We start from the raw sequence: 71,746 nt of genomic DNA, 5'->3' as shown, positions 1-71,746 counted from the left end.
GGGGGAAAAAGAGGGAGACGCAGGGAATTAGAGCATAGTCTAAATATAGAGCGAGGTGAGAGCTAGTGGAGTGGAGACAAAGAAATGAAGGGAATCAGTGAGGGAGAGATAAAACAAAGAAAGGAAAGGAGATGAGATTATAGCCGGGTGGGGGGGTGGGGGGACCAGTGGCGATGGCGACGATGATGGTATTGCGCCAATAGAGAGAATGTGTCACCCATGGCAACAAAAGGGAAAAAAACAGATGGGGCAGCCAATCATATCTGACATTCTCACTCTCTCTCTCTGAACCAGTCAACTGACATGGCCAAAAGCAGATATTGAGAAAAAAGCATTTTATAACAAAAGGGTGATTGACGTCATTGATTGCGTAAACTGCATGTCTCTCCTAAAGCCAGGATGGGTTAGAGACATGAATGAACTCTAGTGTCTAATTAACTCACCATGGTCTCTCTCTCTCTCTCTCTCTCTCTCTCTCTGTGTTTCTCTTTCTCTCCCTCTCCATATTAGGCTAAGCCATGTGAATGAGTGTGAATCATACCCAGTTACTAGGTGTGCTTGGCACTCCTTTGCGTTAACAAAGTGACAGCCTTTATAGCCCATCCTTTGTGTGCCTAGTTGTAATCCATTCCATTCAAGGTTTCTCTTTTTGTTGTAGAAATCACCACGTATAAAAAACTTTGGAGATGCAGAACAAATGAACAGTGGTAAACTAAATGATTTCTGTCAAAAGCAAATAAAAATACAGCTGTTTTATTTGCAAAGCAGAGGGCTTGAGTGACTTCCCAGTTTAATTTTCCAGCTCAAAAGCACAAATGCGTCCCACTGAAGTGAGCAAACCTACTCTGCAGCCCCATATTTCCACCTCCGGTCACATGTCACGTGCCTTGACCTAGATTACTCTTTCCAATCTATCATATATTCTTCACGTGTCATCGCTAGGTCTCTGTGGCACTTGTGGAATGATAGCACAGGAAAAGAATCCAAGTTGCACTCGCTCACACACAGCCACCGGGCCCACACCGCAGCCGTCTAAATGTGGCGACGAGCTTTGGAAACTGTGGACTGAGTTCAAACGCTGCACGTGTTTCTGTCTAGCGGTTCAGGAAATGGGAGCAGGTCTAAAATAAAAAAAGGATGAGGGGGAGGAGGGGGGGGGGGATTCTTTCAGAGAAAGGAGAATGATGAAACTGTTACCCCCCTGGGAAGAATGCAATGTATGGCACGTGCTGCGGGGTTGGGGGTCGATGTCATGGGTGGGGTCTACTTGAATTCCAAGTCTGGGGCTGAGTTTATCTTCCCAAGAAAGAAGGTAAAGGGGGGCAGGGGGGCGGGGGGACTAAACTAGGGAATCGGGCAGCAAGCCAGCAAGGCGGAGTCCTATCCCAGCCAGCTCCTTGTTCCACGAACACACAGCCATATCACCCCTCTCTTAAAAAGGAAAAAAAAAAAAAAAAGCACAGTGACCCAGTCCATGTGTTTCCCCAGTCACATGTGCTCCCTTGGCCTACTAAACGCTGTAATTCGCCTCTCCCCTGGCTCCAAACCGCAGCGCAATAACAAAGCACGGCCCTCGTCTTTTATCATCTTACATGTGCCAGGAAACCCCGAGAAAGTCAAGAGGCCAAGAAGGAGGACAGGATGGAAACCACTTGGTACTTCTGACCATGAACTCACTCCCTGAGTTGAAGTGGGTCTATTTTGTTAAGTTTTTAAACAAGCCTTAAGATGATACTGGGAAAGCATTTAGCCAAATTAATAAACCACAGAGAAATTATGGATAAGCCTAGTTCTTTTTTTTTGGTCTTCAAAATTACAGTTCAATGATGCAATATGGTTGAAATGATCTAAAAAAAAAAAAAAGGGTGGGTCTCAAAAAGGAGAGCAGTAGCATGTATTCCTGTAAATACCTTTTTTCCCGAATTGTATTAAAAAGAGGGAAAGGATAAATCTGTATTGGGTCGCATGCGGCTCTATCAGCACGCCAATCTTCTATTTCTGCATGACTGCTTCGTTCCTTTGTTATGGCGGGGCGAGGATTTATTTTGGTGCGGTTTTGATTCTGTCTTTCTAGTCAGCGGCGGTTGTGCGCCTCATCCCCCTCCCTTAGGACTAATGTGACCTACATTCGTGGCTGGCATAGAGACCCAGTGTGTACGCCAACCAATTGGCAGCAGCCCCTTCGCAGCAAAGCGCAGCGCTGCATAGCCACAGACTATGGGTTTCCGCCGATTGCGTAATCTCCCCCGCTCTCTAATCCATTTTAATTATTTAATTCATTTATTATGCAACCTGCATAACCTCTAGAATGTGTCTTCAATGGTATAGAGATGCTGCGTGTACATACTGCATGCAGGTCTACATGACTTTCAGTGCGTAAAATGCTTATACCGTCGTGCTTCACCCATTCAAGAGAGGGAGGGTGGCACTTTCATAACAGTGATGGAATTAAATTTGAAATTAATTAAGCCCTAAACAATACGTGTTCGCATTAGGCGTGTGTTAAACGACAACATATTATCTTTGAATTCCTAAATGTATGTAGGCCTATGTGACGCCCTAACGCATGCCATCGCTGGAGAACAAATGCTGCAAGGGGAAGGGGTGGGGGGCGGTGTAAGGGAGGGGGGGGGGGGGGGGGGGGGGGGTAAACCATGCCCACGTGCAGTGTAACCCACAAAGCCGGTGTGTAAAATAAGGCCAAGCGGAATATTCTCTTTCAAAATGAAAAGCGAAAATTCAAAAAATCAGACATGTTGCCCTTGATTGTTCTAACTATGTCAGGTAATTTATAGTCATATATTGATTGGGCAAATGCAGCCATATTACATTACACATTACATTTTACACCTCTGCATATTGAGCAACTGTTGGCCTTCATTCAAGCGGAGTTTTATAGCCGCTCAAGTTCAGTTATAAATGTTATATAATCTTGTTTCATTCAGAGTTTGAATAGCATATCCTTCTTTGCAAATCAGACACAATCACGCTTAATTTCTCATTACGCAAGTATCAGCACATTGCAAGGAAGATGCTACTACCTTCTTCGGCATGGCTCCTTTGTTGCACAGTCTGACAAATCGCCTTAATGCATATTTAATCGGATCCTCAAGGCAAGTCGTCCAAGGCAACTGCATGAATCCCACTATGCTGGCATTTCACCCACATGTCTCCAAAACAGCCGCATATCAACAACAAAGTCCCTACAGATGTTGCTCTGCGATCATATTAAACACAAATAAGTCTATTACTGTTCTGTAGTTGTCATCCACACTTCAGCTTGTCTGGAATCTAGTAGCACATCTGACCCACATTTGACCCAGATGTTTTGAACTATACCCGCTATCACACCTCACCTTGCAGCTAGTCAGCCGAGCCTGTGAAGTTCACCATTCTTCATCTTTGCCTCCTGCTTTTTATTTCTTAGTCCGTGGTTGTAAACAAAGAGAAGAAGTAAGCTATAGGCTAACTTATATGTCCAAAGTGTCCAAAGCGGTGCGCCTGCCGGTGCGCGCGGGTGTGTGTTTGCTGCTCAGTCTGCTACTGAAGGGTTAACCTGAAGGCTGCACAGCCGCGTTAACCTTTACATAGAACTACTACACGTGACGGCGAGAAGTGTGTCCTCAGAGCCTGCATGGGATTTTTCCAGTTGTCCGCATGGACTAGCCTACTAACCCAAAAGGAGCCGCGCAGAAATAAGTCGCGCTCTGAGACTCTTTTCTATTTCAGCATGAACATATAGGCTACATCTGGCATTGGATAAATTTAACATGGGACATTCTCTATTATTCTTGTTCCATAATAACATGATTAGGCTATTATCATTATTATTATTATTATTATTATTATTATTATTATTATTATTATCATAATTTTTATTATTGTTATTATTACTCTACAATCACACTACATTGCCTACAACTGCATACTCTAATTATTATTCGTTAATTAATTCTGTTATGAGCCGTACGTCTAAGCCATGTGTATTATGAACGGCAGGTGCATTACATCACTGAAATTGGGATGAATAAACCAAGATCGCCCCCAAAAGCATCATAACAAACCTCGACTAGATGACTGGGATATGTATCACAACAGCACGGAATGGTGTGACCCCATTACATTACAACTATGGCACCGCTCCAAAAATATGTTTATTCGCCTCCCCGTGGCTCCTGCAACCAGTAAGTGGCCCCGCACCTTTTTTTTTTTTTTCTGAAGGAATCCCATAACCTCTACACCCCCCCTCCCTACACACACACACACACACACACACGCACTTCACCACCCACAGTGGAGAAGGGGAAAACAGCCTCGCCTTGACATTGAGAAAATGCATCCAAGTACCAAAACAAACGCTGACCTGCAGCAGCGAGTCAGAGCGGCAACGAACTCCAAAATTCCGCACAATCAATTAACAAAATATTTGTAATAACGTCTCCTTGCGTCATTATATTAAACACCATATATAAGGGTAAGAACGCAGTGATGAATATCAGTAATAACAAAAATAAAAAACTTACCCTTTTGCGTCTGAAAATAAGAATCCACAGAAAGCAATGCCAAGATCGTTCCCGTTCAACACTCCGCTTTCCGCATGGGCCGGTCTGCCGCCTTCAGCGAGATGCTGCGTTTGTCCCTCACCTTCAAAACACGAGCTCTTCGATTAGTGCAGGTATGTATGAGAGTGTGAACACAGTGTCGCTTATTCTCAGTGTGCTCCTCATGTTATGTTGGTGACTTGCTCCAGTTCCCCCTCTCTCTCTATTTCTCTCTCTCTCTATTTCTCCCTCCCTCCCTCTCTCTCTTTCTCTCTCTCTCTCTCTCTCTCTCTCTCTCTCTCTCTCTCTCTCTCTCTCTCTCTCTCTCTCTCTCCCTCTCTCGGAGTCTCAAAATGTATGTTAGTAGGTCAGTTGTTGCATAACACGACGCTTTGGGTGCCTAGTCACGTTTTTTGTTTCTCTCGGCTCTGCCCCCTCCCTCTCCGCGCGCCTTCAAATCCTGTTGCAGGGAGGAGATGTAGGGGGGGCAGAGGAGGAGGAGAAAGGCCGGGAGGGGCGGGACTAGGCTCAAAGCCAGACTCAGTCAGATGTAGGCCGAAGATACCCATAATAAGGTTACTAGAGAGAGGGAGGGAGAGAGAGACATAGCGTGGAAACGCATATAGAAACAAGCTGTGAGCAAAAAGAACCTGTTTTACCCACCACAGCTGATGTTTTGGGAAAAGCAGGTTCTCATCTATTGTGCAGGCTGTAATTACACCAGACTTTGTCTATTAGGCCCGTTTGGCTTTTTATGCATGATTGCATGTTATTTCATGTGGGTTTCCTACCACTGGGTAGCTCAGCTTTGTTATCTCCTGCTTTGAATGCCCTCTAATGGTCCTGCGGGGTAAAGGCCAGGTGCTGAGTGCATGTAGCAAGACAGGCAACCTGTTTGCCTTTCTAGCAAGTTTCCCCTCATATTTATGAATGATGTGGATTCATGTGCTGCCTTGTTCTTATTAAACACAAAAAGGAGAAATATCTGGAACAGCTACAACCCAAGACTATTCAATAGTGAAATAATATTCCATGGACATGGGTGCAAGAACTTTGAGTGGGACCCCACCCTTTGATTATTGATCCGTGTTTTTTCTGTGGTCATGACAGGTGTGCGTGTGTGTGTGTGTGTGTGGGAGGGGGTATTTCCTCTTGAAGAAGCCCCTCTGTGCCCCACACCCCTATATTTCCACCCCTACCTCACTGTTCACACTTTAGTGACATGGGTACTAAGCACCCAGCTGCTGAGGTCAAGATGAGGACGAGTATTGTGTCACTGTGTGTTTGCAACTCAGACCAAATATTGTGACACTGCTTCTCTGGAAGAAACCAGTTTTTTTTTAGACATTGACAGACACTTTTGTCATCGGTTCGTTAAAACCTTAGTAAGTGCAAGAACGTAAGTGGAAAATTTTAGGCCTAATAAGTCATAGAAGTTTACCCGGTCATAGGTTTGGCACTCACTGTCAGCTGTGGTATGCTGTGTGTAATAAACAGAAGATCATCGTTGTGTCACAGACTTGAATAAGGAGGTTAAACCCACTTCTCTAGAAATAGAAATCTTTGTGTAATTCAAGAGCCTGCTTTGATTTAGCTTGGTGACTAGCATGGCTGTCTGTGGTGCTGACAGACACAGAGACTCACCCTCAGTGCAGGTGGGTTAAACTAAACGGTTAATCTCACTCCTCTGATCAAGCACTGTCCTTTGTCTAATTGAAGAGCATGCTTTGAGTTAGCTCAAGTGGTTGCATGGTTATCCATCATGCTGGCATGCACGGGGCAAAATTGGAGAGAGACTCTCCCCCAGAGGGAGCTATGGTCCTTGCTGGCATAAGTAGACACAGTAAGTAGGTAATTGGGTACTTTATTTATTGTAGAGCGAAATTCATCTGTCACAGCAGCAAAAAAGAAAGAAAAGAAAAAGAAAATTGCACAAATCCTTATCCACATATTGACATATAGTGCAAGCTCACATTTTGATGGCATGTTGCCCCAGTTGGCACCCTACACATACTGACATGATGCACATCGTGACATATTGGCATAATGGAATATGTGGTGTGAGAAACAACAACATATTTTAACATAATTTTGGTGATTTTCATGCTTTCATTTCAATGATTATCTCTGTGGGTTCAGAAGATTCTCCAGCCTCTTGGGCTGATTTCAAAACATAGATAATATCAAAAATGCATTGTCATCAAGCTGAAAAAAGGCTATCTGTCTTAGTTCCTGAAAAGTTTTAGTGATACAAGGTTTTCACCCAATGGCGGCACTATGAAAAGAAGGTCTGATATGTTCAAATGGTCTGTATTGGTGTAACTTTATTTGGATGTTACCAGCTCCTACACATATATTAGTATGTTGATCATAAGCTTTTTTTTGGATGATATCCATCTACTTAGCTGTCACAGTGAGTGTTGTGCTATACAAACCTTGTTTAACACAGTTTGCATGCTAATCATTTTGTCTTGTTTTAGTTCATATAGACAATACAACATGTTGTATTGTTTATATATGTGTCTATTGTTGAGAGACAAACTGTATTCTCTAGACACTGTGACCTGCTCTACTTGGTACAGGAACAGTTTGGATGCAGATTACAGTCTGGATGTTACAGTGACCTGTCGGAGAATGGTGGGTCAACAACACTATAAAGTAGCAGTTTGTCTGGAAGCATTTACACTGAACCCTATAGTTATACTATTATACTGAAACTGATAAAAAGTCACCATTGAAACCATTCAAATCCTTTTAGGTAGAGTGGCAGTTCCTATTTAATGGTAGGGGGAAACCAAGATTAGAAAACCCACCACTTAGACGCAGTGATTTAGGTAGACGACAGCAACTGTGCAGTTTGGATAATCTTGGAAGCAAGTCCATGTGCCAGGAAGCCCGCTCCCTCCAGCCTGCTCCAGACACACAGCCAGGGTAACGTGGCCTGCTCAGTATCTCAGATAGTAAACGTGTGGTGCATTATCCACAGAGTGGTGTAAACTGGAAAAAACAGTGCCAGGATGGATGCCTCGAAGGCTGCTTTCTACTGCGGATGTGTTCATTATTATCTCCCTTTATCTTCAAGGCTTTGGTTTTCTTTGCATGGGAGATGGAGCGAAAAAAGGGTGTGTTTAAGTAAGAGTGTGTGTGAGAGAGAGCGAGAGAGTGAGTGTGTGTGTGTGTGTGTGTGTGTGTCTTCAACAAACTATCACTCATGCTCTTGATTTTTCACTTTTATCCTCTCCCTTTTTGTACAAAGACATTCATTTTTGTACAAAGATATTAATAATTAAGTATGCTCCACATTCCACTATTAAAAAAATACAAATAAATGTTTTTGGCACATACAGTAATTGCTGCTATTGTTCCTCATAATTGGCTTGTTTAATATTCTTGCAGGATGTCAAGGACTTTTGACCTTTGACCCACTGCACCAATTATTTGTTTTCCTGTTTGTCTGTGCTCTAGTTGAGTGAATACGCACAACAACAGTGTCTCCATTATGCTCATTTGTTTAACAAATGAGTGAGCATTTCTGAGTTTGCTGTTGATTCTGTATTTTGCTTATTGTTCTTTTGTATACATTGTCAGAGCATTGCATATAGATCCGTCCAGATTTGTGAGGATCTAGCAGTCTTGCCACAGTTGTATTGAGGCTAATGGGCAGCTTCAGCCATTTTTTTGTTATGTAAACTGCCATTCAGTCAGTCAGTATCCACCGCATACCCACAGACTGTGACACTGCATTATCAGAGGGTAACCCCAAATGTGGAGTAATGTGGAGTAACCCCGAATTTGCACCAAACATGGGGCACGACTCCACTGCACCTCTTCCCTCTGCCCCGCTCCTCTTTGTTTCGTTCCCCGGCTGCACGAGGCAAACAGCATTGCGAGAGCAGAGGCATTGGCCGTGAACTTGGATCCCCCTCCCCCATAATGCACTCTTTCTGTCTCTGCATCTCTCCCTCTCACTCTGCACCCCATCCTCATCCCCACCCTGCCGTTTCCCCCCTTCCAGCTATGTCTGCAAGGGTTCCCATGGCAACTGTCGCACTGCCTGCCTAGCAACAGGCTTTATCCTTTCACTGAAAAAAGGGGAACAGAATGGGGGAAGAGGGGGGTTGTGGGGGTTGCGGTTTTTATGGGCGCGTGGATGGGGGCGAAGATGGTAGCGTAACAGCAGCATGTTGCAGTAGCTTCATTAAATCCGACTCCTCTCTCTCCTCTCCACACCTGCAGCCTCTGCCTCCCCTCTACCTTATTACCTTTCCCTTTCACCGCAGGCTCCTCCAACTCACTGAGAAGCAGATTGCAGCTCTATTTACACTTGCAAAATGTTGCTTTTCACATCTGTTTTTTGCAAGAACTCGAGCCAAAGTGCGATTATGTTTTTTGGGATGCAAACAGGTTGTCTAGTTATATATCTATCTTTGGCCCAGCTCCTCCAACAGATATGAAAAGCCACAGTTTTATAACAGAATGAATAGGCCCTTTGGCTGCATGAGAAGCTGAGGGGAGCAGCTCTGTAGTAATGGAATTGGATGACACACGCTGAGCTGAATGAATGATTAAACAGAGGATTTTATTCATTGGTAAACACAGAAAAATATAACAATGACCTGCAATGATGACGTCTTCTGAATCGAATATGTTGTCTTTATCTAACTTTCGCACTTGAGTATCAGCTTATGTATACAACCTGCGCACACACACACACACACACACACACACACACACACACACGAATACACGCACACACACACAAAACCTGAGGGTCTCTATCTCAGGGTTTGTGCATTTATTTCTCAATGAGATAATATTGTATCACTGTATTGCTCTTCAGCCTGTAATGCTATGTAATAATTGTCATGATCCATAACATGATCAATAGCTTGCTGTGGATGACAAAACAAGGGCTCTGGCTCGATAGAGATGCCAAGGTATGGTGTTGTCTTTGCTGCCCTCTAGTGATTCCAAAGCAGCATAATTTTTTTTTCCAATCCCAGCTAAAGGAATGAACAAAATGTGTGAGGGAAACGGTGTTGCAGTAATTTATGTTTTGTTACAACACAAATTACATAATACCTCTGATATCAGTCATTTATGGTGTGTGTGTGTGTGTGTGTGTGTGTGTGTGTGTAATTTAATGTGTGTGTGTACTTTAATCATTATGTAGACTCTGGGAATGTGATTGCAGTACTTTCCATGGAGGTTCAGGCCCAGGCAAGTTCATGCTCCCCATACTTCCTTGATCTGAATTCCCTCCTATTGGGATAATTGAAGCCCTTGTGGTGCGGGAGCCCCTAATAAAACTCGAACCGATGAGTAATTGCAGGCACACCCATCTCTGCCTCTGTCTCTGTCTGTCTGTCTGTCTATCAAACTGTCTCCCCGCCTGCAGGGATTGTGGGACAGACAGCACCTGCCAAGTGCACAGCTCCTCTCCTCGCCGCCTGCATTTGTCAGCACTTGTCTGTCAAACCTCCCCCTCCTCTCTGTCTCTCGCTCGCGCTCTCTCATTCTCCAAGAAAACATCAATCACCGGGGAAATTATGTCAGTCAGAATGAATAATGCGGCGGTTTATGTCATCTCATCCGTAACATTTTCTCGGGATCAATATATCAATCTGCCATGGAAGTTTGATTGATTCTTTGTTCTGAACAAGCCCCCCATCTTAGATAATTACTGCCGTTTGATCGCGGTGTGTTATTTACCATAATGATATGGTGCCATATAACAGTTATGTTGTGTATGTTTTTTGCCACCATTACTAGTTAAAGTGCAAAAAGCACAATAATGATCAGCTCACAACCAAGAAGTTGATGCTGTCAAAGATTTATTCACAGATACAAAAATGTACAGACACAAGACAACAAATTCTTCTCATCACCTCAGTACAGATAACAGTGCAGTAATGAAAGTACCCCATGTCTCCATTTGAACCTGGTCATGAACAGAGACTAAACCGGGTGGTGAAACACTCGAGTAAGTAGATGTTACAGTGTCTTTCCTAAGTGGAGCTCATCACATTTAAATGAAATGCTCTCTTGACATGACTGTGACATGATGCTGTTTCACACACAAGTGACGGAAAACAAGTCTAAAAACCCATATATTGGTTTTGTGTAATAGAAAACTGATAGAAGGTATACAAATCAAAGCTTTCCTGTAGGCTTCAAGACTCCATGCCGATGGAGGCTATGACAGCTAATCATTTTATTCCAGCAGCCAGAGTGTCTGTGTGTGTCTACTGTCTGTCTGTGGTTGTGTTTACGGGGTTTAGCAATGTCTCAACAGCGGGAATCTTGGAGTGGGTGTGCAGCAAGCAATACCTTTCTAATTACAAAACTGTAAACACCACTTCCACTGTGGTATTAACGGCCTGCTGGCTGATTTCCAGTTGGATTGTACAATGTACAGTACTAAACCACCAAGGCCCATTGTATGTAAGACCATGTGAGGCAGTGAAGTTGAGCTTGCATTGTAATGATGGGATAAGAATCATTATGCAATAGTAAGCTATGTAAACAGTTTTATGCTGTGTGTGTTATTTTGTCACAGTGTATGGAATAGAGAAATTATGATCACAGATAAGACTCCCTGTTAGAGCCACAGCCCTCGATGGAGTTTGATTAAGCAGTTGGGGTTATTGAACTCTAGACAGCACATTATGAGATGAGTGCTTAGAGACACTTAATACAATAAAATACAACATTTGAAATGAAAACAACACGGGATAAAAAGTTTGTTAGACTTGAAAACTTGAGTTTTGTCATAGTCTGTTTGACCTTTTGGACTTCTGCCTGGTCAGCAACTCTTTCTCGGCTCACTTCAAACTTGCTATATTGTGTCCTTTACAGTCTAGAGAGCGGTAAACGTTGATCAGGGTTAGGGTTCTGGTCCTCAGTTGACTTTGGCCATGAGCTGCTCTGTGAACAGCTTCTTCAGCTGAGCCACTTCCTCGCTGAGGGAGGTGAGCTGAGACTTGAGGAAGCTGTTCTCATGCTGATACTGGACCTCGGTCTGTCCGTGCGCTGGAGGCTGGAGGTTGTAGCCAACAGCTGAGGTGTTGTACTGAGGGGACTGTCTCCCTCTCCTGCTGTCCTCCCCCTCCGGCTGCTGGGGCCAGGGGCCAGCGTGCCCTGCTCCTGTTTCGCCTCCACTCAGTCCTTGTCCTTTGAGGGCCTCTCTGGGACCCTCCCGTCCTGCTGTGGGTAGTGTGGGGCTGCGTCTGTTGTTCTCCCCTGCAGCCTCAATCCCATCCCCGCAGACGGGTATCTTGAAACGCAGCTTGTGAGGAAGGTTTTTCATCGACTCAGCTGGGTCTGGCTTCCCCGGGCAGGATCCTGCGAGTCCCACGGTGTGGTGCCCATGCATATCAGCAGGAGAGTGGTGGAGCTCGTAGCCCAGCTCCTCTGCCCTGTGTGGGGATAATTTCCCATGGTCGCTCAGCCGGTCTTCAAAGAAGATCGGGCTGCCCACACTGGAGCCACCTGGCGTAGAGAACCCCGAGTCCTCCGACACGTTACCGGCATCCCTGGAGCCTCGGACACTTAGCTGGCCCGTCTGGTTGTTAGGATGTGTGGCTGGGGCACTGGGGCCTCCATCCCCCCTGGGGAGATAATAGTGAGGAGCCAGGGTTTGACTGGTGCATGGAGCTGTGGTAAGGGGCAGAATAGGGGTGTTGGAGGGGTCTTTGACCAAGCCGAAGCGGAACTTCAGAGCCAGCAGCTCCGCCCTGAGACGGGCGTTTTCCTCCAGCAGAGCCAGGACACGGTTCTCCAGGACCATATCGTTTACACGGCGCTTTTCTCGTGAGCGCTTGGCTGCCTCATTGTTCTTCCTCCTCTTGTCCCAGTAGCCTTCATCCTTCTTGTCAAGGGGGATGAACTCACGCTTGCGTCGGATGGTGCTGGTGGAAGAAGGAGGGCTTTCTTTGCGTTTAATGGCAGAGGTGCGACCCAGCAGGGAGCGGGCCAACAGGCTGCTGGAGGTCAGGATGGACACGGCTTCGTCTGTGAAGGACAGAGGAGCTCCTCCTTCTCCGCCAGCTGGAGCTGCTGCTGCAGGGGAGTCCAGGTTCTGGAGCACCGCCTGCTGCTGGGACTCCTCATCAAACATCATGCCTGGTGCACTCGTTCAGGAATTAAATGTTTCTTTACTGCACTCAAGTTTGAAGTTGTCCCTCTGTGTTAAATTGAGAGCACCGCTGTGTGCTGCTTAGTGGTCGATAGTCTCTCTGAGAGGCGATGGTGCAGCAACACTGCCACCTAGTGATCAAAAGTGACACAACAAAGAGAGAGTGGGGATTTAGTGGTTATGCAAGAGCCATTACAACACAATATTATGTAACCCCATTACATCTTTCCAATAAAACGGGAGCGACATGTACCATAACCTTGCAAGTCTCATAATAGATTCAATATGGGGCAATGCGTGTTGTGAACACAGAGCTCTCAGCCATTGCAGATCTTTGGCATTAATCTGAGCATTGGTAATAACAGATCAATGTAGCACCCTTTGTAGTTTTAGGTGGGATAAAAATAAACTTTTTAATGTGACATTAACCCTGTTAAGATTATACATTTCTATTTAGTTCCATATACCAAAAACAATAATTTGTCGCTTGGTATGATATGTTTATTTTTTCTGTCATTTCTTGGTCAATATTATTCCCGTAGTATTATTCTATCCTTTATCTTTATTCTAATCCTAATCAAGTAATTCATGATAGGTTTCCGTCCTGACTGACTGAATGTAGGCTACTGGAGCTACATCAGTGCTGACCTACATGTCTGACAGAGACTGTCTCCCGTGTGTCCACCTATCAATTCCGTTTAAACGTCTGAGTTGATTTGAGTCGGCCGCTCACTGAGCATCACATCTCAATTTGAGACGGCAAGAATTTAGAATTACAGTAAATTAAGGGCAGTTGAAAGTTTTTCCGAACAACTAATTTTGGACGCTTACGCATCTGCCTAGATTCACATTACTTTGTATGGACAACAAATATTTGTTTGCGGTTGCGAGTAGCCTACTGTAAATTAATTTAAAAAAAATATATATATATATATGGTCAGGGTTAGAAAGGGCATGGTTAGTTAGGACAGCAATGAGGCAAATGAAATGCGCGAAACACAAGATGGAAACACCTGGAAGGCAGAATGCCTGGTTGAAAGTTAATTTTCACGACAGCCTGACATTGTAACAGATCATGGTTAGCAAACGAACAAGTTGTAGTTGACCTAAAAGTGATCAGTATTAGATTGAAAGCCCTAACGAGAGCTGGCAGGAGTCTTACTTCAATCGTCTTCACTTTACACACGTTAAATTTGTTGTTTTAGTCAGCGAAATGAATGCATAATTTTAACTTAAAACCCTTAACAGTGCTAAAATAAGGAAATATATATATTTAAAAAAATCGTTCTCACTTTACCTCAAATGTATGATAAATTCTCAGTACGCATGGGTCCTCCGACTCTCCAAACGTGTTTTGTCCGGTTCAGGAGGAAGCGCTGGTAAGACTCGCTATCTCTCTCTCTCTGTCTCTCTCTCTGTCTCTCTCTCCTTCCTGCTCTCTTACTGAGCCGCTGAATGGTTTGTGCTGCAGATCCACTGAGTGCTGTTACTTAATATTATCGTCTGTGTGGCGCACCTCCACTCTGTGCTCCACTTGGAATGCCGCAGCTCTTATTTGTAACGTTAAGTTCAGCCAAGGACGGTCCCTATCCTCACTTGAACCAGCGAGGCCCTGTTTGTGTGTGTGCGTGTGTGTGTGTGTGTGTGTGTGTGTGTGTGTGTGTGTGTGTGTGTGCCCGCCCGCGCGCGTGTGTGTGTTTGCTGAGACCGCCTCCCTCAGTGCCAAAGTACCCTCCCCCCTGCAAGGGAAAGCTCCTATCGGCACTGACATAACGTTAGCCGTTCAGGCATCATCATCATCATCATCATCATCATCATCATCATCATCATCACCATTATCATCTGACCTCCTTCGCCCCCACGCCTCTGACTGGGTAATCTTCCCGTAACAATTAAGTAATGTTGCTTTCTCTCTCTCTCTCTCTCTTTCTCTCTCTCTCTCTCTCTCTCTCTCTCTGGCAGTTACTCTGAAGCAATGTTGGGTAATAACTGTAAACTTTGAATTATGTAGTCAGACAGCAACATAAGGTAACTGCAAATCATCCTAGATACATTGTACAGTGCTTCTATATTATTGAATCTATCTCTGTCTATGTGAATATACAGAGATTAAAATCACAAAAAGGGATATGAAAACAGCCCAGCCTCCTAAAACACTAAAACAGAAGAATAAGTGAGTGTCCCATACACTGTTATCCCTTCTCTATGGCTTATTAGGCATCGGTCGGTGGAACATTTTTGGGGAATTTGAGTAGGTGTGAAAATATTTTAACACCTATTGTAGGACAATAGTTAACTGACCATGTTATTACCATTTTAAAGCTACCTAGAGTCACCTAAAACAAAAAGGAATAGTGTAGTGTCGCGTTATTGGCAAGTAGCCTACAGTGAAACACATTTTTTGAGTACCAGACCTACAGCATTCAGTATGCAAATACCAAAACTCATAAAACTGGAAAGAAATTACAAAGCAACCCCCAATTGGTGCATTTTTTAACATTTTAAAACCACCCAAAGCTTCTCTGAACTCACTATTAACTCACCTTTGCTCACTATTAGCTCACCATTAGCTCACTATTGCTCAATATTTCAGTTGGATAATTTCCCTCATTGCTGTTGGTAGACAAGCTGGTCTTCACATGTGACCTAAAGTCCTCCTGACGATGTTTTCCAGGTCCCTTGAGTCACGAGATGTTTTTCATTGAAGAAAACACGCTCTGTCGGCAGGATTATCTGCCCCGCTCTCACTGCAGGTCAAAGCTACAAGGTGAGCTGTTCCATAAGTGGCTCTCGCCTAGAATGTCAAGAATTCAGAGTGAACTCTCTGAACCCATAAGGTTCCTCCCCATGTTGTTTCCCTATAGAGCCAACAGCCTAAAAACATTGTGTAAGTCCTGAATGACCCCTGTTGCTGGTGTTGTGTAACGCTCTTAGAAAAATAGTTTTTTCCCCAAAACACAAATCACAATTTCACATAATTAGCAATAAGTGAAACACCAAATTCTCTTTGGTGACATGACCAATGACCTTTCTTAGCATAATTACATGGATTTCATGAAGTCTAATGCTTTAAGATTTGGGGGAAAGAATAATGTCATTGTGCACTGCATCTTCAGCTAGTAATAATCTTCTTCTACAGCTGCTTGTTAACAGTCAGTTATTTAATGATCTAAGACATAAGTGTAAATATTTATTGTCTGTGATTTGATTGGATTTCAGTGTCACACACAAGTTGCCTTGCCTACATTCCTTAACAAACTCAGATATCACACACAAATTACACTGGTGTCTCCCAGGCTTCACAGATCAAATATGCCTCATACTGTAGAATCCATCTCATCTGAATCATATCTCAAGTCTTTTGTAATGGCCTAACCAAAGGAAATAAGCAATCATTTTGCCACAAGACACGCTCCTCACCTCATCACATAAAGGGCAATGGACTATAAAATGATTATTGTCATTTTATCCATTATAGCAGCCGCATTACGAGCAGCAGTCTTAACAGTGAGGTCAGCTGGGAGCAAGAGTTGGTTTGAGTGAAGCGGAGGCTGATATGTGAGAGTGCACACATTCTCTTTTGAAAGCCTTCACAAAGTCACAAGATCTATATTAAACTAAAGTAACTTCATAAGATCAACAGAGTTTTTTTTCTCATTTCTGTGTATAAGCTATTACTTTAACAAGAGACTAACTGTATCACTTTTTTAGGAATTGGATAGTATTATTGCAATTATTTTCCAAGCAGGCTACCGCAAAATTGCTTTCTCAAGCAGATGTGTTACATGCACATATTTCAAAAGCCGAGCTGTCAACCAGATGTATGGTGTAACTTGCTTCCTGTTGCGTGAATCAAAATGAGATGGCATTTGTGATCCATGTGCTTTATCTTACATACATCACTTATGAGTTAACTAAGGGGAATGAAAAAATATATATATCGGACTCAAATGTATTCTCAACATTACTAAATCAGACAAAAACAAGCAAGCCTTGTTTGTGATTGTGTTTGTGACGACTGTATGCGTGTGTGTGTGTGTGTGTGTGTGTGTGTGTGTGTGTGTGTGTGTGTGTGAAAGAGAGAGAGAGAGACTATTTTAAGTACTGTGGCATGGCCCACCGCCAGCAAAAACACATAAATAGATGTTTTGAGGTTAGGTGCATCAACAAGCTGAAGATAAATGTTTTGGAAAGGACAGCGGACGTGGGGGATGAGAGTGGATGTCACTGCATGTTTCTCTGCGTGTGTTTCTCCAGAAAAAAATGACAGATTTCACAGAAATTCCAGCGATTCAAAGACTGCTGTTGCTAGACTACTGAATTATACCATTCAATGCAAGAGAAAGCGTTCATCTCATTAAAATGCCTTTCTTTTTTATCTTTTGTTTTCCCTACTTCCCTTACTTTATGTTTGTCCTATACTTGTTAGTATTTAACTATACTTCCCATGACTCTATTGCAGAATTTGTTAACTGAAATATATGTGAAAATATGCAAACTCCTAGCTATTTGTTTACCCATTTTAAATAAAAATGAATACCACTGAGTCAGTGGTAAAAATCTGATTTCATCAATCTATATATTCAAATGGACAAATAAAGAGAAGCAATTGCCCATAATAAAAAGCAACATTTACCTCATGGATAAACTGTAGGCCATAATTTAGTTTTCCATATGTGAGATATATGATTTCCAGGCAGCACTTCTCTAGCATTCCCAGAATACATTCATCAAATCTACAGTTTCATAATTTCATACTATCCAAGTTTCTCTCTCATCCATTTTGATGATCATCTTTCTATACAATGTGACCTCCGTTATGCAGACCACAACTGCCAGTGGCTTGCAAAGCCAAATGTCATTTCCCAATTAATCACTCTTCCCCCCGTGCGCAATTGAGCGTGCCTGAAGGCAGCAGCCTGGCCTAGAGACAGAGAGATCGGCCTGCTCCATCAACCACCACTGTCACTACGCTGCCTGTCTTCTGCTCACTTTCTGCCTGCAGTCCCCTTCGTTGAGCTGGGAAGTTCACAGAGGCTTAGTGAAACATGGTTGCATGTTGTTTAAGTGGGCCTCATGCATAGTGGAATGTTGTGGGCAGAGAGGATGTATATAAATGGGGCATCACATGCAACCTCTGTCCCTCTTTGCCCCCAGTGACGTTGCTAAGCTGCTATTGTATGCAGACTGCCGGTAGTGAGGAAGCTGTTCACGGCCTGATAAATATCAGCCTATCATGCCCAGTAAACGGCAAAAGCCGGACACACAAGGCCCTGTTTGAATTCTTAACTGTTGAGCGCACAGCTGGTGGAGAAACACGACCGGTGGGAAAGAAAAAACAGCTAAATTAAAAAAGACTGCCTTCTAACAAATACTTGGGAGTTGTCCTGTGACACTGGATGGCTCTATAGGATCAGTCTGAAGGAGATTTCTGTGGTTTGCCCAAAGATCACACACATTTTGTAATGTAAGTGTCTTACTAATGGGACATTTCCCCATAATGAACACAATAGGATAAAAGCTCCATTTAGCTTTTGTTTAAATCTTTGCCGAGTTTGTCTAAGTCAAAGGGGAATATCAATATAAACTGAAAATATCAGCAAGACATCTAAAATGTCCTGCAGGAAAAACATGACACTCAGTCCCCTCAGTTTAATCTTAAAATCTGTGTTAGACCATCAGCCTTGAATTGCTATGTTTAGCAACAACAAATAAGTTGTATAATTCAACCGAAGGCAGAAAGCTAGTTTTCCATGGTGTAACTTTTATGTGGAAAATTCCACGATAGCAAAATCCTGGTAAAATTGTGTGTGCGTGCACGCATGTGTGTGTGTGTGTGTGTGTGTGTGTGTGTGTGTGTGTGTGTTTAGCTACTGTACTATGGGTTCCATATCTGTGACTGTACAGTCTAAGGACACTGGCCTCTCTCTGTGTTTGCCAGAACTATCAGAAAGCAAAGGTGTCCAAACATTAGGGGGCAAGGGGCTTAGAGTGTATCTCACTGTAAACTGGAGCAGGTTTGCTCAAAGGGTTTCCACGTGTGATATGATACAGTACATTCAGTTCATGGTCTTCTGTACTCACGCAGAAACACACAAGTGTTCACATGTAAACCGGGGTGAAATGAGGCCTTCAGCAGAATCCTTCATGCTGCAGTGGCACGCGGGACACACACACACACACACACGTTACCTGCTGCCCAACATATAGATGCGTGTGCGCATGTGCCACACTGCCAACAAACAAGCATGCAGCGCACACATGTACATGGAATTCTGCCATGACAAACACACACACACACACACACATGCACGCAAGAGACAGTGTGTTATCCTCCTAAATCAAAGGCTCTACAGATGACCAATCACAGTTTGAGGCAAGGATGAGTCAGATGTTCTGCAATGCAGAGGATGCTGCTCAGATAAAGATGTGGACCCTTGACATTTGTAATCAGCCAAGTGCTGTCAAAACAAACAAAGACAAAATTGTCGCTGTTTTCCTTTGACAAGAAAATAAAATAAAATAATGTAATATAGATTATTATTATGCGCAGCATGCTGTACCTCTGCAATGTATGTATGTATGTATTTCTTCTTCTTCTCCTTCTCCTTCCTCTCCTTCTTTTAGTATTAGTATTATTAGTAGTAGTAATAGTAGAAGTTGTAAAACCATCAGTTTTCCTGAGGACAGCTCAGCCTGTCTTCACTTCCACAGACTTAGTTCCACTGTCATATCCAAACAGGCTTTATTTGAGTCACCATGTGGCAACTGTAAAAGCCCAACATGAACATTCATAAACAGCATTCACAATGTTATTTCACAGCCCCAGACAGTATAATTCTTGCATCCTGCCTTTTCTTTTCACAATTCATCAGCTCATTACACGCCGGGGTGGATTCCATCTGCAGCGACGGTGGGCAGCAGCGCGGATATAAATATCCGTGCCTCGCTCTTGCCAAGTGGGTGGCACAGACGAGATTCACAGCGAGACTGTTTACACCGGCCGACCGGCTTTACGGAAACAACCGCTGGGAGTCGGACAGATGAGCCGGGAGGTGTCAGCGAGAGTCGAGGGGCAAAGGCACGTTATGTAAGGCTCCCCGCAGGAGGCGGCGGCGGGGATGAGCTTAAAATACACGCTGAACACACACCACAGGGGAAGTCCAGGGAGGAGGACGGGGGACGGGAGGAGGCCGTCACTCCGCTGACACAGTTAGCTGTGGCAGGAAGGAGGTCATCTAGATAGACGTCGTTCACCTTCAGCTGACCGCCGCTTGTCAAAGCAGCTCTTCCTCTTTCCCCTTCTATTCCTCTCTCAACTCCATGTCTTGTTTTGAATGTTTTGAAACTTCTCTTTTCATCCCCCCTCTCTCTCTCTCTCTCTCTCTCTCTCAGTGTGTTTCCCTTGCTGCCTCTCAGCTTTCATTGCAGTGTGATGTCCATGTTTTGATGTTGCTGTTTTTGTTTGTGGTTGCTTTGTTGTGCCTCACAACCGAAACATTCTGTAGTGACACATTGTGCTACGGAAGTGCTGCACCACCACAAAATCACCAAACTGCGAATGAACTGACAGATTGACCTCATTTCACCTTTTTGCCGAAATATATCATAATGATATTATCTAAAGTGGTAACATCCAGTTCTAGCACGGCCAGCATTATGAAAACTAGTAATCACTGTTACTGTCCACACTGTCAGTAATTTTAGATAGTGAAAAACACAAGTGAAATCTCATCAGTATAATTGACACATCTCTTTCTAACTCCTACACACGTTTACCAGTTCAAATCAGGCTCTGCTTAGCCGTTTCCCCCTCCCCCTCCCTCACTTTTATCTCTAAATACTTGGCTCTGCTCTATCTTTCCCTGCAATTACACAAACACAGCCTCCACCGCATTGTATACATACACATTCTTGTGCTGAGAAACACATTACTCCTCCGGCCTGCGCCTGCGTTATCGTCTAACAGCTTGGAAACAATCTTTTTAACTCGGCTGCCACGTCGGAAACGCCTGTAGAGTTGCACTGCGGTGATAAGTGAGCACAAATGAAAGTTTAGCCCAAAATCTGCTCTGCTCAGCTTCTAAATTTATCTCAGAGGAAGCTCTCTGCAGAAACATTCCACTACAAAACCAAATTTAGCCGTCTTGTTAACCATTTTGTCTGCATGGTGACTAAGAAAAATGCAGTTAAATTGAGAGTAAGTTCATGTTATGAATCATTATTCCCCTGAGACTTGCATGCAGAAACGCATTTATGTAATAGCTCGTCTATATCGCAGACAGTCGAGCCCCCGTTCCAATATGCATGTGAGATGTATTGCGGCAGCTATAAATAGGCTATGACTCAGTTTGTTTGACTTGGGGGGGCTGTTTCATAACAAGGAGAGTGTGTGCGTGTGAGGGTGCGTGTCCGTGCGCATGCGCGTGTGTGTGTGCATTGATGATTTGTTGCTGGTGCAGGCACTTGCGTCCCGGTACCTCTCAACTCAATGTTTCAATCAATCCTGAGCTCACTGCATCAAGCGTGACCTCGATATTCTCCAGACTCCACCCATCAGTCGACGTTTTACCCTAAAATAGCAAGCTCGGGCAAGCTCTCCACATAGTGTCCACATGTTCCTGCTGTCGGCTCTGTTATGAGGCAAACATTTCAGCCTAATTTGAGCATTAGCCTCTGACACACATCAGAGCAAAACAGTTGAAAAGGACGCTCAGACCGGTGCGAGGCAGAAGCCAAGAGCCTCAGACCCCCTTCCTTCCTCATGCTGCTATTCTTGGACTCCGAAATACGTCACGCTGTTTCCAAAGCAACCACCTCTGATCGCTGAGAGGAGGGAGAGGAGGGGCGAATGGGGGTGAGGGGAGTTGAGGGGGGAGAGGGGGGGATTATGAAATGCTCATAAAACAAATCAGATAGATTACAGGGGAAAGAGTCACGGGAGAATGAGGAAGGATTAATCAAAATAACAGGCGAATCCAAATGACATGCAAACAACTGCGGAAGAGACTGATAAAAATCGACATGATCTCAGTTTCTTCAGTCTTTTTCTAATCTAGCACACATGGAGAGGTATTGGACTGTTAGCTCAAACTGCAGCTTCTCTTCATCTCTTGTTCTAGGTCAGTCCAAGGTCGTCCCATAGCTGACAGCTGACACTATAGGAAAAGGTCAAGCTGTATAACATTCTGTAATGGTGCAGGGTTAGGCCAGGAGCCAGTGACCATGTGACACAATGCCTAATGATCTGCTGATAAGTTTGTTTTGTTTCCTGCTGCTGACCTAGAATTCAGACTGGCTCTGTTCAGTGTGTTGCTGAGAACACACAACTCCCCTACTTTTATCTCTGACTGGCAGATAAACATAGATAGACAGTATTATTTAGCCAAGAACATCAGTGGTATCAATCATTACAGATAACTGAGTGTGTAATCAATAAAGGACCGTCATCCCAGAAGCTGCTGACTGCTGTTTTATTTGTGTAACTGTCCTATGTCTTCCATAATGACCTGTAATACTCAGGCAGTGGCTTACATCACACATTGTCATAATATGGCTGCAGTCATCAGGGATAAGAGCTTCATTTCATAACACACACAGATCTAAATCCCCGGCCGAGGATGAGTTTAGGGATCAGAGGTGCATAACATGTTTGATTAGGTGTCGGGGGGGGGGGGGGGGGGGGGGGGGGGGATCGGATTGAAGGGGGTTGGGGCAATTGAATAGTTGAATTCGGGAACAGAGGGTGTATAGAGAAAGAGTGCATGACTGTGGTTATGTAAAGCATGCTGTGCGGTTACGTAATCTGTTCATAATCAGAGGGTAGTACAGATATAGATGGCCTACTTTCCACCTTGTTCATTCCAGCATGACAGTGGCACAGTGTCCTGAGTGCTCAAGTTCACCCAAGGCAGCCTGGCAGCAGGTTTGATGCTGTTGAACTCCAGTCGTCAAGTACAGTAGCAGAGTTTTTCTCATGCCAGTCCTGACCTACTTATTTCCCTCTAAACTCGATCGAATAAACAATCACACAAAGTGCTGCGTGTTTTTCCCCTGGATGAATACAGGCGGATGTTGAAGTTGTTTCTGGCGTGAGTCATAATTTGTTTGTTTGATAATCTCTCCGGTGTCCGAGGCACTTTGCCACGACACTGTGCACACAGGCTAGTGCAACCGCTCTGAGCCATGTCAGACAGATTACATCTGAAGTAGACACGCAACATTACAGACAGTGTGTTGTTGCTGTGTCTTCTCACACTGCCCAGGCTCTTTGTGTCTAGAATCCCTCAGTGTGCTATGAACAAGTCACACGTATTACTCATATTTCCCTTTTGTTTGTCTTTCTCTTTTTCATCTTTGCTTTTGTAACATTTCCAAGCTTATGGTCAGCACTATTTTTCAATATGATTTTAGATGAAACACTTACATTTTTTGCAGCTACAGTACACAGTAGTACAGTAGTAAAGAAATATACTTGATTACTTTGCATTTATACAATTTTATCTGCGATCACAGTACTTCATCCTAGAGAGAAACAAAATCATGGGGAATTTCTAAATGGGATATTTTAAGGTTAAATCACATTGGTGCCTTCTAATTCAGAAAAGGCCAATCACTGGTGCCAATTCTATTCACAATCATATGGTTCCATCAAGCACTGCAGTATGCCTTGAAGATCTATTTAGGTATTGATCTTCAAGTACTGTATACTAATTTATCAGCTGTTAACTACAATATAAAAGTAATATGACATTACATGGTTATTTCTACAGGCTGTTTATGAATGGCTAGCATGTTAAGTCAATTAACTTGGAGAAAATTTGAATTATGACTAAATAGATCATGCAACTTATTTTTGTTGTGAAAAGTTATTTTGCTTTCACTTCTCTTTGGTCTGAAAAATTGGTTTTGTTTGTTTGAATGCATAATGTGCGGCAGAAATGCCCATTGTAAGCCCATAAGGAATGAATGAAAACTGTTCACAGGTCAGATTAAGTTTTTTTTGTTTAGTGACCTAGAATTTTTCCTGACGTGATTGGATCACAGATGTAACTTTGAGGAAATACAACATCTATTAATTCATTTTTACTGACATGAATAAACCTTTTAATGAAATCTAACTATTTGGAGGGTGAAATTCTAATTTCTGACAATAATGTCAGACTGAGCCTCATAATTACAAGGTCACAACATGTTTTTTTCTTTATCAAAATTACATCTAGAAGAACCGTAGATTCCAACTTCTGTACTTTCTTTCTTCTTTCTTCTTCTTTCTTCACATTGCAGGCTGGAAGGCTGTGACAACATGACAGTCAAAATAAATGTTCTCCAGAAGGATTTGGACCCTTTCCTATATGACCCATTTCAAGTCCTCAAGTAGACTTTGTAAAATGCTGGTCCAGATTATGTGGGTGAGCCTTTCTTTTGTAACTTGTTTGTAAGTTATGTAGCCAAGTCATTCCGCTAATTTCATAAATTATAAAATCAGCAAAATTGGTTCTAAGAGCCAATTATTGTGTTGCATAACATGATGTGGATTCAGTTTTTTGACTCTTGTTACAAATTATGGTCAGGTTTCCAGAAATCATTTTTGCACAAAGTTTATCTCCAAAGTGTCTAAATGTCCCAATTTCGAAAGAACCAAATTATAAAGATCCTGTTGAACATTCTGGTGGGATTGTTAGACTTAACAAACTTCAGATGGAAGTCTCCAGGGGTTCTGATGATCCTAGACCCAGTAGGACTTAATATGTAGATCTTATAGGACTCTTAAAACCCCATTTCTAATTATGAAAGAGACAGAAATAAAGAGGTCTTTCATCAGAGCTGCATGGTGCATCATTCATGCTTATGACACACTTATGAAAGGCTCTCCGTTCCTAGAAACCAAGGGTAGAACTTTCCAGAATGAGGAACAGTGAGTACTCAGAGAGCAGAGAGAAGTACAATGTGTAGCTGTCCTGAGTGCTTCTCTCTCTCTCTCTCTCTCTCTCTCTCTCTCTCCCTCTCTCTCTCTCTCTCTCTCTCTCTCTCTCTCCCCCCGCCTCTCTCTTTGTTGCCGTGCAGATAACAGATAAACATGGTGAGGTAAGGAGGGAGTACGTGATATGCATCTTGGGTAACACTTTAGATTAGGGAACACATATTAACTATTAATAAGTCGCTTATTAACATGCATATTAGTAGTGTATTGGTTCCTTATTAGTTGTTGCACATGAATATGGCTCTTAGTATGCTTTGCTCAATATGGGGCTTATAAGGTGCCAGTATCACAAGAATACTTATTCTCCTTTAATTAGGCTTTCTGAATAACTTCATAAATTCATGTGAATCATTTGAACATTTCTATTGGTTTACAATACACTAACAAGAGATATTGGTTTCCTACCCAAAATTGCACAGGAACTGTTTTTATCTTATTTAACAAACATGAGAAACCAGCAAAAAGATCACTCAGAGAAATAAGTCTAGATGTGGCTATGATTACAAAGAAAAGCAGAATAAGGTGCTAATAAGTGGTTTGGAATGACTAATAATGAACCAATACACTATTAATATGCATGTTAATACGCAACCTATTAATAGTTAATATGTGTTACTGTTCCCTAATCTAAGGTGCTACCGCATCTTGCTTGGGGATGCAGGAGGCAGGATGATCTGTACATATATCAATACTGTATATAAAGACATGATTGCTCTGTTGCTTTGGGTCACAACGTGCTTCTTTTGGGATACTTCTCTTGCCCTCTTAATTTTTTTTTTATTCCTTAATGGGGCTTAACTTAAGCCTCATCATTCCTATTAATTAATCTTTTTTAAATCCTTGTGGCATAGATAACTTCAGTTTTTCTTGATATGTTTCTTTCATATTCTGTGGTTTTGTTGAGGCAAAGGGGAAACCTTGTATTAGCTACTTTATTCTAACAATTTGAATGCACCTGGCCACTATTTCATTGACAAAGCCTTTTGAAATTTCACACATTTTTGTTACAGGCCTAATCCCCTCCACAGCCCCCACCCTACTGGAAGCTGAAAGTGGTAATTTTCGTCCTCATGGGAGGCTTCCTTTTTTAGTATAACATTCACCAAGGATGTGATCTTCACTTTTATGTAATGCTGACTGCATCCTAATCCCAGTGGTGTTCCATACACTGGATTGAAAGGATTTTCTTGAGAGTCGAGTAAGAATACTGTCATTCCCTTAAATCCTGAAATAGAACGCAGGCAGTTCAGCAGCAGCCATCCGAGAGGAGAACAGCGCAAAAAGGGCTTTGAACAGTTGGCTGAAAGAGCTTAACCCAAAGTGAACTCTGACGCTCGGAGCCAACCACCCAGGCCAGCAGCCAAGGATGGAAGAAAAAACTAAAGAGATCATAATTTGATTGGTCAATACTAGGATTTGTCCCAGAATGATCTCTGAGGTCCTGTGTGACCTGAGACCACACCGCTCACCCACTGACTTTTTCTCATTTAGTTAATCTGAGTGCTCCAGACCTTTTTACTGATAGCTGACCCAGACTCACTACAGCTATGTTTTCCTGCATTATTATGCAAATTATGTACTTTGAATGACTAGAAGCTAAAATTTGGACAAATGTTATTAGCACCAATACATACAGTATATTGTTGCATTTCCGCTGCAGCCATTTTAGGTATCAGTCTTATCCAGAGTGACTTAGAATGAGCTGACACATAGAGTTAATAGAGTTCATTGTTTTGCTCAAGGACATTTTGACAGGACAGAGAAAGGTCTCCCTAATCACTAGGGCACACTGCCACCCATATTATAACTGCAGACTTATTATGCAACTGATAAATAACATTATGCTTGGCTAGATCTACAATTAAAATGCACAGCGGCCCTAATTCTGATATCACAATGCACAGCAACACTTACAAGAGTGTATTGTTGACATCTCAAGCAGATGCCTTGACTAATACATGGATGTACAGCAGGAAATAGGTAAACTGGGTTGTGCTGGGCTTCTAAATTCCTCATTACATAATTCTTGCCGGGGTTTCAAAAACAAAACCATTCTGTTTCCCTGAAAGTACGAGACGACAATGAGTGTTTGACTTAGAGGAGCTTTGAAAACAGGTTAAATATCCCAAGGCATGGAGAAAAAAGAGAAAGAGGGAGAAAGCACAGAACAAATACATTTATCATCTTATTGTTACCTCTTTATATTACTGTTGACTGTTGTAATGTGGGATCATGGAATTAGACAATTGACTTTTTATTGCATAAAAAGAAAGAGAGGGAGGGGAGACAAGGAGGAGAAAGGGGAATAGAAGGGTTTGTCGAGGACAATGGCTCGACTCAGCCGGGCCATCTGAGGTCTGTTTATTCCGTCCTTACCTCATGCTCCCGCTCCCCAATGTTTATTCATTCAACTCACTTCAGTAATTCAAAAATAAGCACAGGCAAGTTAAACAATCCGAACATTTCCCTCTGCGGAATTAGCAAATGTGATAAAAATGTCATTCCTAATTCTCTCCAACATCCAAGCAAGAGTTCCATAGGTGCTCACCCTAAAATAGGGCAAGGGATTGATCTTGTGAGTTGGTCAATGTCTTCTTTATCAATATGGATGTGCGGAATATGTCCCATTTATTTAAAAGTCAGCCTCTAACCCCTCGACTACGTGTTTGGCCTCGCCCTGTAAGAACTCATAAGTGAACAATCAACTTCAGAACGCATGAATACGGTGCATGTGGAAGGATTTTATTTTGAGCCAACTGAGAGTTCCTTGATGATGGATCCTGAGGATGGGAAGCGGTGTGGGAGGAAAGAATGAGTCATCCATCATCTATCCACTGGGTTAGGTCGCTGCCACTGCCGCTGGTGCGGAGCCGAGCCGAGCCCCATCTCACGGCACTGAGGGAGAGGTGATGTCAGAGCTGTCACTGCTCTACTCTCTCATCAGCACCCACTCACAAAGCTCTTCGTATTTGTGCACTCAGGGCAGGGTGGAATACAATAATAGCAATGAATGGAGTGTACTGTCTTCATTTAGCCTCCTGTCTCTATACTTTAAGCCCTGTTTAGCCCTATTTTCCCATTTCTTTCTCAGCTACCAACCACTTTTTTTTATTTTTTTTTTTACCTCGGCTGTTTTCTGGCTGGAGGCTTGCATATTAACTTTGCCAAAAGGTCGGACTGAATGAAGCAACGAAAATCAACTTGGGGTTTCCAAGAAATGTTGGAACATTACGTGGTCCTGAATATCCATCCTGAACAGATTTATTTTCTCCCCCTTGAATCTTCTTCCCACCGGTTTAAATAGCTGTGTATAGTCAGAGAAAGTTTATTCAGTCCCTTTGTCTGCCTCATTTCTTAGAAAGGAGGACCATATCAAATTATCCAATTCTACATTTACTGGGTTGATGATTCAAATGCAGAACAGAGTGTTTTTTCTTTTTCAGAACCCCACAGCTTTAAAGAGCCCTGTAGTGCTTTGTACATGACGATCCTCATGTATGACTCAGAGTGTTAGCATCTGAAGAAATGAACACCCACCAGCCACTGCAGAAAATGACGCTGATGTGCTCTTGAGTAACTTTTTATTTCCTCAACATGGTGTACATTGGATGATGATGCATGTTGCCGGGGGCTCTAGTTCTGTGCGTGAAATAAGTGACTCATCATGGGATGAATTACGTAAGTTACATAAGTGTTTGTTTACCCTCCTGATTTATGCTTCCTTTGTAGTGACTTCTTGGTACTGTATTAAAGGAACAACATAGATGGTAGGCTTTGAAGAATTCATAAATTTTAAAAAGTGAACATGAAGACATTTGTCTGGATCAAGTGATAGCTATGTTTCACTCAAGGCCTAGATGTTGTGGAATAGAGGTCTGAGGGCTGTTGGTAGGGTCAGAGGAGTAGGATTCTACTCTTGTCATAAATAAGTAGCTTTTTGACATTTAAAACCTTTCTTGGAAATAGCTATATTACAGTTATTTATAATAGTGCTCACAATAGCTACATACTCTAATTCAACAAGCAATGGAATATCCAGAATCATGTCTTGAGCTATGTTGGCTTGATGTTCTCTTTAAAGTCACGATGAAACAGCATTTTGAAAGCATTTTGCTTCCTCAATTTGATTTAGGCCTATTTCCTGTTGAAATAGGATAATGACCTAATGTGGTGGGGTGGGGGGTGAAATAAAAGTGTAAACCCATGGGATGTCAGTTAGGGAGAGAAAGACAATGTTATTTGATTAGAGGGTGGAGGGGTGGGATTGTTGAAAATTCGGCAATGGTTTTATTGGTTGGAATTTTTATGTACGGTTCCTGGTACAGCATGAGTTAACCATTAAGGATACACTGTTTTCCAGGAAGGAAACATAAATGGATTTTGATTTTGTAAATGTCAATTAAATTTAACATTTATTGTTAAATATGTGTATATTATGGCATGGAAAATTAGATAACAAGGTAAGAAGTATTTTTTAAATTTCATTGTGACTTTAAATGCTTCCTCTTGGTTATTATGGCAACATTGCCCTCTTCTGGAAGAAGATAGCATCACATCTCCAAATTCGAAATTAAGCCCTTGCTGAATTGATAAATAGCTTTGATTAACATTATGCTAAGTATGCTTTGAAGAAGGATATTTATTTCATTTTAGACAATTACAGAAACTACCTTCATCAGTATATTCCAATTAATATTTTCAAGCTAAATAATTCAAAGCCCTGATTTCCTCTGTGTATCTAGACCTCACTATTTAGAACCAAAGGTAGCATATTTACTTTGTTAACCTTTGCCACTGATGTAAAATTCCCAGTGTCTGTTCACTAATGTCAATAATGTAATATTTCCAACATCACACCAACAACATGTTAAGTTGATGACATACTGATTTAAAATGACAGGGAGCTCTCTATGGCATTCTGATGCTATATGATGCCACAGTGGCAGAGTTCCATCTAGACTCACTGTGCTGTTATCCTTACAAACTTGAAACACAGTTGGGGTGGGTCCCTGTGTAGCCCAGAGAAAACAACAGGGGGCTGGTGACCATTACACAGACCCCTCTATTTCAGCCAGGTAGAAAGGAGGAGACGTATCTGCTGATGGCCACCATCAGGGATGGCATACGTTCAGGAGGAGGGAACACAGGGAGGAAAGACCTGCTCAACACAAACATTGCTGCCTCTGTGTTGCCATTGCTTCGGCTTAATGACGTCACTTCACTGGTTTTGTTGGAGTTCCACCCAGAGGTGGAGGCTGACACAGTGGACTGGATCCTTGGGACATTTCTAGCGCCGGAAATCCTAGGAGGAGCTGACATACTGGGTATGGTGATCGGCCGGACTCGGGCAGGGGGGCCCATGGTGGTGGTAGGAGCCACTCCTGAGAGGCTGCTCTTGGAAGTAACATTAGTTGAAGACCTCTTCAGGCCCAGGCTTCGCTGTACGGCCCCCTCAGTAGGAGGTCCAAGAGACAGACACCACACTGATGGACTGAGTGGAATACTGTCGTCTGCCAAGTGTGTGACCCTGCTACAAAGGATTTTGAGTAAACTGTGTGTGGGGGAGAGGGAGGAAGTGCAGGTGTTCCAGCGTATACATATCCCTCCAGGAGAGGCTGTGATTGCTAGTCTGTGTTGCCATGGTGTCATCACTGACAGCTACCCACTTCATGAGGCTTCCAGGCAGCATAGTTTAAAAGCTGGCTGGTGTGTTGGCCTCAAACCTTTCAGCAACAATGAACATCTACTATGGCTGGAGGAGATAAGGGATTACTTTGGGGAGAGAGTGGCCCTCTACTTTGGCTTCCAGGGCAGACTAATCCACTCCCTCCTTTTGAAAGCTGTTCTGTCAGTGTTGCTGTATTTCAGCCCCATGAACCTGGGCAATGGCATGGTCTTCTTCAGCCTCTCCAATATGGTGTGGTCAGCCGTCTTCCTGCAAGGCTGGGAGTACAAGAGCAAGTCTCTGAAGAGGCACTGGAGCACAGCGGTGACCCAGCAGCCTGTACAAAACCAGCAGTCCTCACTAGTGTCACCACCAGCATCATCTCCACAAGAAGCAGGGGCTCCCAGGGTTTCTGACCCACCTCCATCTCCAAGTCCACCTCCAGCTCAGACCCATGATGATGCTTTCTCCTTTGGGGAGATGCACTGGAAGAGACTACTTCACTCCCTGGTTTTCCTAACTTGCACCATTTTTCTGTCCTCCTGCCTCATCTTAACCTACATGCTTCTGGATGAAGAGGTTAGGGCCTTACTACGGACAGAGGACCATCTTGCTCTCTACTACAATAGTGTTCTGTACGTTCCTGAGGTCACTCTCACGCTAGCCATGGCTGGGATGGATTGCGTGGCATATCAGCTTTCCAACAGTCTCAACCCTCACAGACAGCAAAGACAGCAATCTAAACTCCATCAACAACATTACTTACTCCCTGAGCTCATCTTCTCCTGCCTCTTCAACCATTTTGCTGTCCACGTCTACACAGCCCTTGTCCTGAGGAACTTCAGTGAACTGCGTTATCACCTGGCAGTGCAGCTGGCCACTCATTTGACCCTGAAGCTGTTGTCTGCTGCCCTACTGCCCTGTCTGGGACGTAGGGTGCGAAGAGTGCCCCCTGGCCGTGGCTATCAGGAATCGCAGCTCAACGAATCGCCCATCGTGAAGGACATTTTGGAACAGAGCACCAGGCCAGGCAGTGACTCCCAGACATGGAGCTACCTGGAGCTCCTCATCTCCTACTGCCATGTCATGTTCTTCTCTTGTATCTACCCGCAGTGTGCCTTATGGTGCCTTTTCATCACCGTGGTCAAATCCCGCCTCGACATGTGGAACCTGTGCGACCAGGAGCGCCGGGCCTTTCCTCAGATGTCGTTCCCCGCTGGTGGGATTGGGGTGTGGCAGCGGGTGTTTGAAGTTGTAGAGACCCTGGCTGTGCTGATCAACTTGAATCTGTTGTGGTCATCAGGAGAGATGACCAGCACATATTGGGAGGTGCTGAAGATGTATGTCCTGCTCTTAATGCTGATGCTCACATTGGGAGGTGGCATCAACTCCCTAGTGCTCCACCTGATCCAAGCCACAGACGGACAAAGAGAAGAGCCCGGTACGAGACACGCCAGACTCCCCAGGCGCCATCCGCATCAGCCTTCCACTCAAGTAATGTAGAGATACAGCAGTATCAATTTGAGGCTGGTGATTCGAATAAAGCAAGACATGGAATTCATGCATGTGACATGCTGTGTGCAGTGTGTGTATGTTTGTGTGTGTGAGTGTGTGTTCTACTGCATGTGTTTTCGAAGAGCTTGTAAGATTTTCCATCTGAGCAATCTTAAATCCCTTTAAACTCAAAGCAAACATTCACATCTGGCATCTTGGATCTGTGTGCAGGACATTTAGGGAAGCCATCTTGAAATGTTGTAACAGCTGAAACCTACGCCTTGGCTGTGCCTGCTGTTAGTGGGATGGTGAGAACTGCAGCCAATTAACACTGGGATAGCAGAGCCAGGAAGGGCAGATAGAAAGTTGTTCCTCCCTTGGCAGAATCATTGGGGCCGACAGATGGTACTTAGACTGGCTAAGCTCTGTGCTCCTGTCTGTGGACTCCTAGATTAGAAGCTGAACTCGCTCTAGTAAATGTGATCAATGGTTGACTTGTGAAAGTTCTTCTGAAGTTCTTCGGATGGCTTAATTTACCATGGGTCTCCTTTTACATTTGGGCACCAGACAACTTGGCCATGTATAATCAAAACAAGTTTTTTCCATTGACACTGAATCCAAGGACATGTGGGAGCAATTCTCAATATATATCAAGTGTCTCAATTAGGGGATATGCCACTAGAGGGTGCTACTTGCCTTTGGTACTAAGTACTCAAACATCGATTAGTTTTATTTGTGCAACAAAGGTGGAAGATGTGCAGTGGTGTTTTATCCTTTTGTCCATAGAGATTTGAGTTCATTCATCTCCATTCAACAGTCCTGTCTCTGGGGTGATTCATATGTTTATTATAGAATGCATGTTACACCCACTTGCATTCAAAAATTATGTTCAGTTATTCTGACTTATTTGAATCTTGAAATTTTATGGTTCAATGCCTAAACATTGAGCTTAACATTGCCATTTGCAGTCATGTTATCTGCTTTTAGTATGGGTGGACCCAGAGGTGACTGAACCCCTAAAACTGGCAATGTTAGTGACACTGTCCAAACATTGCATTAGACAAAACCACTGCATCCAATCTCAATGTGAGACTTCACCCAACTCTTGACTAGTTGACTAGCATTGTGTCTAAAATTAGTGATCAGAGCCACACCCTGAATGGCCCAAATCCTGCCTGAGCTCTGTGTTAGACAGTAAGTAAAAGCTTACACTGTGCAGGTTTTTTTAATGGGATGCCAGAGTTCAGCAACAGAGAAAGTAATATATTTTTGAACAAGTAACAACAGGCACAGTTGGGTTGAAAATAATAAGTATTTATGTCTTACCCACTGTTTATTGAGCTGTTTGATAATAATATGCAATTCTCTACTGGACTGAGTTATGTGCAAAACTAAAATTGAATACCGCAATGGAAACAATGTATACGGCAAATGAACAGAGAAAAACAATTGGTTCTCAAGGAGAGAAGCCTGAACTGATCATTCTGCTTTATTTATCAGCTGAATAAAACTACAAATTAGTGTTTAAAGATATCAAAAAAACAAATGCATATTTGACACACATACAAAGCAGAGTTAAAAGAGCCAGAAAGCATATAAGCTGGAACTACTTCAAGGATTTTGGTCATTCTGATTAATTTCCGTTTTGAATTGTATGGCTGTATCATAGGTATTCTATTTGGAATGTTAAGACGTCAAGATGGCCAATATTAATTATTTTCCTTCGATGGCTTCCCATTGATCAGGCCGGATTCCCAACGCTGCCACAGAGGAGCCCTCTGACCTGCTTTGTGACCCTTTGGCTCCTGCTGTGAGATAAGACGGGGAAAAGACCTGGATTTAGAATGGCAGATTAGCAGGAGTCTCGCTCACTCTTCTTGATCCTCTGAATTTCAAATCAATTTTAGCACCACTTGTACTAGTAATACAGTACAAAATATTTTTGATACAAATAGTATTTTCAAATACTTTTCAAATTTGCGGTGTCACACAGGACAGTACAACCCCGAGAAAGCCTAGACAATTACAAGAAGGTATTTGAAAGTCAATTTAATATATTTAAACCTCACACCTACGGTTAAAAACCAAACATAATATTTATAACTTTATGTCAAATTTTTGCCTTTTGATGATACTTCATCCTGCAGTGTTTCCACAAATCAATGACAGCATGACATGATGTCAGATGGTGTTAGCGGGTTCTTGCCAGTGTTCTACACAAAACACATGCACAGATCTGACGGAAGGAGAGAGGAAACAAGAGAGAAGCTATTTACAGTAATTAGACCTGACGCATCACCTGTGTCTGCCCAGATTTCATCTGGTCTTTCTTGGAGGGTGGCGGCCAGATCCGATCCAATTTCCCCTTGGACTGTTTCCTGACATCTAAAGGACAGGAGGGACGAGGAGAAAGGAACAGTATGTCAAGGGATTTGATTTCCGCCAGCAGTTTTTCATGAAACTATGAAGGTTTTTGCCAATTGTAAATCAAACTAGACTGAAACGCCATGAACTGAACTGCGATATGAACCATTTAAATCACTTTTTAACATCTTAGTATTTTTATTCGTTTTATTTTATTATTCGTTTTATTTCTATGTGTAATTTCTGTGTTTCAAAACTGTGTTTTTAATGTGGGTTCTGCTGTCACCCGAATTTCCCTCCTAGGGAGTATGAAGAAGGACTTGACTTGACTGGAGTTGACTTGAAAACAACCCATGCTGTTTGGGTTCGTTCCTGAAGCTCATAGCTGTACCATCTCTGATAACCTCACTGTAGTCACACCCAGTTTAGTCAAAGCCATGCACTTTATTCCTGATTGTTATATGTGATCCTATCATGGTTATGTTTTTAATGTTATTTAAACAACAAAAAAAACAAATTTCTGATTTCTGAAAAGATATCACAGTTTATCTAACATTCTCATAAAATCCTCATACGGTACTGTGTCATTGTTAATAAAATAACACAGTATTATTATTTAACCTTAGGAATGAGTCATCTTCAGTTTAGCCCAGCTCCCAGACACATAATATCACTGTCACATGTGTCTTCGTCATCGTCACCTTGCGTCAACCCGCGCATCATTATCCAGTAGCAGTGGTTGAATACACTAATATGAAGCTACATAATGACTGGCTGGCTGCGCTGTCTTCACAGGTCTCCAAGCCCCCCTGCAGGCCGGACCCTCCACACATACGTGCACACACATACACACCCATAGACAACACTAACCGCAGTGCTTTCATCAAGACATATCAGCTGTCTGAAGCCATTCGTATTTACACAACACTATAGCTCTACCAGAACTGCCCCCTGGCTCTAGTGGGAGTGCAGATAGTAGCCTTGGTTACATCTTGTCACCAAAGTCACTCAGCCCACTGGCATCTGCTGACTCAGATCAGGCCACTGCTGGAGTGATGTGCCCTTAACTGTTGGTGACAGGAATGACACTAAGTTGTCGATAAGACTCCTTGGATAACACTATGTGATGCTAATGTAGAGAGGCATTCATTAAAGTGCTCAGACTGAGCGGCGGAAGGCTGGAATAGCCTGGGATGTGGAATGAATGAAGCTCTAACTGACTCTCTCATTTATTCCTTCTCTTAGGAAGGTTTTTAGACATACCTTCTACAGTATATGCATATTGTATCATAGCAACCTGATAGAAATACTTATAAACTCCTCACCGGATTTTCTACTTATTTTTTCTCCTTATAGAGAGTAATGCATAATCCATAGAGTAATCCATAATACTTATAAACTCCTCACCGGATTTTCTACTTATTTTTTCTCCTTATAGAGAGTAATGCATAATCCATCAAATGGCATTTCAGTTGAATATTCTGAATGTATAAATTCAGAATAGGCTAGGCATTGTGGATGAAGACATCCTTGCTTTCTATTCTGAATTTATAAATTCAGAATAAATAAATTCTAATTTGGATTAAGAAATACAAAGTAACCTCTAGGCAGCACCCCCCCCCCCCCCCACACACACACACACACACACAATACAAATGAGCTCAATTGCTGAACTGCACTTGTCACAAAGCTCATGTCAACTAACCTGGTAATGTGAGTATGGTGGATGAGCTTTCTCCCTCCATGCTATTTTGCTTGGTTTCTCCATACAGAGTGCACCTTTGTCTGCGCAGCTCCTCCTCCCTCTCCTTGGCCTCTCGGATGTCCTTCTCCACCTCCGGCTTCAGAGCTAGGGCTGGACGCAGCTTGAAGAAGGGGTTTTCTTTGAGGATGGGAGATTGGCTCCTGTTCCTCAGTTTGCTCCCAATGTCCACATTTGAGGTAGATGCATCAGTGTTGAGGGAGTCCATGCTTCTGTGCAGGCGCAGGTGCCAGTCTTGTTTTGGGTAGGGGGATAAACGTGTTTTGTCCCGTGAACCCCCAGCCGGGCTCTTAGATCTTGGGTTTTCAGGACTTTGCTCCCTCTCAGAGGTTGCGGATTTGTACATCTTTTGAGAATGTGCTCTGGAAATGGGGCTGCTTTTGAGCGAAAACATCTCCAGGCTGCGTGTACGCTCTAGAACTGAGGGGTAAACGTGACCTTTAAACGAAGTTGAAGGGGGTTTCCTGTGCCTGGTCGGTCCCTCTGTGTTATCCTGCTGGAAAGCCTCAAACAGCATTTTTGTCTCCTTCAATTGGCGGGTTGCCCCTTTACTGTACCCCCCGGGGATCTTCCCCTGGTTGACCAGCACCAGCTCTCTCTGAATCTCCTGACTTATCTCCTTCTGCATCTTCTGCTCTGAGAACTGCCACTCGGTGCTTTGGCCCGGACCAGCCTGGGTGGGCAGCGGTTTGGGCAAGATGTTGGTCTTAAAGGGGATCTCCAACACATCTGGATTATCTGTAAGGTTAAAGAGGCCCTCAGCTCTCTGCAGATTCTGCTTCCCTTGCACTGTCTGGTTGATCTCCCTCTCCATGAAGGTCTCAGTGGTTGAGAGTTGGTGGCGGATGGCTGGGATGGGGATTTGGGTGGAGGGTGTTTCATGGGTGGTGACTGGAGAGAAATCTGCAGACACCCCGCTGTCACTTTGATCATCATCAAAGTTATCTGCCTCCACCCTGGTGACCCTGTGGTGGTCGGGCTGGGCAGGCATTGTGGATGAAGATGCCTTTGCTTTCTCTCCTGCCTCTTCACTCTCACTTTTTTCTCTCTTTTCCTCCTCCACCTGGTTTGTCTTCCCTCCCTGATCCGTGTCAGTGTTAAATCTCCTCTCTCCCTTCTCTTCTTCATTTGTCAGATCCCCTCCCCCTGCTTCCAAATCCTCTCCCTCAACCCCAAACACTCCCCTTTCGACCTCCCCGTCTCTTGCTGTCTCACTGGCTGTCTCTCGGACAACCTGCTCTGCGGGCAGAGGACTATCTGACACCTGTTGTACATCCTGTCTCTGCTGCACCAGTTGCAGGCGTTGCAGCAACTCTTCGACATCGGTAGCTATTGTACTACTTCCATCTTGCTCAGTTCCCTTTCTCACCTTGTCTGGCCCCTCATCTCCCCCCTCCTGGTCATCAGATGGAGGTAAAGGCTCTGTTCTGTAGTCTATGGATGAGTCTTTGGAGATGGGAAGGTCGGTCAATGGGATTTCACTGGAGGCACTATCTCTCCTCACCCACTCTTCCTTTGTAACATTATAGTTCAAAGATCTAGTGTCAATGTGCTCTTCATCATCACCGGTCACCTCTGCTGGTTCCTCTGGCTGATTGGTTGCTGTGTCTGTCTTGTTTTGATTGCATTTGCAGAGCTCTGGTGGCCCACACGTCTTTTTCTGTGTTGGGCTGAAGTCACTATCACTCACATTGAGAGCAGGCAGTGTTGGGGCATTTGTCTTTACAGCGTTGCTGTCAATAGTTTCTCTTGTTAGTATTGAGTCTGTCTCAGCAAGACAAGGAATGTCCTCAGATTCTCCAAGAGATTCAGTTGACCTCTTTTTAAATCTTTTTTCCTCCATATTATTTTCCTCAGTCCAATTTTCCTGTGTGGAGATTGATTCCTCACACAACATTACAATATCCTCAGATCTCTTATTTGATTCTTGGTCCCCTGGACTCCTACCTGTTGTGTTACTCTGCTGGTGTCTTTCAGATGGATCGAAACATGTTTCTGTCAGAATGCTGCCGCCCTCCATGGTTGTTTGGTCCTGTTCTGTTGATGGTGTTGAGTCCTTTTCTTCGGACAGAGTTGTAGTATCCATACTCTCCGTAGACAGGTTTATCTGTCCCTGATTCGCTGTCCCTTCATCCACCTTGTTCTGTGTTGCCATTAACTGCTTCTCACCGTGATGCCATTCTAAGCTGTTGGGATTTGCTTTAGCCTCTGTGACGCCAACTGCCCCATTTGTAACGGTCACACTGGAATTACTGACACCGGAATCACTTGCACCTCTGCTGCCCCCTGTTGGCGGTGGAGGGGCCATGTAGGGCGGTGGAGGAGGAGGGATGAAGACATCATCCTCACCCTCATCATCCATCACGCTATAGTACCTTGTGATCACTTTAGGGGGAGGGGGGACGACTTCAGTGCCCTCTTGGGGCCTTTCACCAGAGATTAGCAACTGGTTGCCCTGTGTCATCTCTGTGTGGTCCATTACTGGGTTGAAGTCCATCTTCATCCAAAGACCATCGTCGTCCAGGGAGACTGGGCTTTGAGGGCTGAGTATGGAATCCGTTGTTGCCATGGTGACAAGCCTTTGAAGCACTTTTGAATGTCTTTCTTTCTTCCCCTTTAAGTACCCTCGGCTTGGGTCTGAACATGAGAAAGTGTCAGCAAGGTTGATGATAAAATCTCTTATGAGTATCATTGGCAGCATCGTTTACTTGCTACCTATTACTCATAACTGTAATGATAGACTGATTATTGCAGTAAAGTCACAGGTGATAAAATTCACTTTTTCCGCCTACAGAATGCAAATAATTTTCTAGATAAATATTATAGTCTAGAACTACAGAGACATTATTTAAGTACAGCCACTCATACAGTACAATACAAAACAACTAATTTGTTTTGGCTGAGTTTTCAGCTTTTACAATATTAACAAGGCCTTCAGTGTGCCAGATCAATGAACCAGACTAGATTATGAATGGTGTTTACAAAATGTTTTGAAAAAATGTGCAGATTTTCTTCATTTTGATTTACATTGACTGACAATCCACCTGTATTAACTTTCTCAAGATGCATGTCTTAAAGCTTGCTTCCTTTACTGGAAAGTGATCATGATAATCAAATAATGGATATTAGTTTAAAAGCACTGAAATGATTGGAAGTTATTGTAAGTGACTTTGGTGTTTACTTTATTTTTTGCAGCAGTCGAAGGGCATACAGCCACTATGTTCTTTAGGTGACTTTTCTCCCCCACTGTGACCTGCATCCTGCTGACCAAGGGAAAGAGTAATCAGCTTTCCGCTGTCTGTTCTGGCACAGACTCTGTGTATCTGCCAGCCTGGCAGGCCACAGAGAGTATTCATCTCAACAGTCTGCCTGTTGCGGATCATGCTTTCTCCCCCATTCACTCTGGTATAACAACCAAACTCCTCAGGCTGCTGCCTATTCTGATATATGTATCCATGCACCACAGTGACTTGTACTGTGGTTAGATGTCTGAGATCAGCCCTATTCAATCAATTCCTCTTTACCAAAGTTATAATTGGCCCTGTACTCTGTATCTGTAGTCCTACACTGACACAGAAAACCGAGAATACAGTATGTAGTGTTTTTGAATACTCTCACAAGATGTGCTCTCCTCAATAGAAATATTGTCCCAACATAATCTGGTTGCCTGAGCTGCAGGTTTAGATTTAAGAGTCTATATTTACACCTGCATTCAGGGGTTTATCGCCAGCCACACTGCAGTTCAGGATTATCAACAGCAGCGCATGTAGGGTATGAAACTCATGCAACAGGACACATTAATACGTGTTAATGAGCTTAGCCTGTTCACTCCACCTCCCCTTTCAAGGAACACTCTCTCCTCTCTTGTTGTAAACAAGGCTCTTCTAGATTACTGTAAACACCATTCATAAATATTCAAAGACTTGACTAAAGTTGTGTTGTACATGCAGTTTCATAATCCCATAATCCAAAACCGGCTACTGGTGTGACTGTGGTAAATTCTGACTGTTCTGGTAGTAGTATATATAAGCATATCATATCACATTTGTTATTATTCATTCTTGAGGAAGATTACATTTTGACAACTAGGGCATGACCTTGCACTCTATTGAGGCTTTTCTCACACTATCAACAGGTAAAGCAGTACCATCAGAAACTGGCACTAGATAAGAGAGAGAAACAAGAGGGACAGAAAGACAGGCAGACAGACAGACAGACAGACAGACAGATACAAAGATAGAGACATCATGCATAAAATTTTGGAGGAAGAGACCCACCTGATTGGAGCGTTGCGGTCGTGTTCTTTGTGTAATAGTACAAACCTTGATGGTAATATGGATGTTTCAGCTGATGATCCAGCTGATCTACTTAGCACCTGTAGGAGGGACATGCCTACTCAAGGCACCAAGGCAGTGACACACAGGGCAACTGTTTGGGCAGTTCTGATTTGCACCAGTGTTCAAGGAGTTGCCTAAGCATTGTTACTTTAATCACATAGTAACATGCTTTTGCCAGGAAAGATTTGAATTAATATTTCATGCTGCATCTCACTTTCCTGCCTGCTGTTAAGAGCAATACCTACAAAAAGTTCCTAATGCATCACCACCCACAGTCCCTGCCTCTCTCAGCAACAGCTTGGTATGGGTTTCCCAAAGCAACTTAATGGTATGATCTTTTTACATTAAATTGTGTATGTACTATGCTTTGGTGAAGGTAAGTCTACCTTTACCTTTACTACCATGCAAGAGTCGGATGGGCTAGCACAAAATGATAAAGTGGTGTCCTGCAGTACCATTAAGGCAGATTGTCACGATGATAACTAATACATACACACTGCAACGTTTGTTTACTTGTTACTGATTGGCCCAAGGGGTGGCTGCATCATTCATAGGAGACGACATGTTTACTTGTTTTCCTGTTATAAATAAATAAAGTGTTGAATCAAACAGTCCCACAGTCCTACCTTACATGCATCTGTGTGGGAGATTTGGAATTGAGTGCCTGTGCTTGAGAAATGGCACAGCACTGATAACTTCTGCATACTGTCTAGTCTTTTGGTTTTTTGGGGGGCTTATAGGATATAGAAACTACTGTTTGACACAGTCTGTGAGGACAGTTGGAATCTAACTGAGACTGGAATCTTAACCGAAGAATTTAGACACAAAGAACTTAATAATATCAAATATATTTGGTTTTATAATCATATATTCCAGTTGCCGTCCACTGGAATGAATCAATTTTATATTTAATTACAGTCATAGCCACGTTTACACACTGAATAAAATGAACAAAACACTTCTTAGCTTTAGTGAGTAAGGGAATACAATATTAAAATTAAAATTATACTTTAAAATTGTAATTATAAGAAGGCACCTTAACATTTAATTTTCAAATTTAGCTAATGTTAATTTAATATACACATCAGACCATGATTAGTGTTAGAAAAATATGTACCTGAAACTAGAAAACATGCATCCTCTGCTCAACATCTTTGGCTTTTTCCATTCCCAGAGGAAACGCTGCTAAACATATGGAGTCTTTTTGGCTGACAGGACATAGACCAAGTCCCAAGGCGGAAGGGAAAGGAGGAATTTGAGATGAAAATTGTGGCAGGAGTTTATGTTGCAATTCTTAGCTCTGTCCACCAGGAGGGAGAAGTGGTTTGTAACAGTCCTTCAGAGCTGTTGTCAGTTCACAGCTGCTAGAGAAGATCTAAAAAAAATAATAGTGGTTTCTTTCTTTGGCACAGTGAAGTGAAATAGTGGGCGCATAAAGGCACAAGTTAACACTAGAATGAATTAAGAATAAATAGACCACTTGAAAATCAGGGCCAAGCATTCAAGCCAAACCCTCAATCCTGTCATAAGGCCACACTGTTGCACCAACATGAGCCCGTCTTATGTCTTCCAGCAGATTAAGTATATTTAGAACCTTCAATCACAAGGCAGCAATGCAGCATACAGTAACTAATGGAAGGCACAAGGCAAGAAAAAGAGAACAGGACCAATGCCTAGTTATTGATAACTGAAGTGGTCTATCTCTTCATTAATCTCTTACATGACAGAGCAGCACTGACAGGTCTTGCGCTTGGGAGTGCCTTCTCCCTCTGCTTTACTAGGTGAGGCTGAATTATGCAATCCCTTATCAGCCTCCTCTCCCTGGACTTTTACTCCTGCTCCATTTCCATCCAGTGGAATGTCCTGAAACCCTTCTTCCTGGGACTCTTTCCCTGCCTCTCCACCAAGATCTCCATTGTTTACATTCCTGTCCGCACCGGACACTACTGAGTCCTTGAGGCCTTGGCTGCTAGAGTGAAGCCCAGGCCCAGAGGCAGAGCTAGACTGAGAAGAAGCGGACCTAAGTGGTCCTAAGACCTTTTCTTCTCCTTCATCAGTGATGATCACTCGTTCCACAGTGAGCATGCCTCCATAGTCCTCTTGTCCCACGCTCTGATCTTGGTCAGACGCAGCATCAGTGTAGCCCAGGAACATGAGCGTGACCGGGCCTTCCTCCATCCTGTTCTCCATCCTTTGATCCTCCATGTTATCCACTTTTCCAGCAACCTCTCTCACCAGCACCATGCTTCTTTCCTCCTGTTCATCCTCCTCCTCTCCCATACTTTCAGCACAGCCCTCTATCCCCAGCTCAGCTCTTAGTTCGTGGCCTCCAGAGCTCTCTAAATGCATATTGTTCTCCTGTGACAATGCATGATGGGTAGAATAAGAGAGGACTTTCCCTTCTTTCCCCTCTGAAGTTCTGTTGTCTTCCGCATTCTCTATCTTTATCTCTCCCTTGGGTGGTGTGACCATGACGTCATCCAGCAGCGCTTTCATCCCAACCCCATCGATGGCGCTCAAGATCTGTCCAAGCTCCTCGGCCGAGGGTTGACCTCCGGACCCACCAACAGCATGTACGCTCTTCCTGCCGTCGTCGAACACAGTGGTCGCCATGGCAGTACCAGCTGGTGCGGACATGGGGGCCACTGACCTGATGACGGTGGCACCTGTCTTGGGGTCTCTCTCAACCTGAACCGCCACCATCCCCAGGACTGCAACACAAGAGACATGGCAAGCTGTCTTAAAAACATGGAAAACCTACAAAACAAACCCATGGTATCACAAAAACTTTGAGAGTAAGGGAAAGATCTTGAGAATTATCTAAAGTGGCATACTGAAGTTGACTTCAATTATTTTCAGAATCAAGGGCAGAATTCAGATTAAGTCTAAAGATAGAATGCTAGAGGCAAAGACAACTCTCAAGGCTAAAACGTATATAAATATTAAAATTCTCTCCAATAGATATTTCATTTAAAGTCATTTGTAGTCCAGGACAAAACCTCATTTATGTCTAATAAAATTGTCCTTAAATATACCTTATCCCTTAAAGCTAGGGCTGGGTGTAATTATAAGGTGAGAGGTACAAAGGTTAATGTTGGGTCAAGATCAGAGCTTTGTATGACTAATATCAGCTGGCACAGTAGACAATATAGGGGAACGCAGAGAGCAAAACCCAGCACGCTTTTTACTCCACACAGCCCCCCAGCGGGCATAAAAAATTAACCAACAGAAATAACAAAGTGGGCTAAATATAACATTGAGCTCAGGCCCTTCACCTCCGCTCCATCGTTAAGTCGTACCCTGAAGGTTGAACATGGACAGCATTAAATAAAAGGGTCTACAGGGAGACTATACAATGTAAATAATGTTATTCTTGATATTCTTTTGTCTAAATCCCTGTTTCTCATACATTTAACCTTTCCAAGGTTAAACATTTTTTCCAATCAAGCACTACTAAGCTACATCATTACACAATAAATGATGAGCCTCTATTAGACAAGTTCATGTTCAGTTACAACAAAGATGTACAAATCATTCCTGTGGGTCTTCCTTTAAGTTTACCCAGGATGGTGAATGTCCATGTCTACTGTACTATACAGTATGTGTTTTCCAGTCCATTACCTGATCGACCATCTTGCCCGCTTTCATGGAACATCCTTTGTGTCATCTGTACCGAGAAGTGACTCTCAGCTGCTCTGCTCACTGAGGAAGAAAAAAATGTTATATATATAGGCTGTACTGTATATAGCAGAGCAAATCAGCACTAAATCATGATTTTTATAGCTGTAAACATGATTATATGGCCTTTTTAAAGTGCTATTGCTGGTATGGGCAACTGCTAGTTTAGTCGCCCTGATGGTGGTCTTACAGAAAGACTCACATGCAGGCAGAGTGCGAGTTGTATCATTACAGTCAGTTGTCAGTTACACTTGTGTCATTAAGTAGAGCTGTATCTCAGCCATGGCTCCATTCTGCCACCCCGATTAAATTACTATTCATCAGGCAAAGTCTTAGTTACGGAAAATTATCATCTGTTATGAAAGGATATATTCTAGGCAGGCATACCCAACAAAGTGACAAAGAAGAGATAGGAACTGATGGTGAGCTAATGACAGCGACAGCACAGTTGACTTCTTACCTTGGGCTTCCTCTTCAGTGCCGGCCTATGGGCAAAGAGAAGAGACAATTTGAAATGTCTCCCACAGTCGGACACTTAAAACAGTCACTGAGTCTGCAACTTTAAACACATTCCTCCCACACCCCGCGCCCTCCCAGGCCCGTGCCCTGCCATAAATATTTCACAGACATCATCAGAGAAGCTCAGCCCCGTCATGCTAAGAGGTGCTGAGATAATTTTACCCAGCAGCCATTTCAGTCCTGCTGTTGGTACCCAGTGTAAGAGTGAGCTAAAGTTGGGCTGCGTAAAGCAAGTGGGGCATTTGATGTAGGCGAAAGTTCAAGTGCCATCATCCATGTGCTTAATATAAGAGTAGGGCTATTAGGAATGGGGTAAAATCAGTAATAATTCATTGGCTAGACTATATGTATAGAGTAAGTCAAGCAGATTATTCTCTATATATTATATGTTTTATTTATCTAACACACTACTGCCAAAGCAAAGGGATTTGAGTAGAATCCAGACAGAGTACAGTTTGCGTCCTCAGACCTAAATTGACCTGAGAGATCTTTTTACCCGTATCTTTGTATCCCTATCAGACTTCATATTCATTAATGAATTGGTTCAGCCTTTGAAGAGAGTTAGCTGCAGGGGGCCATGCTGCTGTGTTTAGATCTCAAGCTCACTCCTTTCACAGCCTCTCATATCATATTAAATTTTGAGGCTATTTATGTCTCCAAATTTTCTAACTTAATTTGTGCAAGAGAGTAGATGGAAAACCTGGGCTCTGTTGGATAAACAGACATGTTTAAAAGCTAGAATCTCCTGAAGATTGTGATTTGTGTGCTTGTGTGTGTGTGTGTATGTGTGTGTGCATGCATTTGTGTGCTTATGGTACACTGGAAACAATACTGAACATGCACTGTGAGGTTTACCTGGTAGTGGTTGTGTGTACTGGCTGTGGCTGTACAGGTCACAGATTCTTTGTTTTCTTCTTGGGAGACTTGGTCTTCCTCTTTTCTGACATCTGCTGCCTCCTCCTCGTCTTCCTCAGGCGTCTTTTGACTTTTGGTTTGCTCCCTGATACACATATCGGCACACACAGATGTGCAGAGCACAGACAGGCACACACACACACACATACACACATAAACAGATGCACAGAGAGGAGAAAGAGAGAGGGCTTACTGTGTTACTATCGTCTTATGATCCTCAAATCAGGGCACAGCCACAATTACGTAAAAGATCCAAAGCATTTGGGAAAGAAAAAAAGAGACTTTGTAAGTGCGTGTGTGTGTGCATCTGTATGTGTGTGTCTCTGTGTCCTTGGTTATGATACATCACATCAACAATCAAATGGCTTCCTTCTTTTTGATCTTGTCATGGTCAATATTGCAGTGTATCTGTGACCCAAATACTGTACTTTCTGCTTCATGGTAAATATTTTCATCTTTAGACATGGAATGTGTTCTGCCTACATGGACCTTGCATATGTATTAGTGTGCCAGCAGGTAAGGTGTGGTGTGTCTGCCCTTTGTGGGTTTCTATGTGCCTTATACATACATGTCTCTGTATATGTGGAATGTAGGCCAAATATAATATAAAGAGTGTAAACCAGAGGTGTGCTCATTGTGCTCCATGTTGAACCTAATATTTTGCTGTAATAAACCTGTAAAACCTGTAATATTTTGCACAGACTGTGATTCAACTGAGTCCGCCTGAATAAAGCGTTTAAAATGTGGCTCACTCTGCTGTGTGCTTGTCTGCTCTGTCCTGTAGCAGAGGATGGGGCCTGAGGCTGGCAAGTGAAGGAAGGGCAGGAGCTGGTGCTCGCTCACTAAGCCACTGGTCCCTCAAGGACTTCCTCTATGAGACAGAGAGAGAGAGGGAGAGAGGGACAGAGAGAGATGGAGAGAAAAGAAAGAAAGGTGGGCAAATGTAGAGAAGAAATGGAGAGAAAAGTAAAGGTTTGTTGATGCTGACTTAGGTATGTGTTTGTTGTTTTGTCTGAGAGGTCAACATATGCATAAAGTGCCCTTTGAGCCATCTCCCAGTGTGTATCCCTCCTCCCCTGCCAGCTCACTCCTGCTAAACCGCATATTCCCCCAAATCACCACGACAGAAAACAGAATCAAGGCCAAAACAAGCACACACACGCACGCTAACCCCTTCTGCCTGTGTGTACGCTGAAGCGGTCATTCAGGTGGCTAGGGACCAAGACAAACAGCCAGCCACTGGGCAGGGGTCCTCTGCCATTTTGGCTCCTCTACAGAGCGAGCGAGGCCTGCGGTGCTGCCATTTGGGATCTAGCTGAGGATGAGTGAGGCCAGCAGACTGCGGTTGTCTGGGAGTGACAGTGAAAAGGTGTCACGGCTCCCTGCCACCGCCCTGAGACCCAGACATCCTGCTCCTGGAGTGAAGGCTTGATCCGTCACTCCAGGAGCGGGACTGACGACGCGAAACCTGACAATATCTATTTTCAGACACTTTAAGCCCCGAACCCTTTGTCAGGAGTCGTAGGTGTAATGCCGCGCTAGCTGTTCTGTAACTGCAGCTGCTTCCTTTAAAAACCTCTGAAGCGGAAGTCATTCAAAGGCCTGCAGGTACAGTGACAGGGCAGGAGGTGACTAATCTCCCCATGGTGATGACGGGTCATTCTCAGGCAGCTAATGTTGCTGTGTGGTTTTAGTGCACGTGAAAATGAACGTAGCCCTACCTAACCGATATGCAACATGCTTGTTTTCCAAGTGACAGCCACACAGAGACACGTGCTGCGAATACATAAGACATCTAAGGCAGGTGTTTCCAGATCGATCCCGGATGGGGAGCATTTATCTCTGTGCCACGTAAGCCGGACGAGCCTCTTGGTGGGACGTGGACCAGAAAACACCATCAGACAGGAGGAGCGAATTGGAGTGGAGATGCTGAGAACACCGAGACCGCATCGCCATCGTCTCCTCTGGGCTTAAGTGAGAGAAACGGACGAATACCGCCTCACACTTAGCCGCCGCGAAGAAGAAGGATGCGCTGTTGTGTCTCCGGGCGAAAGTCATTCAACTGCAGCGGGAATGGTCTGTCCCCGCCGCTAGCAAAGTACATGCCCCGAGGCAATGGGTGGTTGGAGAAAGCAGAAATGTGTTGCAGAGTGTTTGTGTGGGAGAGCGGTTGAGTGGGCACGATGCAGTGCAGCACTACTGACTGCATGGCAAAAAGATAGGTTGTTATGTGTTGTTTATTTTCAAGGTAGTGTGCCCAGCAGGCAACCATGAAATAGTAAATGGGATGCATAAGGGCTCCGTGTTCAGCCACCCGACCAATATCAAAATAATGCGCCTTCTTTCCTTTTCTATTTCCCCTTCATTTGCTCCCTCTCTTTTTTTTTTTTACCACCACCTTATTATTTTCAACAGAGGAGTCAGCATAGTTTTAATTAATTTCTGTTCCTGCTGATACGTAGTTCAGGTTGACATAGTGACAAGGAATCGGTGGGCATGGTGCGGGGAAATAATTAGGCTTTCTGACTATTAAATGCAACATGTAACTGAAAACAGCTCTTGGTTATTCATTGCTGTGAGTATAACGGAGTTATAATTAAGCCTGAGCGACTCCACCCAGGACATCTGAGCTAGGCGTCGGCCAGCGAGCCACTCGGCAGACAGCCAAAGGGCCGCTGTCACATGAGGCAGGGCGGGAGACATATACCAGTGATAGATTTTGACCATGAGGCAGCTGGAGAGGGAGGAGGACAACAGAAACAAAATGGATACACACCAGGCCTCGGGTCAAATAGTATTTGCAAATAATTCTAGTGCTTGCAACTGTTTTAACCAGCTGTGAGTACCAAAATGGGAAAATTCAGATAGTGTCATTTAAGGTGCCAGTCAAAAACTATACTAACTTGACTTTCAAATCGGAACTTTCTGGCACTCACACTATTGCCCTATGCAGCAAACCCCACCCGTCTGGCACATATGCTGCATAAAACAGGCCATTAAAAGGATTTGCATATCCTATGTGACCCAGGTGCAATAGATGCAGACCTTTTTCTGGGCCAACTTCAACCGCTCCTCGTCTGTCTCTCTCCTCAGCCTCTCCTCCTCTTCCTGCAGCCGACGCCTCTCCTGGTGACAGCGGAGAGAGAGGGGGAGAAACAGTTGAAGAGTGTGAGAGAAATGTGAGAGAAAAACGGAGGAAGGGTATATAGATTCTCGGAGCTAATTAGTTTTCCTGTCTCAGTTGTTGAGATGTGTCACCACAGAGAAGGGGTGACAGCTACAGAGGAAGGCTGTACTGTATTCTCTCCCAGGTAGCAGTAACTGACTCATTTTCACACATCTTGTCCCATCATGTCTTGGCTTTCTTTCCTGCCCTATAGTTTTATGTCTTCTCTCCTGCCGAAGCTCAGTCACACTGGAAGCCCTGGAAGGTTATGAGCTGGTTATGATTTCAAAGAGTTTATTGAGATAGTGACACCGTTGCAACAGCAAATATCATCAGCTGATAGGGCGGGGTGCTAGGAGGAGAGCTGGCTCAAATAGTTTTAGTGTCTACTTTTGACCTGCGCTGCACCAGGCTTTCACATCATACTGGGCCAAAGTGTAGCAGTGACATAATGGAACAGGACTAATCATAAGTGTTGCCACTTTATCTTTATGAATTCAGTGTCCCTTCTAGTCAACCCCTCCTTGTCTTGGTGGTTCACTTATACCACATACATAAGACTGAATCTCAACTCATTATTCCCAACTCCTCTCACCTTACTATTTCTCTTAACTGCAGAAAATGAAGTCTCAGAATATGAATACAATACTTGGAGGAGATAGACTAACCCTAACCTACCCTCCCTTTAGAAACCCTCCAATTTATCATGTGAGGAGTGAGTTGCACTCCATGTTGTTTCTCCTTTACTTAATTTCCCGCAACTTCGCTTCCCTTACAGTTACTTCAGAGAACTGTAACATTGATTACAGACGAGCAAGTTGTCACGCACTTGAAGAGTTTTATACAACTTCTACTCAGTACATATTTACGTCTAACAACATTGCTTGCAGTGCTTTGTTCTAGTCTAAAGCACACTGATAAAGACTAACTTTACATCATGTTCTTGTATCCATTTTGTGAGATCAGTATCACCACTTACCTTTCACATGAAATGCTCTTCCTGTCAACAGCACACACTTTTTGAAAACTTGAATAACTCCAAAGAAGAAACAACAGCTTGGTCTAACCTAATTCAACAAGAGATCTAATGTTTTATTCCATTAACCACGCAGGACTGACGATGAGCTCAGTATAGTTGTGGTGGATGGGTTACACCCGCTATTTAATATAATTCTGCGGTAACACCCCTCTGCAGTCACTGGTCCCTCAAGACAAGGACTTCCTCTGTATGAAAGCAGAGTACTAAAGAGGAGGGGGGAAAGAGAGAGAGAGAGAGAGAGAGAGAGAGAGAGAGAGAGAGAGAGAGAGAGAGAGACATAACCTACAGATAGAAGTAGGGAGATACAGTCGGGGGGCTGACTGCAGGGATGCAGATAGAGATACAGTAGTTCAGTGACACAGCATACTGCACTACTGATACTATATAAGTGTATCTTGTAAACATCATAAGGTCATCTCCAGGTCTCCATGTCTCTGGTGAAGTGGGTCACACACTGACACGATTGATTTTAGACTCAAGTGAGGTCAAGCAGGTCCTGCTCAGGCCCTCAAACCTTTCATTTCACAGATCGGTGATTATCAGCCAGAAAGCCAACTGAGGGAGATTCCTCGCCCGCTCATTTCAGGCAGTCCAGATCAAGTCAGCCAGTTCCATTAAAGTGACATAAAACAATGTTGATGCTGTGAGATTTTTTTGACTCAAGGTGAAAGTTCAAGTTGGTTCAAGACAGAAAGTAAAAAGGTTGAAAAATAGAAGAAGAAAGAAATAGAATAGGGCTCACCGCTATGGCCTGCAGCCTTTGTTGGTACTTCTCTGCCTCATCCATGCTTTGTCTGGAACACAAAGAAAATATAAATTATACAAGTGCTGTGTGTTAAGTGGTAATTTCCTATAATTCTCTTCATAAATGCTACAAACAGGGGGAAGCTTGAGGGGGGATGTGAGTCGTAAATTATTAAAAACTTGTTAACTAGAGATTTTGGAGAAAACTTGAGGGAAGGATACGCTTTCTCTGCCCACCATGTACTTTGTTAAGCTTCCAAGCATTGCAACCAATTAAAATGCACAGAAAATGGGGGTGCAGTAGATGGTCTGGAAAAAATGTGGCAGTTTAAAAATGTTGCAAAAAGCATTACAGAGATTTCTCAGCTGTGTTTGTGAGTGTTAAGACATGATGCATTAGCTGTCTGAGGTAGAACATTTTCAACAGATGCAACAAGATTAATGCTATTTATCATAACTGCAGGACATGTTTGTTTTTACATTAGGCTTTGATTGAGTACACTGAAAAAATAGCTAAACAGACACTGTTGCAGTCTATTGTCGCAACAGTTTAGGCAATGTATCACTTTCCACCATTCTCCACAAGCTCATTATGTAAAAAAGCGCAAAATGTAAATCCAACTCAATAATTAATACCCATTTCAAACACTTTGGCAAAACCCCCAATTCTAATTTGCTGTTCCTACAGCTTGGGGACCCAGGATGAGAGAGAGCGAGCACGAGGAGGCAGTTCCCATAAGTCACATTTCAAAGTAGCAACAGAAGCCGAGCTGCAGCAAGGAGACAGAGCTACGCTGCCATGTGTTGCTCTCCTTTGGGTGTTGTGTCCTAGACATCAAACCGCCACCCACGTTATCACACACACACACACACACACACACACACACACACACACGCATGCAAACCACAAGACGCACAGAGGCGACAGGGAAACAGCCTGTTTGCTGCAGCTGCACCAAAGATGAGGCCTGACAGGGTTTACCTTAAGAGAAAGATATTGATAAAGATTTTGATATATTAATAAAGATTTTGATAAAGAGTAGTGAAAAAAAAAATAGAAAGGAAAAGGTGAACTGGGAGCACAAACTTAGTCAGTGTTCGATGCCTCAGAGCCGCCTGCCCCGCCGCATTAAAGACAACAAATTTAAAGAATTATTGATTCACGGAGGAGCAGACTCACTCATAGCAGTAGAGTGGAGGAGTGATAAAGAGACTCTACTGTACTAGATAGATATTGATCAGCTGACACCCCGACTCATAGATCAAATATCTAAGCCCTTTGCCAAGACTGGGCTCACACAAGCTGAGCCTAGAGAAGCAGAGTGGGAGGAGAGATGTCGACCTACAGTGTGGAGCCGCAGATAGATTTAGCTCACACTCCACCTCACTCTCTCCTGCTCTATCTCTCCTCCCCATGTATATTTATCTCACACACACTCATCTCGCTTCATGCGCTCCAGGCTGTGATTGCAGTTTGGCGCCCCCTGGTGAAACAGTGTCTCCCCACCTCTGGCTTTGTTTACGTTTTCATTTATTGGATTGACATTTTTTTTCATTCTGAACATTTTTGACTGGGTTTTTGTACAAGGAAGGACTGACAAATGTTAATAAAGAAGACTGGAGTAAGTCAAACTCTTCAAGAATATCGTGAGTATACTCAAAATATAGACAGTCAAATAAATTGCTTATTATACTGTAAAGTGGAACAAACCATCTTTTTTTTTTTAATATATGAGACACGATATGATCTGGTTGATTTTAATTTCTCAGTACACATTAAGCTCTACACAGCAGCTTAACACAGAAGTGATGCCCCTTGATTCGAACTCCAGTGACAGCTCGACTTCTTGCACACACGTTACATCAAAGCCTCTCGCTGCATACGACTGGCTCTTTGAAGTCAGCAGGTTTGATAACCCGTTGAGATCTATAATAATTTACCAGTAATGACTGTTTGCTAGTTCGCCAGAGATGAGGGAATATCTGTTTCAGGTGCTGGCTGTCGCATGTTTGCCCCTTCCAGCTACAGAGAGCCAACTTCAGATCTTCGTATCACATCTGGAAGTGAGGTGACAGAGTTGTGATGATCTGGAAGGAGTCTCTCAGCAGTATCTCGCAGGCAGAGCGCCCCGGTGGTTAGACCCACACATAGAGCCACGCAGAACAGAACATGGATTTGGTGGCTATGGATCCAGCCGTCAAACACAATATCTCAGATGATATCTTTGGTCTGGTCTTAAAAAATATAATTCAAGGCAATATAATTAAAGGTCAAAATTGCCCTGATTTTGACGAAACTTGGAGGGATGACGTATTTTGGGACTGTCTTCTGGCATTTCAAAATTAATTGACCTGATGAGGGAGTTATAATTAAAAGCGTTGAAAAAAACGCCTTTCAAAACGTTGAAAGGTCAGAGCTGTTCCATCACTGGTCTGCTTTTTATTTTTTTATTTTTAAAGATGTAAAGATGATGTATTTTGTTATTGATTGGTCCAAGGGGTGCTTGCATCATTTGTACGATATGACATATTTATTTTGCTTTCTGTTTTTTCTCGGTTTGGAAATCGAGGTGGCTGAATATACAGTAGTTCTTATATGGAGTTTGTGTAGTTTGTAAGTGATGCCAGTATTATCAGCACACCAGTCCTGTGATCTATCACATTGATGTGTTATAGTATAGCTGACACATCTATTTACATCATTATATATGGGAGAGAACATAAAGTCGCAGGTCAAAGTAGTGGTGGTGGTAGTAGCAGTGGTAGGAGTAGTAGTAGTAGTAACAGTACTAGTAGTAGTAGTAGCAGTAGTAGAAGGAGTTGTAGTATTAGTGTTACTTTATTGATCTCACTGCGAGAGATTCCTTTGTCACTGAAGCCCGAGTGACATGACACAGAACAAAGCACAGCACAGAGATCACAGAAAACACAAAGATCAGGACAAATTAGATCTGTGACAGACGACAGAAACATAACAAATAACTATCCATGCCTATGCCACAGGTGGGAACTGTGTCACTGTGACATTTGAAGGAAGAATAATGAGGAGTTTTGGCTGTTCGATGAGGGAGGGGCGTCCCGTGACATGACACTGAGAGAACACGGGAGCTGGGTCATTAGTGAGCGTTGCCACCATGCTTGAATATGAGAAAGAAGCTCATTGAGAAGCACAAGGTCACTGACAACCCTGGAGGCTCTCCTTCTCCACATGACAGCAGCCTCATGCACTGAACAGCCAACACATGCACACACACACATGCATGCACGCACAAACAATATGAATGTGTGTGTGTGTGTGTGTGTGTGTGTGTGTGTTTGCGTAGTGTCTAGAGGTTACTGAGATGAGAAATGGGTGACAGGGGAGGTTGATGTTTCTTTGGCAGTGGAGCCAGTGTTTCGCAGACACCATTATTCTCATGGCAGCCCGGTGGGAATGGGCTTATATGATGGACGTTAATCATTAGATCCCATATGTATCATCTCCTCTCTGCCCAGAGAGTTGGAGAGAGGAGACAGACAGACAGAGAGAGAGAGGGAGACAGAGAGACAGACAGATAGCTAAACAGCCTGACAGAGAGAAAGGGCACAGAATGGTATAGAGACAAAGAGGTTGGAGTGTGAGAATGAAGCAAGGAGAACAGATGTCGGTTGAATTCCATGGAGAACTTCTCCAGGGTTTACGGCCCAGGAGACTTCACCACGGTCAAAAGGACAGAAACTCTCTTTGCATCGTGCACATATTGAACTGCAGTTACTCCCTAGAGTGGCCCTGACCTTAGAAAAAAATAGTTTGATTTAATGAGGGAGACTGGGTGTGTATCAAAGTATTTTTTGCGGGGGAATTATGATGTATAAAATTAGAAAAGCTGAATGGAAATAGTGAAATTCAATTAACTTTCCTGCAAAAACGTTTTTTTGTTAATAAAGAATGGGACAAATTCTGTGCATTGTGTGAAGAAATAATTGTTTAATTTCATTGTACAACAGTTCAAAAATGCCTTTGGACATCCTAAAATCTGTAAAATATCTGTCCACCACAAAACCCCAGAAATGTCATACCTGCTATCACTTCCATAAAACACTAAAGAACAATAACAACTTTCCAAGTACTAATCAATTCTTGAAATCCTCTTTCCATTTTTTTTTTATTGACATTCAGGAAGCCTATTTATTCGCTTCAACCTGATAGAAACGCACCTGATTTGCATGTTATTTTTTTTGCGACATTTCCCAAAGTTTGGGTAAAATTTGCTTGACAGTTTGGATGGAAACAGCTAATGAGTGTGTCTCACCAACCAGACAGAGATTTGAAGAGAGAGAGAATGTTACAAAGATTGAGAGAAAGGAAGATGGAGAGTGCTGGTCATTTACAGTGTGACCTATTTCTGGACTGGGAAAACGCTGTGTGGGGAAAACGCGCTGTACTGCCTGAACTCCAGGCAGCTACAAATTGACCATTTTACCTCCAGCCGCACTCCAACTTCTGTCACTGAGTTCTGTCTCAAAGAGGCTGGACAACATATGGATGTCCCTCAACTTCCTGACTGAGCCTCTCTCTATTAGCCCTCTTGCGTTTAGTCTCTCTCTCTCTCTCTAGTGGTTTTTATGTCTTCTTCTCTTTATTTATCTCTGTCTTTCTCCTCTGGACCTTTATTTCTGATGACAACCCCACTGAAAACCTTCCATCATCATAGCCCACACAGTCACACACACACATACACAAACAAACACACACACATACACACACACACACACACACACACAGGTCCGTTGTGACATGCAACATGGAGTGCCCAGTCATGCTCATCTGATTTCTCTCTAGCTGGGTAGGAGATTCAGGAGTGTGTGTTTGTGTGTGTGTGTGTATTGCCCCTGTCAACTGTCTCACTGGGAGCATACGTAGCATGTGGACCAAGATAAGGAGAGAGAGAGAAAGAGAGAAAGACCGACACCTGGGTTTCTATGCCTGTATCACTAACAGGAGGCGCAGCATCTTATCCTCTCCTGTCTTATCTTCTCCTAGGGGGTTCGAAATGGCCTTTTGTCGCTGTCGCTTCCTTTTAACACTCAGCTCACTGTTCAGGTCTAGCGAGAAGTGACAGCAAGATTGTGTGAGTGCTGGGAAGGAGTGGGTGTGAACAGTCTGAGCATCATTGGTACCCAAGAGACAAGGCAATGCATGCTGCCAGTTTAAAAAGTACAATTGTAAAAGAACTGCCTTCTCTTCTTCTCAAGAGGGAACAAAATGAAACACTGGACCTTATTAACCACAGTCTCTAGAGCAGGAAAAGTTCTAAGAAATGGCAGTGAGTTAAGAAGCAGACCTGAGTCAATTGGCTTTTGTATTCACCTGCATTGGTTACCAGTTCACAGGAAAGTAGGCTACATTTATTTATTCAAATTACTAACTTTCTGTTACTTATTGTATTGTTCTATGTGGCAAACCTCACCCATCTGGTACTCAACGCAGGACAAAGCAAACACTAAGAATTTATTTGCACATTGACCCAGGTCAGTTAGAAAGTAGGGGAAAAGCCAAGATGAAGAGCCAGATGTTGGAGCCTCCGTGGGGACCACGGCTCCTCACTGTGTGGAGGCTGTTGGCCGACATTCTCCGCAGCCTGGAATCCCAAATATGTGGACCTGATAGGGATCGAGCTCCTCAGAGCTCCCTGTAGACCAACACTGGGAGGCAGTGCGGATCAATGCCACATGTTCCTCCTCCTCCAGCCTCGGTCCACTTGGAATCCGGGACTTTTTTCCAGGAATAAATAGCTAATTTATCCTACTGGACTGTGGAGTCATGTTACACAATACCGAATGGCAGTATTACCTTAGTTGATGTGCTAACTCCAATTACAGTAATGTTAGCCAACACAGGTTACCTGCACTGGTAGCCGAATGCTGCTAGCTAGTTGCCATACTAGCCGACCCAAAGAGCTTACATTGAAAAAGATTTTTGGCAACCTGACTCATATGCTAGTGGCACACACTGTAGGCTGTTACTGTCAAGTTGCAATATTCACACCATGATAAGTGCTGTTGCCTAATTTCATTACGACAGTTACTATCATTGAAAGCCAAATTACCCGGTCCAGGATGCCATTTTTCTAGGGTAGGAACTGTTTATTGGTGAGCTGATGCCACACAAGCGACACTGGCTGCTTCTTTGATAATATAATACTTCCATGGTTATGTGGTTGTAGTCTGAACATCATTTCAAATATGTTTTGCCGCCAGAGGGGCAGACAAGGGAAATCAGGGAAATCCCGGATTTCAGCTTTAAAGCACAAAATGTCCCCTCTGCTCTGCTAGTCTTGATATCTCAACACATGGACAGATATCTCAGTCTGGACAGTGTCTTTTTACTGCAGACTCATGACAAGAGAGCAACATTTACATTTCAGGGACTTAGCTGATGCTCTCTTCTTTGTCCCAGAGAACAGTCACGCTCCCTAATGTATAATGCAGCTCTAGGACGGAAGGCAATCGCTCAGGCTGGCATCAACACAATTCAGATGTTTTTCAAGTTGCTCTCTATGCTCTCGCAGTCTATTTAGTCTCAGTCTATTTATCTATTTATGTTAACAGCAGAGATCTGAGACCATGAACATTTGGTAGAGAGCCGGGAGGTTGTCAGGAAGAGTGATCTTTCTTTGGCATGAGTTATCCTGACATTTTTACCCACATACACAGACAATCCTTGAAGCGTGAATGTATTCAATTGTAATGCAGAAGCTTGTTTTCATGCTACAGAGTGGTTTTCGCAAAGAGGTGCTCTACAAGATCTATAAAGTATCTCCCTCAAATACACTCTCCATGTCCATTTTTGGGAAGATCATCCCTTACCCCTGAAGCTGGGGACACACTACATGATTTGACCAAAATCGGACCGAGTCTGTGCTAGTTTGGGGCAGTCGCAGTGGACAGTCAACACAGATGATCTTGTAGTTTATGAGGGTCAAGGACTTTAATCTTTTGCTCCTAATCCAGTCTCGATATCACAATTATTTCAAACATGATTTTTACGTCTCACATCTGGACAAATCGTGATGCGCTCATGTGAGCTAGTCAACGAGAATACCGTTGACGTCAGCTTTCAGGTGGTAAATAATGGAATGCACCCTGAATTCTCTGATTTCTTAAATTCTGACATCACAAACAAGGAAGTAAACACAACTGCTTGCTGGATTTTGTGTTTGTGGTTGACACTGCAATGTTTGGTTTGCTGTAAACATATGATACATTGGAGATTATAATGTATCATATAATTATAACCACGAGCATCCAAAGTCTACAGAGCCGTCAAGCGTGTCAGGTATCAAACGCCAGGTGTACAAGGGGACAATAAGAGATTTAATGTTGCATTTTCCTGCATCAACCCTGGAGAATATTGAAGATGAGCTCAGAAAGGTGGCAAATGGGTAACAGATCTATTCATTATACCACCATAAGCGGACATAGTAAAACATTTTATCACCCAAGTGAAATTTGCATAGAATATTGTATTTGGCACGGAAATAACGCAACAGCTTTTAGGGAGAGAGAGTGATGAATCAGTGCTGTCCGTTGATGGCCGAGCTTTAGCATCAGGTCCACAGTAGACACCATTTGTCAGGACGCACAGGATGCTGCGGCTGGCCTTCAGCCAGTCAGCCAGACAGCCTTCAGCCAGCCAGACAGACAGCCTTCAGCCAGCCAGACAGACAGCCAGCCAGCCTTCAGCCAGTCAGCCAGCCAGCCTTCAGCCAGACAGCCAGCCAGCCTTCAGCCAGTCAGCCAGACAGCCTTCAGCCAGACAGCCTTCAGCCAGTCAGCCAGACAGCCTTCAGCCAGCCAGCCAGACAGCTAGCCAGCCTTCAGCCAGTCAACCAGTCAGCCAGACAGCCTTCAGCCAGTCAGCCAGACAGCCTTCAGCCAGCCAGCCAGACAGCTAGCCAGCCTTCAGCCAGTCAACCAGTCAGCCAGCCAGCCAGCCAGACAGCTAGCCAGCCTTCAGCCAGTCAACCAGTCAGCCAGACAGCCTTCAGCCAGTCAGCCAGACAGCCTTCAGCCAGCCAGCCAGACAGCTAGCCAGCCTTCAGCCAGTCAACCAGTCAGCCAGACAGCCTTCAGCCAGTCAGCCAGACAGCCTTCAGCCAGCCAGCCTTCAGCCAGTCAGCCAGCCAGCCTTCAGCCAGACAGCCTTCAGCCAGCCAGCCAGCCAGCCTTCAGCCAGACAGCCTTCAGCCAGTCAGCCAGACAGCCAGCCAGACAGCCTTCAGCCAGTCAGCCAGACAGCCTTCAGCCAGTCAGCCAGACAGCCAGACAGCCTTCAGCCAGTCAGCCAGACAGCCAGCCAGCCTTCAGCCAGACAGCCTTCAGCCAGCCAGCCAGCCTTCAGCCAGTCAGCCAGTCAGCCAGACAGCCTTCAGCCAGTCAGCCAGACAACCAGACAGCCTTCAGCCAGCCAGCCAGACAGCTAGCCAGCCTTCAGCCAGTCAACCAGTCAGCCAGACAGCCAGCCAGCCTTCAGCCAGTCAGCCAGACAGCCTTCAGCCAGTCAGCCAGACAGCCTTCAGCCAGTCAGCCAGTCAGCCAGCCAGCCTTCAGCCAGTCAGCCAGACAGCCTTCAGCCAGTCAGCCAGACAGCCAGACAGCCTTCAGCCAGCCAGCCTTCAGCCAGTCAGCCAGCCAGCCTTCAGCCAGTCAGCCAGACAGCCAGCCAGCCTTCAGCCAGTCAGCCAGACAGCCTTCAGCCAGCCAGCCAGCCTTCAGCCAGTCAGCCAGTCAGCCAGCCAGCCTTCAGCCAGTCAGCCAGACAACCAGACAGCCTTCAGCCAGCCAGCCAGACAGCTAGCCAGCCTTCAGCCAGTCAACCAGTCAGCCAGACAGCCTTCAGCCAGTCAACCAGTCAGCCAGACAGCCAGCCAGCCTTCAGCCAGTCAGCCAGACAGCCTTCAGCCAGTCAGCCAGACAGCCAGCCAGCCTTCAGCCAGTCAGCCAGCCAGCCTTCAGCCAGTCAACCAGTCAGCCAAACAGCCAGCCAGCCAGACAGCCTTCAGCCAGTCAACCAGTCAGCCAGACAGCCAGACAGCCTTCAGCCAGTCAGCCAGCCAGCCTTCAGCCAGTCAGCCAGCCAGCCTTCAGCCAGTCAACCAGTCAGCCAGACAGCCAGCCAGCCAGCCAGCCAGCCAGCCTTCAGCCAGTCAACCAGTCAGCCAGACAGCCAGACAGCCTTCAGCCAGTCAGCCAGCCAGCCTTCAGCCAGTCAACCAGTCAGCCAGACAGCCTTCAGCCAGCCAGCCAGCCAGCCTTCAGCCAGTCAGCCAGACAGCCTTCAGCCAGTCAGCCAGACAGCCAGCCAGACACAGAGGGGAACTGGGTGGCAGCCAGCGCTGGCAGGCGTCTCTCAGCTGATACCGGAGTGCCTTGCAGGGGGGACTGACTCAGATCAATGTGCTCTCTGTCAGGGACTTCCCTCTGGGACACACACACACACACACACACACACACACACACACAACTCCCATTCATTCTGGCTGCCAGGCATAACAGCATTCCAGTCTTTGAAGCCATATTTCCTCTCTGCTGGTGGATATCTCTTGTAATCATCCAATGTGGGTGTGTGCATGTGTGTGGTTTCATGCATGTGTGTATGTGTGAAATGCAGGTGTGTGCTTGTGTGTATGCACCCGTTTATTTCTACATTTACCTGCTGTTTGCTGCCTTGTTCGGTGTCTGTATTCATTTTTTTTTTAATTTCATGCTTCGAGCGTCTCTTCCACTGTCAGATGGGTCTATTTCTGTGGACTTGTCATCTTGAGGCGCAGATTGCGGGCCATGGTGTGTGTCTGCTCCCTGCAAAGGCCTGCGTGTAGCCTGATGTCAGCGTGACTTACTTCATCATTGGCTCAAATCAGCATCAAAGCCCAGGCAGACGAGACTGCTGCAGATGGCTGCTGTGTGCTCTGCTGGCTTGTTTGTCTGAGCGGCTCTGTCAAATACTTGTTGTTAATTAGAGAAAGGGGACACAGTACTTCCCGGCAGGGAGTCGGCTGCCCTGCGCAGCCTGTTTAACCCCTCCTCAACTCCCAGATCAGCCAAGTACGACATTGTCCAAGGTTGCACACTGCGCACTGGTTGCATCACCCTATTTCTCTCTCCCTGCGATTCTCTGTTATTCTCTCTCTATTTCTTTTTGTCTTTCGCCTGCTCGCTTGTGCTCGCTGAAACCTTCTCAAAACAGCCATCAGCGTACATGCTTTGGCGCTCTGATGCACTCTCACTTTTGAGCCACAGATTTGCTAGAAGGAAAAATTATCTAGTGAGAATGTGTCTGACTGTCTCACAGTCTGCTGCAGTCGATACTGGGGAGCAGCCGGAGCATTTGGTGAAGGCAGTGATGAGTCCTTTCAGGATCTCATAGATTATTTTGGGCTGTATGCACAGCACCATGCATCGCTCTGGGGTTTAACATATTGCCAGTTTAACATTTTGAAGTGTGCATGCCTGGAGGCGAGGCCAGAACAGCCCAACCACCACTATGGACACCTAGTCTTGTTTGTGTTGTTTTGGGTCCAAAGAGCAGGGAATTTGTCAAAGGACAAAGTAGCAATGATTTGCATGTCCAAGTGTTTTTATAGAATTATTTAGGTGTTTAGGGTATTATGAAAATGTATGAAAATTGCAGTCCCTGTTGATTTTGCAAACCATTTTACTATATTAGCAAATTGTAAATTCCTGGAGAGGCTGGTTGATGTACTATCTTTACTTGCTGTAGAACTCAGTATTTCAGTGAGTGTGTGTGGTTGTGCGTGTGTATGTGTGTGTTTCATACAGTACACATAACATGCAGTGGCCGTGTGTTAAAGTGTTAGTATCCTAACTGATGCTTGGCTTGCCACATGTTCTCACTCTCACACTCTCTTTCTCAGGCGGGCGGGCCAATCCCATTACTTAAATGTTGCCATGGTTGCATTTCATGCTCGTGCCAGCAGTGCGCCTCCTCTGCTGTGCCATGCCAACCATGGCAAATTGAGCTTGGCCAAATAAGTGAACCTATCTAAAGATAATGAGCATGCAAGTTATAATTGATGGATTCAACACTATATGCAATGATCTTATAAAGCTCATAAATGCACTGTACTGTATGAGATGCATTCCCAAGGGCATATGCACACTTAGATGCATAGAAGCAGGCAGAAGCACTGTACTGTATTTCTAACAAACTGCTACATTACAGTACAATATACTATGAGATTATGAGACTGAAAGATCCAGCAAAGTATCCTCACTTTGCTGGATCTTTACACTGCAAAAGTCCATGTAGCCATGCTAAAAGTCCTACTTTTAAAGTCACAATGAAATGTAAAACGACTATTTCACCTTGTTAGCTAATTTCTCTTGATATCATATACAACTATTTAACAATACACACCAAAGACTTTACAAAATGTTTATTTTCTGGTATTTTTATATCACCCATTTCCTTCCTGGAAAATGTATTTGTAGTGCTTATTTCATTGTGTACCAGTAGGTGTACATAAAAAAATACAACCAATAATACAATCAGATTTTTGAACAATCTCCTCCACCCCGCCAATCATATAAAACTGCCTGTGTCTCTCTAATGGATACTGCTATCCCATTGGTTTACACCATCGGTCACTTTTGAATGAAGCAAGATGCTCTCAAAATTCTGTCATTGAAACTTTAAGTGCATGTGTTGAATGCACCAGCGCACTACTGTTGTTGCTCCATCCCAAAGACTAAATTGTTAAGAGAAAGCACCAAATTATAAAGAATGGTTGTGCAACCATTTTCTGTTAAACAATCTTCCTATTTAGTTTTGCTGCACAACATTTGAAAAACAACAGGGAGCCAGTGCCACTGCACTTCTATTGCAGCACAAGAACATGCATGATGGGGAATTGCACTGGCTAACACAACTGTACACTGTGCCTTCCCAGGGGCCTCTTCCGAATAGTTGAAACCCAGGCTTTTAAAAGAGTTGCCCTGTGTCTTGGAAGCTCAGGTGGTCTAAAAATAAACATTTTTGAGAAGTGGAAACATGCCTTTTCTGGCTCTTAAGCACTCAAAATAACCACAGTTTTTTTGGTCAGGAGAAGCTGACCTCTGCAGGACTGGAGGAGTCTCAAATGCGGACCAAGTACTTACAAGCCTCGTAATCCTACTTTTGTTTTGCCTCCACTGCACCTTCTTTTTTTGGATTCAGCTGAACTCTAATGCACTTCTATAGCTGGGAGCACTTGGCATTCCACCTAATGCTGATACCTTAATGTCACATTATTCATCACACAATAGCCTGTTCATTTAGTTTCAGTTGAACTCAAAATTGACAATCAATACACAATATTGTGGAAAATGAATGCTGATGGAGCTCGTAATTTATATAGCAGTGCTACAGATACATCACTGATATAGCATTCCTTCCAGCCAGATTAAAACCAGTCTTCCTTCCAATCAAGCTACAATAACAAGCATAATCAATATTTTGTATTATGGGTTCAGAGTAATTGCCACATAGCTGGCAACATAAAAACCAGTACCGCAGGATTTTTATCCAAGTACAAACACTCCAGCAATGAAAGTAATGAGCATTCATTTACCGGCACATAAAAAGAGATATGTCTCGCCTGAGCGAGCCATTGAGCGGAGGGAAAATCAGTGTGCGTGTGTGTGTGTGTGCGTGTGTGTAGTTCAGTAGGTGAGCTTAAGGGTCCAGTCTCACTTTTCTTCAAGCGGTCTAACCTTTCCTCCTCACACTCAGCTGTTTCCCGAGCCTTAGTCAAGTCAACACCTGTTACAGACCACACAAACACACAAACACTTAACCCTCCGTCTCTCATAAACACCCTAAAACAAGCAGGGCTGATCGCCTAACACACACAAGCACTCACTGACTCACTAGAAACAGTAAGCGATTAAAGCAAACATGTAATCATTAATTTGCTGCATGTTTGAGTAATGTTTGAGAAACACAGTGCACCTCAGTGACCCTGGTCGAGCTATTTCGGTGTTTAGCTGACAACCGCGCTGCACTTTGACCCCGTATTTTTGAAGGTGACGCATGCTAAGACACAGAGACCGCACTAAGCCAGTAGGAAGAGTCAACCGTATACAATATAATCCTACTAATCCAGCAAAACAAAGTCTGCGGCTTTACTGTCGCGTGTCAAGGTGTCTTTACTCGTACGGAACTTGGATTCCCAAAGGCGTCTTCGCGTTAAGAACATCCACCTTCCATTCGCTTAGTATTGAACAAAGATAATCTCGGTGCTAAGATGCTGAGCCTACCTCTCCATGGGATATCTGCCTCCTGTTGAGGGAAAGTGAAGAGAGCTGCAGCCTACACACTGTGATCACACACTCTCATACACACACATATACACATACACACACAGAAAGACACTCTCAAACGAATCTTCACCCACACAGTCCAAAGGAAACATATGATTGCACCAAAAGACACACACACACACACACACACACATATTCATCCACCCACAAAGTAGCCAGAAGGACATGGCATGCTAGCACTTACATAGAGCAAGACCATATAGCAGGCTATACACTGAAGTTGATACACATGACAACCCGTAACACACATGATGATCAATTATGCACCAATGCAACTGCATGCATGTCCTCTTTCTGTCCTCCCACACAAACGGCAGATTGAGGTCTGTCTTCCTCTATCTGGCAGCACTTCCCCAGCATACCCTGCTTAATTCTTGTTTATTTCTGCGTGGGACACGGAGGGCTAGGAGCATACACACATACAGTAAGCACGCACGCAATCGCTCATGCACACACACACACACACAAATCTGACAAATGAAGGAATGTGTCCATATGTAGGTCTACCACTATCATCACAATATGCTGCTGCCTGTCCGCCTGCCAACCAAATCCACAGCGACACAGCTCCAGGTACAGAGATAAACAGCAAGACCCATTTAAGCTGCTGTGCCTAACTAGACAACACTTCTGCTCTGTATTCACTTCATGTCTGTGTGTGAGACTGCCCTTCCTCTCTGCCTCTGCCCTTCATATCCCTCTCCTCCCCTGAGAGAGGCAAGAGAAGGGAGGGAGGGATCATTGATGTTTTCTAAGAGTCAGATATTACGGGCTCACATTGCATGAAAAGAGGACTACCATCTATGGGAGGTCAGTAATTGGTGCTAACAGCAGTTTAACACCCTTGGGGTCAGATATAGGAGGTTGCATTGGCCAACCAGTGGAATTTTTAGCTATGAAAAAAAAAAAATCCCAACACCATGTGACACTAAAACTCTCACTCGCCTATACTGATGAAATACTCTCCCCTAAGCTTTCCACGGTGTCTTCGAAAGTGCACAGGAATTTGTCTTGGTGATACAGACAGCTTCGCAATACACGCTGACACACATCACACAAGGACAACAGGACCTCTCGTAATGTGCAAAAGGACAGCACACAGTGTGGTTAATGCTGCAGAGGGAAGTGTAGTGAGTGACCATGATCTCCCGGCTCTGACATCAGTCTCTGGCATGGCTAGGAGGGGGGGAATACATCATCTGGGTGGGAATGTGTCTGTTGATGTCATTGCCAAACAGCGCTGAGATCACGGATGAGGTCATGGCGTAGGCTTCATTGTGGAATTATGCTCTGTCATAGCGTAGGAGAGGGTCAACCTCCGTTCACTGACAAAAAACAGGTGCGTTGAATTAAAGGGAAACGCCCCTTCATCCACAATTAAACATAAATCATGTAATTCTTAAGATCCTGGGCTAGTTAAGTCACAATTTCAGGCCACGACAAATTGGTCTCAAAGCTAGAAGCAAAGGAGCCAACTGTCTGATCTGTGACATCGTCAAGAGACGCTTTCTGCAGCTGCTTCACCAACACATTTTATGGCTAGTGAAATCGTACCCTGGGCAACCCCTGCTTCAGCGCTGTTAGCAGTGCAATGAAACAAAGCTGTTTTAGTTGTAAAAGCTCAAACAACATTCTCTGTGTTCACAGTTCATGTTCCCATGCAGCTCTGGGTAATTTCCCTCATAGCTTAGAGTCTTGGTTTTCTGTATTCTAGCTTTAATGGAGCATTTATGAATTCTGATTGAAAACACTCTTAATGATCCACGCCTTGTTAAACTGTGTTTGATTATGTGATCACAGTTTTTATGGTTATTGTGCCTGCCACGGATATAAATGAACAAAACAAATTCTACTAAAATCATGATACACATTCAAAATCTATTTTTTCTTGCAGTGGGTTGTAGAGGATGCTGGCTCTTGATGCATCTAGAATCAGCTGCCAGGTACTTTCAAAAATTGCAATTCAACTGGGAAAGAGGGAAAACTATTTTTGGCAACGGCAAAGATATTTCTGGCCTCTGCTGATGTGTTTTCTTTAAATAGCCCTCCATGTCTTTGTTCCTGAGATAGATTTCTAAGCACATCCACTTCATCTCTCCACTTTCTCCACTTCATCTGCCTTAGTTCCTGTTGTAAAATGTATAACAAAAGACCATTAAACACATTAATAGAGCTATTACTGCTTGTGTGGAGCAGACTCAGCCAATAGCTGCCTCTCTACGGGAGGAATATGACTCACTTGTCATAGCAATACATTTACTCTACTTGGTTTCTTGTGCCAGCAAGGCCAGGTGTGAATGAGACTGACTCTGCAGTCCATACCACAAGCTCTTAAACTTGTTAAGCCTGGAATCCATTTGAGGAAACTGTCTCACCCCTTGGCCCCAAGCTCATTAAAACATACAAATAGCCAGAAACAGGCCCATGACCCATTTTTGCATCCAGACTTAGTTTAGACACTGATCTAGACAGACACGGGGAATTGCATTGGGGGTATCAAGCTAAAGTTTGAATTAGGGTAATTAAATGTAGGCTACATGTTAGAGTGGACTGACAGAGAGGAAAAAGAAAACTGCCATAATCAAATGAGATTTCCAACTGCAAGTGCTCTCCAAGGCCATTATATTGCTCTCAAAAGCATCGGCTTCATCTTGGCCTCATCTGACCATCCATTATGATGGGATATTATTTTGACAGGTTCCTCCCTTCAAATGGATAATACTGTGTGAGTTAATGGAAAACAGTGCTTCATAGATTTCCATTGTCTTACTCAGTTTTTCATAACCTTGGCTACTGCATTCTGGTGATATAAACACTTGATTTGAGGATGTCAAACAACAACGATCCTAAATACAGAATGGCAGCAGTCCAGTGCTGCTTCGACTTCATGGCTACACTAGCACAGGCTCCAGTGGAGACGGCACATTTAACATGTGAATGTGCGGACAAATGTTCCCATAAATGTTGATTTATGAGCCCCACACTAACTATATCCTAGGTGCAGGCATCCCCCTCACAACTGGGTCACCTGATGAGAGAGTAATGGGTCTGCGGGACAGAGAACCCCATAAATAATGCAGGGAGAGAAAGGACAAAGAGAAAAAAAAAGAGAGAGAGACATATGACTGTGTGACACATGCTATCGAGAGAGAGAGAGAGAGAGAGAGAGAGAGAGATGGGGTGTCTGAGACGGTGAACCACATTATTCCTTTGTCTGTAATGACTCTAGCAGGAATGGGTTCATCATCAGCAAAAACACCAAAACAAACACAAAAAAATCAGGGCAGAGGTTTTGTGTCCCAACGGTGCCCATCCATCATGGCGGCAAAGCTGATTCACGAGTCCGAAACTGACGGCTCATTGTCTCCTGCGGGCCGCTGGAATACTTGGCTCTTTTTTCAGCTTGTCACTCTGCGTTTCCATGAGCCACATTAAGCCACGTGACGGACACAAACAGCCCGGGAGTTTCAGTAAGGGCAGGACAGAAGTAGGCGAAGGGGGCGAACGCGAAACCGAACGATCCGTCAGTGTAATCGTGTGAGAGGCTGTCTGCTTCCTCAACCCCGGGAAATCACACATCGGAGCTAAGCAGGGCGGAGAGGAGAGGTGATAATTGAGTTGATGCCTGATTCCCACCGTCGAAGACAGAGCCCCGGTTCCACGAGTTCAAATCAAATCACATCTGTTTACAAAGCCTGTTAAGCAAATGCGTCTGTCGCAAAGGGCTGTGCAACACCTTCAGAGTAAAAGCACAAAAAGAAAGCATTAAAACTGAATGTATAACGGAGCACATGCATAAACACGCTTTTTGTTTTCATTTATCGTTTGATAATGTGAAGACGTTTGAGATATACAAATAAATTTCACTTGACTTGAATTTGCACTTTGCACTCTTTGCTCTCTTCTTGCACATCCATTGTATCTGCCACCATTAAACCTTTTTAATTGCACTGGGATTGATTTTTTTGTATTTGTGTTGTCATTGTGTCTTTATTGTGCCTTGCTGCAAGCTGATTTTCCCTTGTGGAGAATTAAGTGAATTGAACTGACCACACTATGACCAAAAAAGAAAAAGAAAACAAAAACATGTATATTCCATATGAAAAAAACACATATTTTGCAGTGCAAGCAAATTCCTCCTGTATCAGAGAGCATCTGCTGGAGACCAGCAGAGCCTGGGGCAAACAGCAGAAATGGCAGATCAAAATATTGAAGTAGCTTCCCATTTCTAAAGCAGATTTCCCACTGACCTGAGCTCTGACATTCAAATCTATCAGCTACCAAACCTATCACAAACGGCATCAATCATTCAGTTATGATTTCAGGTGCAAATATGCTCAATATATAATGAACAGGAAAGTGGGGCTTTAGGTATAAGGACCAGAAAGGCTTTGGAAGTCATTCATTCACACAACTGTGTGCATGAAACACTGTAAAGAGCAGAATCTAGCTTCTACTACGATCACCTTACCACTACACAATGATAAAGATGTGGGAACCACTTTCAACAGTAACATAATATAACATTTTAGCCTTGCAACCATTATGCACTAGAGATGGGACGATATGCTTACCTCACGATACGATTCGATATGTGATATGGGCTTCATGATTCAATACAACCACAATACGATGTAATAAATAAAAGTTCAGTGACAACAAAGTCTGACTGTGCAGAGTTATGTTTATTTCTGAGCCTCAAATCTTTCTAGCAATGGCACTGGCTCGCTAGAATGTAAACAACAATTTAAAGATGTCATTACAAAGTGCAAATAATATAATTTGGATGGAGAGTTTGTGAAATTGTGATGGTCGAGAAGTCTCATTTGTGATTACTACAGCAGAATAAAATGGAGCTAATATCATGATTCATTTTCTGCATTTTTGTATTGCGATATATTGAATTTCGATATATCGTCCCATCCCTATTATGCACTCGATTGCTTGTGCTTAGCCTGAAAAAACAATGGTCCCTACACAGTAATAAGCTCTGGGCACTGACAGTTTATTGGTTCTGCTTGGTTTTCAGCAAGACTCCTGATCAGAGCATCACATGGTGACCTGCAGCGCTGCGGTGATGGAGCCACCTCCACCATGTCACCAGCGCTTAGAACCGCCTTGTAAAGTCCTGACACCACGGGACGATTTTTACAGATTCTGTCCAGATGGAGCCTGAAGAACTGTCCCTTCATCTCTCTCTCTCCTTCTCCCACCCTTCCTCTCTTCCCCCTGCACTCCCACCACTGCATGTCCTACCTAATGAGGCACTTCTCTTCAGCATGTGGGTGTCTTATAGTGAGTCTCACCAGCCTCGGGCGCCAATCTGAACGCTCGTAACGTTGTCAGACACTCAGCATGCTGGGTATTTTTCACCCGCTCTCTCTCTCATGCACACAGTAACGCTCGCACAGAAACATACAAGCACATACGACCACACACACACACACGCACACACACACACACACACGCACACGCACACATGCTTCCCATGTCTAGTCTAGAGCTCTTAGAATATAAATATTTGGTTCCTTTAATATAATTTTGATCCCAATCTCGTGCATTTCTGTTTAAACAATGATACTGCCACTGTTTACTGTAAACAGTGACTGCTGTTTTGACTGAAAACTATGTGATTTACGGAATATTTGCCAAGCAGGACTTTGGTCTATCTCAGATGTCTCTCTAGTAGTGCTGAAACATTTAGTTGATTAATCGATTAGTCGATCGACAGAAAATTCATTGATTATAATTTTGATAGTCGCTTTTATCGTTTTATCAAGGATAAATACCAAACATTTGCTGGTTATAGCTTAACAAATGCTAAGATTTGCTTGCTTTTCTCCATTTCATATTATTATAAAATGAATGAATGTTTTTTTGGGCTGCTGGTCAGACTAAGTCAGCAATTTTAAGACATCACTTTAGGCTCTGGTAAATTGTGATGGGCATTTGTCATCATTTTTAACATTTTATAGACTAAATGATTAATCGAAAAGAATCAGTAGATTAATGGATCATAAAAATAATCATTAGTTGCAGCCCTACTCTCTAGACAGTCAAAGGTCGACTCTCAGCCACGGCAGATTAATTTCAGCTCAATTGCATGGGGCAGTAGATGGTAAAATCTGTATCCTTTTCATATCTCAGCCCTCTGTGTACTTGTCTGTTCCTATACATGGCTGCCAAAAGATCAGATTGACATCAGAAACTATATTCTCATAGCGACCTTATGTTTTTCAGTGAATTAAAAGTAATAATCCAATGAAAAGCATAATATTCAGATGAAGGCCAACAGCACTTAACTCAGCTGAGGGTAAAGTCAGCAGAATGTGAAATGTGAGCATTCATTGATATGAAGTTTGAAAAAGGTTCCTTTGTCTCGAGCACACACACATTTTTTTTTATCAGGATCCCCATTGCTTGACACCACAGATGGATTTGATTGACATCAGAGGAGGGAAGGGTTGGGGAACAGAGAGGAGGAAGCAGCACGTATCTGGAGCCAGAGAGCTGAGGCCAATGGGCGGCAGCAGGGACGGTGATGATAGTGATGCTGACAGCGGCGTGGTGGTGCGTCTGGAATGCAGCCATGCTACTTAGTAAAAGCAACCGCACTAAATGGGTTTCTTGTGCCTTGGGTGGCGGACAGAATTTCCCACAGCAATTTGTCTTCTCAACGGTTGGGTCACATCAACTCTATCTGCTGCCTGTTGACTGGGGCCTTTTGTTAGTGGGATGTCCACCGGTAGGGATGCATTGTAAGTCACCCATGAATGACAACTTGTTTACTGCGTGGCCCGGGCTGAATACAAAACAGCTGTATTAGATGCTCTTTTGCACCACCATACCACATTCTTGCCTGCCATTCAAAAAACATGGCATGCCCTGCTCTGAAATCTGCAGGTATGTTCAGAGAAATCCATTATGCACTTTTTCCTTTTCTTTTTATTAGTATTAACCTATTATTATTATTTCTTTACATTTGTAATAGGCCTATTTTTGTGTTTTACAGGAGGTTATACAATCTTAGGCATACTTTCAACACTCAAATATTATCTCACACATGTTTTTGTTATTCCTCTATAGGGCTACAGGCCTATATTTAACAATATGTTTTACATTGTAGAATTTGACTTTCTACTGTGTTTTGAGAGACATGCAGTTTACGCATTTCCTCAGCCATAAGCTGCTCGCTACATGCTGCCGTCTCCAACAGCACGACTGCGTTATGGGAATAAAGAAACCTGGCCAAAGGTTGGAGAGATGGAGAGCGACAGACTGTGCGCACTTTCAATTCACACGACGAGCTGCGTCGCGCTTTGTCGCGGAGGTGCTATTCCCCCGTTAGTGGAAGTGGGGGAGCTGGATTTTGGTGTCAAATCCTGCTGTCAAAAAGTTCACAAAATAATTGGTTTCGTGGGAATACATTAAAACGAATAAAGTGTCTTACCTTTCACAACTCGCAGGTAGTGAAGTTCACAGCGAGCCAACTAAATATTCTCTTTTAGCAGAAGAATCAGGGTGCAAAATAAACTTTCTTAGACATGCAGAGTTTACTAGCCTATGTCCTGCGTGACTCGGAGGCTTTGTGTTAACGGAGTTTTGGGAGCCAAAACTGACCAAGTTCATGTGGAGAAGTGGGAGTGCCCACAGGCTCGGTGTGTGTAGTCGACCGGACCGGAGCATGGCGCTGCACGCCTTCCAGCTCGACTTCAGTAGAGTAAAAGCCCCAGAATGAAATATGTTGAAATGAGACTTCTGGACAGGTAGGGATGGGAGATGGAAAAGATTTATGCAGCCAGCTTCTACATAACTCACTGCCTGTTGCCTGTTGCCTTTTTCAAAGCTCTGCCAGTCAGTTAGAGAAGGTCAGAAATACATTCAGTTGCTTCAACAGTTGCTCATCATTAACCCTAGATGTTGTGCCATAGGCTATTTTCTCAAGAAAAACATTTTATCATTTGATATCCTATGTATTCCTCAAAATTATATGGGTAAAGGTAATTATTGTTACCTTTACCCATATACACTTTATATTTA

The 71,746-nt window shown here is 43.7% G+C and overlaps 4 protein-coding genes across 5 annotated transcripts; 1 reads left to right on the top strand and 3 right to left on the bottom strand.

Moving 5' to 3' along the window:
- Positions 1–10,358: 10,358 nt before the first annotated feature.
- On the bottom strand, positions 10,359–14,283 carry nfil3-6 (nuclear factor, interleukin 3 regulated, member 6). The gene is made up of 2 exons (XM_071898550.2): positions 13,976–14,283; positions 10,359–12,809 (listed from the first exon to the last, which is right to left on the bottom strand). The coding sequence occupies exon 2, from the start codon at positions 12,661–12,663 to the stop codon at positions 11,443–11,445; it is 1,221 nt and encodes a 406-aa protein (XP_071754651.1). The 5' UTR covers positions 12,664–12,809; positions 13,976–14,283; the 3' UTR covers positions 10,359–11,442.
- A 15,479-nt stretch (positions 14,284–29,762) lies between these two features.
- Positions 29,763–31,829, top strand: LOC139911055 (anoctamin-10-like). The gene has a single exon (XM_071898548.2). The coding sequence runs from the start codon at positions 29,763–29,765 to the stop codon at positions 31,827–31,829; it is 2,067 nt and encodes a 688-aa protein (XP_071754649.2).
- Positions 31,830–33,466: 1,637 nt separating this feature from the next.
- On the bottom strand, positions 33,467–36,184 carry LOC144539441 (uncharacterized). Its single transcript, XM_078284402.1, has 3 exons — positions 35,890–36,184; positions 34,120–34,205; positions 33,467–33,628 (listed from the first exon to the last, which is right to left on the bottom strand). Exons 1-3 carry the CDS (start codon positions 36,152–36,154, stop codon positions 33,530–33,532), a joined length of 450 nt encoding a protein of 149 aa, XP_078140528.1. The 5' UTR covers positions 36,155–36,184; the 3' UTR covers positions 33,467–33,529.
- A 4,974-nt stretch (positions 36,185–41,158) lies between these two features.
- On the bottom strand, positions 41,159–49,659 carry LOC139911063 (uncharacterized). 2 transcript variants are annotated; one of them, XM_071898556.2, is made up of 7 exons: positions 49,541–49,659; positions 48,441–48,521; positions 46,148–46,266; positions 45,336–45,480; positions 44,422–44,446; positions 43,905–43,985; positions 41,159–42,994 (listed from the first exon to the last, which is right to left on the bottom strand). In XM_071898556.2, the coding sequence occupies exons 6-7, from the start codon at positions 43,948–43,950 to the stop codon at positions 42,000–42,002; spliced, it is 1,041 nt and encodes a 346-aa protein (XP_071754657.2). In that variant the 5' UTR covers positions 43,951–43,985; positions 44,422–44,446; positions 45,336–45,480; positions 46,148–46,266; positions 48,441–48,521; positions 49,541–49,659; the 3' UTR covers positions 41,159–41,999. The 2 variants fall into 2 exon arrangements, with proteins under 2 accessions (XP_071754657.2, XP_071754658.2); XM_071898557.2 differs by lacking the exon at positions 46,148–46,266.
- Between the last annotated feature and the right edge of the window lie 22,087 nt (positions 49,660–71,746).

The sequence above is a fragment of the Centroberyx gerrardi genome, chromosome 7 (assembly GCF_048128805.1).
Source record: "Centroberyx gerrardi isolate f3 chromosome 7, fCenGer3.hap1.cur.20231027, whole genome shotgun sequence".
Taxonomy (NCBI): domain Eukaryota; kingdom Metazoa; phylum Chordata; class Actinopteri; order Beryciformes; family Berycidae; genus Centroberyx; species Centroberyx gerrardi.
This window is presented reverse-complemented; position numbering and strand designations above follow the sequence as displayed.

Excerpts from the sequence above, each read along its gene's own strand:
- nfil3-6 (XM_071898550.2), bottom strand. The coding sequence starts at position 12,663 with ATGATGTTTGATGAGGAGTCCCAGCAGCAGGCGGTGCTCCAGAACCTG.
- LOC139911055 (XM_071898548.2), top strand. The coding sequence starts at position 29,763 with ATGGCCACCATCAGGGATGGCATACGTTCAGGAGGAGGGAACACAGGG.
- LOC144539441 (XM_078284402.1), bottom strand. The coding sequence starts at position 36,154 with ATGGACTCCCTCAACACTGATGCATCTACCTCAAATGTGGACATTGGG. Across the intron at positions 34,206-35,889 it reads CACCATACTCACATTACCAG|ATGTCAGGAAACAGTCCAAG; the intron begins GTTAGTTGACAT and ends CCTGTCCTTTAG. Across the intron at positions 33,629-34,119 it reads TGAAATCTGGGCAGACACAG|CAGGAGCCAAAGGGTCACAA; the intron begins GTGATGCGTCAG and ends CTTATCTCACAG.
- LOC139911063 (XM_071898556.2), bottom strand. The coding sequence starts at position 43,950 with ATGACACAAAGGATGTTCCATGAAAGCGGGCAAGATGGTCGATCAG. Across the intron at positions 42,995-43,904 it reads CGGGCAAGATGGTCGATCAG|TCCTGGGGATGGTGGCGGTT; the intron begins GTAATGGACTGG and ends CTTGTGTTGCAG.